The sequence below is a fragment of the Hibiscus syriacus genome, unplaced genomic scaffold (genome assembly GCF_006381635.1).
Source record: "Hibiscus syriacus cultivar Baekdansim isolate YM2019G1 unplaced genomic scaffold, ASM638163v2 tig00117034_pilon, whole genome shotgun sequence".
Taxonomy (NCBI): Eukaryota; Viridiplantae; Streptophyta; class Magnoliopsida; order Malvales; family Malvaceae; genus Hibiscus; species Hibiscus syriacus.
In genome coordinates, this window is record NW_024063533.1 from 7,835,464 (window position 1) to 7,907,552 (window position 72,089).

At 35.2% G+C, this 72,089-nt stretch overlaps 2 protein-coding genes and 1 long non-coding RNA gene across 3 annotated transcripts; 1 reads left to right on the forward strand and 2 right to left on the reverse strand.

Moving 5' to 3' along the window:
- The first annotated feature begins 12,725 nt into the window (after positions 1-12,725).
- On the forward strand, positions 12,726-13,925 carry LOC120196624 (transcription factor MYB44-like). The gene is given in 2 exon segments (XM_039198383.1): positions 12,726-12,956; positions 12,958-13,925. Coding segments are annotated over 2 exon segments (828 nt in total). The 5' UTR covers positions 12,726-12,851; the 3' UTR covers positions 13,681-13,925.
- An 8,115-nt stretch (positions 13,926-22,040) lies between these two features.
- Positions 22,041-44,622, reverse strand: LOC120196940. The gene is made up of 3 exons (XR_005523224.1): positions 44,511-44,622; positions 23,785-23,790; positions 22,041-22,051 (listed from the first exon to the last, which is right to left on the reverse strand). It is a non-coding gene; the product is annotated as an uncharacterized LOC120196940 (long non-coding RNA).
- LOC120196938 (probable cadmium/zinc-transporting ATPase HMA1, chloroplastic) lies at positions 31,684-43,911 on the reverse strand. The gene is given in 14 exon segments (XM_039198612.1): positions 31,684-32,022; positions 32,247-32,333; positions 32,408-32,595; positions 32,777-32,993; positions 33,444-33,608; positions 34,200-34,305; positions 40,674-40,915; positions 41,465-41,577; positions 42,093-42,288; positions 42,474-42,620; positions 42,727-42,911; positions 42,996-43,146; positions 43,342-43,578; positions 43,580-43,911. Coding segments are annotated over 14 exon segments (2,463 nt in total). The 5' UTR covers positions 43,832-43,911; the 3' UTR covers positions 31,684-31,845.
- Positions 44,623-72,089: the final 27,467 nt, after the last annotated feature.

Sequence of the window (72,089 nt, forward strand, 5' to 3'; positions counted from 1 at the left end):
CATCTGATTCTTTAAACTTCATCCTTTCATTTCCTTCATAAATCAAAATCTTCGTATACACCAATCATATCTTTCTTTCATGTTCACATACTCTATTCCTATCACTTAAACTTATCTCTGATTACCAATCTTTATTATATCTTTATAACTTTACTAATCAACTTCACACTTATACAGAACCTCATTCTTATCGTATTTTGCTTGTATTTTCTTCCTCCAAAATTTTCTTTAAAACACATAAATATTTATCTCCTTGCCTATATCATATCTATATGATCAAAATATACAACCACATCCAGATTCATATCTCATTTGATTAACTTACTTTATGTTTCCTTCAAATCTGATAACTCTAACATCCATGCCATTACAGCTAATTAATAACAACTTTTCAATCTAGAGTGTAAGCCCTGATCAAATTAATCATAAACATCATTTCAGTTAAAATCAACCCAGTGTAATTCACTTATTGAACCCATACTCTCATTCATATACGATATTATGCCTTGTCTCCTTTATTACCTTTCATTTCAATGATTAAAATACATAACCATATCTCAATCCACACCATACATAATTAGCTTACCCTGAAATCATCTTCTAATCCTTTAACTTTAATACACTACTATCTTATAACTCTGTTAGTCAACATCGGTTCTTCCAATCTAAAACGTAAACCTTCATCGAACCATTCATATACATTCTTTGCAGTCGGAATTATTTCAACAATAGTTTACTCAACTAATCAAATAAACATTCAATCTCATACACCATGTCACTTCCATTATTCAAGCTTAACATTCTAACTTCCTTTATTTATAAACTGATCATTGATGTACCCATACTTAAACTCTTCTTATCAATCCTTAGTTTTACTCAAACATTTGAATCCTCACTTCCTTCACTCTATCACACTTTACTATAATCACAACATACAACTTTATCCAGATTCACTTCATATTTGGTTATCATAACCTACCATATCTTGAAATCTTGTAATTTCAATACATTCCATCCCATAATCTTGTTAGCCAACGCTAACTCTTTCCATCTTAAATAAAAAAACAGTATCTACCTCACTTGATACATTTAAAATACTTCTTATCCTTCATATTATTTAATCTCTAGCAAAACACTTAATCCATTCCTCCACTTGTTTCAAAAATCACCAGATTTCAATACTCATCTAATCCATTTAAAATACTTTTTCTGCTTCGATTTACATAACTTCTTAAAGAGTTTTTTAACCCAATTCACAAGGGTTGTCTTTAACCCTGACTTATCCTCAATTAACTCTTTGTTTAATCTTTCAATATCAAACCTACTGTTGGAGTCTGTCGAACTCTCATCTGATTTGATTCTCTGATGGAGAATACAACTAATTCATGTCTGGTTTAAAGTTGAACCAGAATCTCTACCTTTCTTTGATGGTGCTAAAATTCTATGAAGCACTAATTCTCTTAATCATCTGAGATTTTTTTTCCGAATCCTTTTATTCTTAGCTCTCTCTAGAGCTTTAACACGATCAACCATTTCTTGAAATGAGAACAATTTCAAAACCAGTAAAACTCTTTTAATTTAAGGCACAAGTCTTAAACAATCAATCACATGTATCCTTTTTATCCTTCTTAATCAGAATCAATTCAACAATAAATCTGCTTAACTTATCAAACTTACTTTCATACACATGCATGGGTAATTCCCTTGCTTCAAGCTCATATATTCGAGCTTCATTTATCCGCTATACTCTAACTTGTCAAAGTAGTAACGAAGCTACTCAATTTAATTTCTCCTCTTTGGAGAAATAAAAACCTTCTATCATATCATCTAACCATAGGTCTGTAACAACAAAACCTTCCTCAAATCCATCCTTGAACTCAGGTGCTCTTAACTTTTTAACTAATTCGATACATTCATTCTATGAGTTAAAATATAAATTGAAAATTCATCAGAATATTCTTCAACATGGTGAAGACATTCCCTAAGTTTATACATGCACTTTCTGAGGTTTTTCGCTCTTCTCCCTGCCTGGCCAGGGCAGGTAAATGCTATTACCTTCAGTCTATTACCTTGTGCTTCACTTTGGAAGCTCTCATGATCATACATCTAATATAACATAACATTTTAATTCTATTAGCAAGACAATACACTCCTTACACTATCAGATCAGAAATTATTCAATCTATGTTGGCATGTATACTTTTTAAAACACTTTTTACTTCGATTTATGCCTAGAATCGTCTAAACCGTAGCTCTGATACCATTAAATGTAACACCCAACTCGTATCTGACCCGGATACGAATCCGAGGTGTCACATTGACCTTTTAAAACATGTACTTGTATAAAATAGTGAGTAAATTAAAACTTTTATAACATATAAATGACTAATTTACATAAAAGACATTCATTATTACAAAACCAATCAGAGCGTATATTTCACTTATTTATTTACATATAACTATTCGAAAATTTATAAAACTGTTCATAGCTTAAACATATATTCTTTTGAAAACATGCCAACTAGAACTTTATATACTAAAATACATATTATTCACCTCTTTTCTGATCTGACCTTTAGTAAGGAGAACTGACCTGTCTTGCTCCACATTGCTCTTTACTCTTCTCGAAACCTACGTGTAAATCACTTACACGCTAAGTCAAAGACTTAGTGAGGTATATAAACATATAAGGTAAACGATAACTAATAATCATACCTAAACAATTACTATCATTTCATACTCATACTTTTACATGTAACAAATATATGCATACATATATCATTATCATTCATATCTCTTATCTCATGTTCCTATGATCTCTTATGTCCATATCATATAACATATACCATAACCAATTGCACATATACATATCATGTCATGTAAACCATATATATATACTATCATAAAACACGTACACCCAAACAACTATATTATCATCTTCATTTTTTTTATTATCACTATCATTGATTTTCATCATATGGTCTTATAAGTTACCATTTGCACAATCAAATCACACATGAAATTCCACAAGGAAACAAACATATTATATCACTTTATTAATATTATCTATTTAATAGCCCATGATACACATGTGAGAACTAAAGATATGCGAGTACATAGAGGTTGTGCACTAATGATGTCACCACAGCTCATATAATTGCACCGAAGTGCCACGTAGAATTGCACCGGAGTGCCGCGTAGAATTACACCGTAGTGCCATATAATAATGTCCATAAGGACCACATATCATTCCTTAAGAATCATATACATATACTAGGGATCAAGTATGTGTCTCACCAGACTTCACACATGTTCCAAAGAATACATACATATATGTCCCGAAGGATCACATAGACCCTCGACTCTTGGCATGCCAACTATACCCCTAGCTCTCATGACACATAACATGGGCATTATCTTTTATATCATTTTACATATTCATGTAACCATATCATATATTCATATAAGCTCATGGTTTCATTCACATTTACATGTAATCACGTAGTTCATGTAAATTCTCATATGAGTTCATATTCATATAAACATAGGATTCACCCTCATGTATCACATATACTTTCTCTTTCATATTGCTCATAACATTTCCCATGTGTTCATATGACATGTAAATCATTGTCATCTTATCATGTTATCACATAAACATATCATCTTACAATACATACAAAAACACATCAATACCTATATTCATATATACCTATCATTTCATTATCCTTATTATTATTCTTATCATCACCATTAATCCCTTTTACTTACCATATTCATATCAATAACACATATACTCATGCACACATATAAATCATAACAAATACATACTTCTATGAATTCATGTTTTTCACTATTGGAAATAGAATTTTCGCAAGTCTTATTTTCCATTGAACCTCATATACTAAATAATATGCACTCACCTTAGCCTTGTTTGCTTTGAATCAATCTTAATCCTTAGATTGTTCCGGAACAAGCTTTATTCTATATTCTACATCATAATAATACATTGATACATATCAGTATACTAATTGATATCTTCTAAATTGTCACTTCTTAGGCTAAAAGAAAAGCTCATTTCATCTTTTAATGAAGGTATGCATTGATGCACTGCACAGTGTATCGATGCATTCCCTATCGGTGCATCGATGCACTACCTGTGCATCGGTGCATAAAATACATTTGATGTTTGTTTATTACTGGGATGCATCGATGCATGCCTTATGCATCGATGCACTAATCGCATTCGATGTTTTTAGATTAAAATAGTTTATCGATGCACTACTTGTTCATCGATACACCTTCAAATAATTTCTGGGTTTTAACCTTGATGCATCGGTGCACTATGAATATGCATCGATGCATTCTGCCCAGAATCCTCTTTTTGAACCCGAAAATTCATTCTTTTTGGATTAAATCCTTCATATTTCAACCCCTTTCATATTCCTAACTTACATATACATACTTAAACTCATTAATATTCATTTATCTCATCTTTAACCTTAATATCCTCTCCTCTTTAGGAATTTCAAGAATCATACCCTATTTTCCACATGTTTTAAATCCAATTCTAACACTTAATACTTCTTAATTAAGCTGATGACAAGTCAAATTTAGTTTCAAGTTCATCTTATCAACTCCATTCTGAAAATTCACTCAAGAACTCCAAATGTTTAATCTTCCCTAATTCATTTATCTTTTGATTTTAAGATAACTTAAGCTTTCCTTAAGCCTAAGTATCACCTAAGAATCATAACCCAACTTTTAATTCAACAAATAACCAACTAATTAAGAAACTTACCTTTGAGCTGGAGCTTCACGCACAAAGAAGAAAGGAGGAGAAGAGAATTCTGGAAACATTGTTTTGGTTTCCTACACTCACACGTGTAAAAATATATATCCCCACTATCACATTTTTAATTCCTTAAATGATCAAATGACTATTTTACCCTTTAATAATTACTAACAACTTTTAGGAAATACTTCCAAATAAATCACTGAACTAATCCATTCTTCTACTTTAGTCACCAAATTCTAAAACTTTACAATTTGGTCACTAACCCATAGTTTGGGATGTTACATTTAGACTGTAACCCTGACCTCGATCTAACCCTACCCGAATATATCAATATTTTAAACAATTAAAATACTATATTTATAATCATTTATTATATTTTAAATTATTAAAATAATATATTTTATAATAATTTACTATATTTTTAATAATTAAATAATATATTTTAACATCATAAAAATAAAAAATATTTAAAATCTGAAATATAATATATATATTCTATATCGGGTAGGGTCAGTCCGTGGTTTTTCACCTTAAACCCGGGCCGAAAACCCCCGAACCTACTTAATATATAACCAGCTCCATCCCGAACTCTAAAAATTCAAAAAACAAACTCGCCCCTATCGGGTCGAGTCGGGACCCGTCAGGTTCGGGTATTTTGGCCATCCCTATATAGGTACATCATACATGTAATGTATGTGTCTAGGTAGGGATTAGGGATGGCAAACGGGTACAGTTTCATGGATTTCGCACCGCATCCGCTCCAATTGGAGCGGGGATGGGTATAATTTTAACGGGTAGTGGGCGGGTGTGGATTTAGAAAGTGGTACCCGTCGCGGGTAGTGGGCGGGTAATGGGTTTGAGATATTACCCGCCCCGCATCCGCCCTACATCCGCCCGCCCAGCTAAATATCCATTAAATTTTCGACCATTATGAATTTAGGTGTAATTTTAGAGACTAATTTATAAAATCTAATATTGTATAAGATATAACATGTAATTTATCCAACTCTCCAAGAAATAGCAAAGGATATTTTGGGCATTCATGTCTCTATTGTCCCATCAAAATCTGCATTCAGTATAGGTGGAAGAGTAATTGGTCCTTATCGTAGTCGACTACTTCCGGAGACGATTGAAGCATTATGTATGCTCAAAATGGCTTTGGGTCGATATTAAAGGTAATATTATTATTTAGTTTATATTAGTTGTCAAATTGTGTTTAATTATCTTATTAAAGTTTAGTTACTAACTTATATTAGTTTTACTTTCTATTATATATGTAGGTAGTAGTGAATTTAAATTGGAGCGCTCTCAGTTAGAGGAAATAGAGAATGATGATTGTAATACTGGAGTATTATATGTCACAAATATTGCCTGAAATTTTTTAATGTTGTGCCAAAGAACAAAAACATTATGTGTTTGTCATTTATGTTTCTAGACTTTAATTATGTCATTTATTAAGGTGTTTTATGTATTTTAAGATCTATATTAACACTTAACTTAGATAACTATTATATTATTTTATTATGTTTCTTAATGGACATGTTTTTTTATGTTTGTTGTTTATGTATAACTTAAGTTTGTTGTCAGGCGGGTCTAGACGGGTACGTCGCTAGTGGGTAGTGGTGTGGGGATGGATTTGGGAATGTACCCGCGTGGGCGGGTGTGGATTTGAAAATTTGTACCCATCATGGGTGGTGGGCGGGTGGTGGATTGAAAAATATTAGGTAGGTATGGGGATGGGGGAGAGGGTATCCGCACCCGACCCGCCCGTTTGCCATCCCTAGTAGGGATTGACCCCCAACCGCCTCCTAAAATTTTCAAATTCTTATATATCTATATTTGTTTTCTTTGTATTGTTTATTGATAATTTGATTATATATATATATTTAAAGTTTGAAGGTCTCATATACATTAAATAAAAAAAATCTTATTAAAAATATTTAAAATAATGTAAGTTGAAAACTTAATTTGGGATTCATAACATTTGTTAGAGCATACGTATAACTAGAATGACATGTTTCATAAAATATAATAAATAATTAAAATTCGTCATGAGAGCATGACGAGTTTCATACAATTTTCAACTCTAATTATTAATATATTTTATGAAACTTATCATTATCGTGATGAATTCTATGTGTATTATAATAAATGATTTAAATCTTAAAATATATTTTATAGTTTTCAAAAAAAAGTTCTAACCACAATATTTCTAAATTTTGGGCAAAAGAATACATGAGATCATCGTACTTGTAAAAAAAAATCAATATTATCTATAAATTATTTTATATTTAATGTGATCTTAAATTTAAAAAAAATTATTCAATATAATTTTTTAAATAATAATTTTTGTCGTTGACCTTGATACGTACATTAATCTTTTGAGGTACCTAACACAGCACAGTAACAGTGGGACATAGGGTCCCATGGTGGAGACGAGAGCCCGGAAAATGGTGAAAAAAGAGGAAGATATTAGGCGATTTTATTGAAATATCACCTAACATGTAATAATTACCTATTAGATACCATTTATTCTAATTTTACCAATCTATCATATTTTTTTACAAAGGCGCGGATCGTTATACGCGCTTTTCCGGGGTTTCGTTCGAGCTGGAGCTACCTCATGAAAGGCGTGGATGGTCATCCGTGCCTTATCCGAGATGGCACCACATAATGACAGGCTCGGATCGCCATCCGCTTCTTTCTAGGTTTCTAACACGCTTACGTAAGGCGCAGATCATCATTCGTGCCTTCCATTATTGGTTCCACCCGAAAGGCTCGGCCTTTAAACTCTCACCTCCCTTATAAATAACACCCCTTATATGCAAACATTACCACATTAATTTCTTATATTTTTGGTTAATCAATTCCTTCGATTTTTTGTTGTAAGGTAAAATTATTTTATTTTATATATGTTTATTTGAAAAAAAATTATTGTACTAATTATTTTGTATTATTTTTGCGGTTATAAAATTGGAAAGTGGAATTATACCTCGAGACATTTTTTGCCGATACAGTTACAATATAAAATTATATTATTTAAATTATTGTGAATATTTTTAAATTTTTTTATTAGTTTATATTTATTTATCTAATTAGGTGTATTTCAGCTATTATTTTTTGCAGATATAAGACTCTCAATCTTTCAAACTCTCAGAATGAAGCGTATTTCAACTATTGTTTACTATGATGGAGAAATTCGGGAAGATGAAACCGACATTGCCTTCGCATCAAATCATTCTGTCAGAATATCCTTAACGAGAAACATAACTCTTTAGGAGTTGATAACGAAAATTTCAAGGAAGGTTCATGTTGGAAGTACTAGAAGACTGTCCTCACTTCAGTACAGATTTTCAACCGCATTATTTCCGTTAACTTATACAACGTTCAAACTATCCAACGATGATGATGTTGCTATGATGGATGATTCTCAAAATCATTATTCAGACGCTGATACAGAGATGTATGTGAAATTTATTGAAGTGTGTGTTGTTTGTGGTATGTCATTATGCTCCTACTATGGGTTGGCTCAACAAGTTGATCAAGTTGACAGCCCAACTCAAGTAATATGTAATGATTTTAACTCGTTAATGGGAAATCCACATCATGATGCCATCCCATCAAGTTCAATGGGGAGACATTCATCATAAACTTATTACGATATGTATTGAGGTGGCTCCACAAACAATCTGTATGGCAACATTGCGTCCAGTTCAAGGGGAATACATTCATCTGCCAATTTCTTTGACCTGAATATGGAGATGCCCTCGACGCATCAATTTGTGCAGTACCCATTTGACCCGATGCCTTCAAGCTCTATGGGAAGGCATTCAATTGCGAGTTTCTTCGACCTCATCGTCGAGATGCCTTCAAGTTCAAGGGGAAGACATGCAACTGCCACCTTGTTTGACCTAAATGTCAACATCTTGGAGGAACCCTCATCTCCACCTGAAGAACCTCATCGTGAGCCAAGTGCGGATAGTGTTGATATTGGACTATTCGTTCAGCCAAAATCATCGTAGTTCAACATAGACTCCGATTATGATGATGTAGATGAAGTTCCCACAAATACGATACACACTGAACCTCCAACACACATGTATGAAGTTGACTATGGTGCAATATACGGGTCAGAATTTGTGGATATGTCTAATGTCAGTGACTATGTATTTAACTCTTCAGTCAATGATGGTGAGTTATATAAAGGAATAGAGTTTCCATGCAAAGAAGAAACGATAATGATAATTAAGAATTACAACATTCGTAATTATGTTCAGTCCAGAGTCGACCGCTCTACCACCGAAAAATATGTCTGCCACTGTGTCCAATGTGATAACGGATGCAATTGGATGGTTCGCGTATCAAATAGGAAGAGGAAAAACAATATATGAGAACTAATGATATACAACGGTCCTCACACATACTGTGCTGGAGGAATTAACCAGGATTATCCTAACTTGGACTCCGACATTATCTGTCAAACCATCATGTTCATGGCAAAAACAAGCTCCTATATAGCTATTGTTGTGCTGATTTCAACTATATAATCGCAGTATGAATATACCGTCTCATACAGGAAAACATGGAAGGTAAAGCAAAATGCCATTAAAAAACTTCACGAGGAATGAGATGCATCTTACAATAAACTATCAAGTTGGTTTAGGGTAGTGTGCAAATTGAATCCTAGGACAATTATCGACTTTGAAATTTTCCATACATACCACAATGATCGAGTGTTTTGCGATCGATGTCAATTCTATCGGCTTTTTTGGACTTACCCACAGTGCATTAATGTTGTGAAATACTACAAGTCTGTGGTCCAAATCGACGGGACATTCTTGTATTAAAAATACAAGCAAGTTTACTACTGATAGTTGTCTAAGATGATAATCGCAACATACTTCCAGTTGCTTTTTCCCTTGTTGAAGGAGAAGATACAGATTATTGGGTTTTTTCCTCAGAAAATTACGCTTACATGTTATCACGATGAAAAAAATTTGTGTCATTTCAGATCGCGAAGCTGAGATCAAAGCAACAATGAATTCTTTGGGTCCAATGTGGCAACCACCATATGTCCAACATCAGTACTGTATCCGACACATTACTTCAAACTATCATGGAAAGTTCAAGAAGAATGATGAGCGCCAATTACTTGTGCGTACGTGTATGTCAAAAATGTTATTTTTATTTCTCAATCATTTTCATTTTTTATGGAAACAAAGTTAGTAAGTTCTACATTGGATGCTTAGATTACGAACTACAACCTGAAACATTTGAGTCCATACTTCAAGAGTTGGGAGGAAAGAACGATGAATGATACGATTAATTAAACAAGAAAACGATATAATAAAAAAATTAAGAAACAAAATAAATAAAAGTAAATAATTAAATAAAAAATTTACAATTGTTGGTAAATAAAAAATAATGAAGTGTATGACTATATCGATGACTGTGTCTTAAATGTGTTCCGCAGGACGGTGGCTATCTGTCTTGAGGAAGATTTCTTTGTATAACTTGTTCTAACTCCTCACTCTCATCATCATCATCATAATCAGGAGTAGATACATTTTGTTGATGAGGGACGAATGAAGATATAACACCTCCATAGAATAAGGACCCTGGAGGTGTATGACTGAATATCCCACTGCTCATAGAAAACTGTGAAAACTACAAAAAGACCGACATCCATGAGTGCAAAAACTGTACATGAGGTGTCTGTGCATGTAGTGAAGCTTCACCCGCCAAATAACCAACATATAAACCCAAGTTGAATATGCAAACATGGAACTATAATATCCGCCAGGAAGGGTTATATAACTCTGCGGCAGTGGCAACATCTGGTATAGAAGTAGTGGTATGTGACCTAGCTGTAGTGGCATATAAAATGGTTGTGGTGCCATTTGATATGGCTGTGGTGCCATCTAAAACGGCTGTGGAATGTACATAAGTGTAGACGGTGGCTGCTATGAAGGTTCAGATGCTGCAGTTGAGGACGAGCCGGAAGTGACTGCTCTTCGTCCACGAGTCGGGGGACGATGATGCTGTGACGGTGGACGTCTTTGTCGACATCAATGAATGTTCCCGCCTCGTGCTTCCTCGAAAAGTATGAATGATTTCTCGTTCCTATTGAACCACTCATAATAGTCATTTGCAACCGAGTAATGATCCAAATAAATGGGTTATGTACGGGGAATGCGCCCACATCGATCCTCCCATATCATTACCCACTTATAGTGCTTTAGTAGCCAATCAACTTCTTTTTTGCCCCGTCTATTGATGATATGTAAATCATCGAGATTCTTAGGTGTTTCCAGAATAGATTGTGCAAAACCAAATTGGCGGAGCACGTGATCAGTCGGATGCCACTCGACAATAATATAACATATCAGAGGGAAGACTAATGGATTTTTCACCACCGGACATAAAAATGGCATGGGATACTGTGCCCAAGAAAGAAGCAGAAGGAGACATCCACTGATAGCATTTTTCTATAGCCAGTAGCTCGACAAATTTCTCTATACAGAAATACCAAAACTGCGGATCCCCAACTCAGTGTGCCAACATGATGAAAATCTACGAGGTGACGCAACCAAATACAATGAACTTGGTTGCGTGATTTGTTCGGCACCAGGAGCCCTCATATGAGATGTAGTATGCAAGCTCATGCATATATTTTAACTTGTTCCTCGGAGGCGTTGCCACTCAAATGCTTGAAAGTTGTATCCAACCAATTTAAAGAAATTCGACCACAATTGAAATTAGGTGGGACACTTTCAAGATACTCCTCGCATAATGAATTCCAGTCACCATGCGCCACCCCAGAAATCACATCTCCATCTACCGAAAGCCCCAAATGCATAAAAACATTCTCCAGCGTAATTGTGCACTCTCCACACGAAAGATAAAATGTGTGTGTTTCTGATATCCACCGCTCAACTAATGCAGAAATTAGTTTGGATTCAAGGTTATAGTGTCCTTCATATTTTGCTACGTAACTGAATCCAACATTGACTAAATACAGCCATACATGGGTAGATATCTCTAACTTAAGATTACGAATGAAGGGATCTAATATAATGTCTCTCTTCTAATTTAATAAATATTATAGAAATTAAAATATAAACTAATACTAAACAAATTAAATAAATAAAATATTAACAATAATTAAAATTAAAATAGAATTTAAAATTGTTAATGTATTAGCAAAATGCCTCGAGATATGATATCCATCTAAACGTAACAAACCATCTTCCATTTTATAACTGTAAAAATTAATAAAAACTTAATATAATAAAATTTAATAAAATAATAAATTATTAATTTATTATAATACAATAAAATATTTTACCTTCTTAATACAATTTGAGCTTTGAGAGAATTTGAGAATGTTTGAGCTTTGAGAGGGTTTGGATGTTTGTGTTTGGTTTGTGTTTGAATGAAGAGGGGAAATAATATTTATAGGGAGAGGGGATGGGGGTTTAGCAGGATGTGGTATTAATGTGGGAGGTGTGAACCGTTGGGATATCTACGCCTTACTGGCATTTGTAAAAAATCCCAAAAAGGTACAGATGGTGATCCACGTCTATCATTATGTGGCGCTAGCTAGGATAAGACGTGGATGCCCATCCGCGTCCTTCATGATGTGGCGGCAGCTCGGACAAAACCCTAAAAATCCATGCCTTATAAGAAATGGTGCTAGATCGATAAAATTAGGAGAAAGAATGCCTGAAAGATAATAATTATCTGTCAAGATGATATTTCGGTAAAATTGCCGAAATTAAGAGAGAGTGACTTATGTAAATCAGTGCGGTTCAGATGTGACGCGTGTCCGTTAGCCAGCTGTATCCCAAACCCCCTTAATCCAACCGTTTAACAGGAACAACTGGTTCTCCTCCCTTTACCCTTCACTGTTTAACCGGTTATTTCCCTCTTCTCTCTTATATATTCTTCTTCTCTATCTCCCTCTATAGTTTAAACTGAAAGAAGAAAGAAGAAAGAAGAGAAAAATTGCAGATCAAAATCTGCCCTTTTGCATGCCTTTAAATCTGATTCCATGGATGTAACAAGCACATCAAACAGAAATGAAATAGATCGGATCAAAGGTCCATGGAGCCCCGAAGAAGATGAGTTGCTCCAGAAGCTGGTACAGAAACATGGCCCCCAGAAACTGGTCTTTGATCAGCAAATCTATCCCAGGCCGATCCGGTAAGTCCTGTCGCCTCCGATGGTGCAACCAACTGTCTCCCCAAGTTGAGCACCGCGCCTTCACACCGGAAGAAGACGAGACTATCATCCGAGCTCATGCCAGGTTCGGTAACAAGTGGGCCACCATAGCTCGACTCCTCAACGGCCGTACCGACAACGCCATTAAAAACCACTGGAACTCCACGCTTAAACGTAAGTGCTGCTTGTATGATGGTAATCCGGGAGGGGAAGATCAGCAACCGTTGAAAAGACCGGTGAGTGCCGGATGCCCATCGGGATCCGATGTTAGCGATTCCAGTGTTCCCGTTTTGTCATCCTCGCACGTGTACAAGCCCATTCCGAGGACAGGCGGAGTTAACGTTGATGTCAATGTTACGACAGCCGGGATGGAGGCGGCGGCGTCTTCTAACGACCCCCCGACTTCACTGAGTCTGTGTTTGCCGGGTGCAGAGTCATGCGAGGTGTCAACTCACCCGATTGCTGAGTCAACTCAGATGAGGAATGAAGAAAGGGGAAGTGGGGTGACGGGGCTGAGTGCGGAGTTTATGGCGGTGATGCAAGAGATGATAAGGGCGGAGGTGAGGAATTACATGGTGCAGCAGAAGAGTTCATTGGGTATGTGTTTGGGTAGGAATCTTATGGGTATGAACCAAGTTGGGGTGAGTAAGATGGAGTGAGTTAAAATGAGAGAAAATCTGGGCTGTGTTTTCTCGTAAATTATTTTGTTGATTAAAGAAAGTGAGAGAAGGCCGTCTCTTGGCCTTGCTAATGTTTCAACAAAGGTTTTACTCTAAGGGAAAACAACTTCCTTTGATCAAAAGTTCAATCTTATTTCTTCTTGCGTTTTAAAGATCTGGAAACAAGACAATAAAATATCCATGCTGATATTTTCTTTGAAAAATTACCATCCGGATTAGTTTAATAAATAGTTTGATATTATTTAAGTAGGTCATGAGTTCGAGATTATATGTATGTATAAAATTTTTATGTTAAGATTATTTACCAAAAGTCAGAAGTATAAAACGAATTTATACTTAATTAATTAGGATAAATTCTTAAAGAATAGAGAGAATAAAAAAATGATAACTATTATATTAATAATATTTATAATCTAAATTAAATTGAAAATATAAAAATATTAGGTTAAATCACGAATTTTATATGAATTTATACTTAATTTTTTGTTGAAAAATTGACAGTAGTCTGAGTTAGATGTTAACATGATGATTGAGATATGATAAAATTTGATCTTAAAATCTAAAAAATTATCATATCTCAGTCAACAAGTTAACACCCAACTCAAATTGTTATCAATTTGTTTACGGAAAAGGATGAATTTGGAACATAATAAATAATTGAGTGAGAATTTTGTAAATTTTAATAGTCGGGAGACTCAACAAAACAACATCTTATAGTCGAAATACCATTTTGTAACTTTTAATAGTCAAAAGACTCAACAAATATCACCCTAAAGATTATGTGTACTTTATCCAAATATTATTTTGTTCATTTAAATATTAATTTTTTAAATACTATATTTTAATTTTGTTTTCCTCATTCATGATATTGATAATTTTTTCATTATTACAAAGTAATATTGTTATAAGGTAATATTATGTTATTGATAAAAAAATTATCATATTAATAATTTTATTTACTTTTAACGATAAATCATCAGAATATAAAAAAATTATTATTTGATTTTGATTAACCAAATAAAATGATAGTTAAGAGATTAGTTATGTAATTTATCCTAGAATATAAATACATCTTATATTTGCTTGCGGGTCATGGTTTAAGGAAGAGAGAGACAAAATCCAAGCAATTTGGGATTTTTATTAAAGCATTAACACCTGCCATGTTTTTTCTAAAAACCAATGTGTGGAGTTTAAGGGAAAATATAATTTAATTAAGAGAAAATAACCTCAGTGACCAAAAATCCCATATAATATACGATTTTAACCAACTTTTTCCGGATTTGCCAAAATGACCAACAAAATCGCAATGCGATCGCTAATTCGCAACGCGATCTCCATTATCGCAAATTCGCGTTGCATTTTCGCAATGCGATAGTTGAAAATCGCGTTGCGATGGTCTACAGTATCGTTGCGATTTTCCCAATTCGCAATGCGAATAAGTAAATCGCAACGCGAATTGGGAAATTCGCAATGCGAATAAGTAAATCGCAACGCGAATTGGGAAAATCGCAATGCGATACTGACTATCGCAATGCGATAATAAAAAATCGCAACGAGATACTTACTTTCGCAACGCGATACTGACTTTCGCAACGCGATAATACATAATCGCAATGCGATTTTCAAAGCGTCATTAGTATCCTGGCCAAGTATTTTATTTTTAAATTCCAAACATGAATATAAATATATTGGAACACTGAACTGTCCACAGTATATCCCGTAATCGCAACTCATAACCTAAAACCTAAAATCACAACTCAGTCCCATCTCCATCTCTCACTCTCTCACCCATCTCCGACGAAATCCGTCTCCATCTCCGGCGAAATCCGTCTATCTAAATCTCTCAGAGCCACCCTCACAATCAGAAATGGAAAATCAACCAAATCAACCAACGAGGGTTAGTTTTTTAATTATTTTCTTTTTGAAATTTTGCATTATTAGGTTTTTCATATTGAAATTGATGATAGGTTTACTGGTAATTTCAATAATAGATTAACCATTTCACTTAGATTGCTTATTAAATCAACCAAGAATCGCAACGCGAAATGCAAATCGCAACGCGATTTTAGTTTCGCGTTGCGATTCTCTCGTTGCGATAGTCATTTTCGTGTTGCGATTTTCATTTTCAGAAACTATTCTTCTTCTGCAAATTGAAACTTGAATGAATTGCATTACTTCAACCAAAAAACAAAGACAAGTACGAAATTCACAGTGTTGCATATTTAAGTTTGAAGAATAAACTACTATATTTATGTTTATTATTGTTTTTGGTATCTTCACAGTGTAGTTTTGGTATATCTAATTTAGTATGTTTATTGTTTTTGTAGAACTTTTATTCGGCTCAATTGACCTTGAGAAATAAGTCAGCCTGGCCAAAACAATTGCGTCGAAGCTTTCACCTACACAAAGAAAAATGTTTGAGGATACATGCTTCGGGCCATGGCTGAAAGTACAACATCCCGGTGGAGATGTGATGTTGACACACCTGTTCTTCAAACCATGACTAGAGATCTACCAGAGACTATACAACGTCGTGATGAAGATATGGTTTGATTTTCCACCGGCGTATACGTGTTTTGGGCGGGAGGAGTTTGCTTAATCACCGGTCTACGCTTCGGACACGATGATGTAGGTCGGTACACTAGACACATACCCGCCCATCATGGCTATCCCGGGTTTTCCCTGAGCTGGAGAGGCCGAGTCTACACGTAGAAGACCTGACAAGATTTTGAATAATAAAGATGGTTTTACTCGGATGGATGACGTCGACGTTGTCCGAGTATGCCTTCTAATTCTTTGCATGCCGGCTTTTTAGGCAGAGAGGCCAGACAACCTATTCCAAATGATCTAATCAAATTGGTAGAAGACCTAAATGTGTGGAACATGTTTCCGTGGGGCTCGTATTATGGAAAGCTACATGGAATAAGTTATCGTCTGCCTTGGATGATCGAAAAAGTTTGCATGGCGATGGTTCCAAATACACTTTGACAGGCTTTATTTGGGCCTTTAAGGTAAGAATTTTTATATAATGTTTCCAAAATTATAAGTAATTATTTAACAATTACTAATGTTTGTTATTATTGTTTGTAGATTTGGATATTTGAGGCCTTTCCCGCCATGAAGATATGCAATAAAAACTTCAAATAATATTCCCAGGGCTATTTCCTGGAAGAGGAAACGAACCTTGCAATGGGAAGATTTACTACGGTATACGACAATAATAATGTAAGTTAACATAAATACTACCATATGTTTATAAACAAGTTATTACTAGTACACATTTAACTTTGTTTAAGCTTTTATATTGTTAGGAGGCCAACACTCCTCTACAGAGGCTGACACCACGGAAGCTGAGCTTGCCACTGATTGGTGGCAAGCTAGTAAGCGTTTTTTTGATGGAACGTTGATGAGCAGCCTCCACTTCGGGAGCCATCACCTCGCCCAGAGCTATCACCTCACCTAGAGCCATCATCTGATCCACCGGCTATACACCTCCAACGACAGCCATCACCTATTCTTTCACATCATCGAGCCTCTTCTCCACCATCACCGCAAGATAGGCGACCGGCAAACATTGTCACGACGTTTATCTCCCTGTTCTCCACCTCCACCTCAACGGGATGAGTTAGGGGAGTTACGTGATGAGGTCAATGCCTTGCGTGAGGAGGTCGGTACTTTACGCAAAGACGATGGTGCATGGCGTGTTGAGGTGTCTACATTACGCGGTGAGGTAGCCGCTCTACGTGAGATGGTAGCATCGTTGCAGAATGAGGTTCATACTCTACGCAACGAGGTAAGTTTAAGATTTTTCATACTCGTAATTCATTCGGTTGCTGCCAATCTGTTTTTGTTAGTATTTGTTTTTGGTTTTTTTGTCTTTTGGTTGAAGTAATGCAATCCATTCAAGTTTCAATTTGCAGAAGAAGAATAGTTTACTTTCGCAACACGAAAATGACTATCGCAACGCGAAAATGGCTATCGCAATGCGAAATGAAAATCGCAACGACAAAATCGCAACGCGAAATGAAATCGCAACGACAAAATCGCAACGCGAAATGAAAATCGCAATGCGATTTGTGTTTCGCGTTGCGCTTTTGTCGTTGCGATTTCATTCGCGTTGCGATTTTGTCGTTGCGATTTTCATTTCGCATTGCGATAGCCATTTCCGCGTTGCGATTTTAAGTTTCGTGTTGCGAAAGTAAACTATTCTTCTTCTGGAATGTTTATATATGTTGTCCTTTAAATGTTTATATAAGTGCTTACTTCTGGAATGTTATCTGAGCATTTGTGAACTATGATAGAATAATGATTTGGGTGAATACAATGCTAGTTTGAAAAATTTGTCTTTGTTTAATATCATGTCTGTTTATTTACTGATTATGTATTTTTTTTTAGCGGCCCGATAAGGTGGATGCTTTACGTCGGGTTTTCCTTGCACGACGGAGTTCACGCATCAGACGGCGTGGACGTACTATACGTCTCCGTTCACCCCAATGGTGCGAAGACTCCGCAAGAAGAAGCCCGACTCACCGGTCATCCCTCAAGTCCCCTCCAATCGTTCAAGAGGCCCCTATTCTCCCTCAGATTCCCCCCCACCGTTCAAGAGGCCACTGTCATCGTTGAAGAGGTCCCTCCCACCATTCCAGAGCCCGATTCACATGGGGTAATATCGAAGTATTGAGAAACCCCCACCGGTTCCGGACATGATGGATGAGAGTTGGCTCTCGTATGAGTTACCGGCTAGTACCCTTCCGGTATCTGAAGTGGAGAGGAGACAACTACCGGAAACAATTGTGGATAATAACCTTTGGGCTAAGACCGCAGTTGATTTTATCTACATGAGCGGAGCCAAGGGTGTTACACTGACATCAGCAAACTCAACGATGAAATGTTTTTGTTGCTTGATCGGTCTTGGTGGGTGTGCTATTAGGGGTTGAAGACAGGGCTATTTGGATGGGGTAAGACTATATTTGTATATATGATTTTGATTAATTTGTTTAAAAATTAATGTAATTCACTAATATATGTATTTTTTTGTAAAAAGCATATCGATGCATGGGTGTTACGTCTACTAATAATAAGGAAGCTTAGGAAAAATAAAAAAAATTCGCTATAACAATAATGCCGACGGCTTTCACGCAGTTCACTTAAAGATCAACGAGATGAATCATTTTTGTTGGGCAATGGACAAGCTAAACTTTATCCTGCATGGTGGGAGTCGATAAGTTGTTAATTTTTTAAATTTTTAAAGGTGTTAATAATGTGCGCAAATAAATGAATTATTACTTATGATCGCAGGTGTTTTATCCCTGTTTTGGAACGTCGTCACTGGCTTCTCGTCCAACTTCAGCTCCCATCCCTGAAGATAATAGTGTATGACAGCATGATCAATTACATATCACTGTCTGATTTGAGAGATATTTTCAAGGGATGGAGCTCTCATTTGGCTAAATTCTTGGATGGGATTAAGTATTGGAGTCATTCTGGACACAAGAAGCCAAAGAAGTTCAATGTCACAGTTGTCAGAGACCGCGCCACAGCAATCGCCGGGAGCCAGAGGGGATTGTGGTCCTCTCGTATGCCTTTGCTTGGCGCGTTTGACGACGGGAAGCACAGAGTTTTTACCTCCCACCGATAGAGATAGAGCTGCAGTAGGCTTGTGGTTTCGGCATTATGGCTAGAGCAATATATTCGAGACGCTGCCTACCTGCATCCGCGTTATGAAGTGTCCATTGTTAATTGGTAAGTCAAATGCAAGTTTTGTTAACATATATACTCCTTTTGGTTTGAAAATGTTTGGTAAGTACCTAGAATTCAATAATTTGATGTTTGTAGGTTTTAGATGTGTAGGAAGTCTTGTTTGAGCAATGTTTGGTTTCTGCAGGTTAATCCTTAAGTGAGCTGCGTGAAATGGATGTACGGGGTCACAAAGTTGTTGATTCATTGATTCAATAATTGATGAAGAAATAAGAATTATTATTATTTTTTGATTGTAAAAGATGATTTGTAAATGTTGATTTGTTTAATTGATGTGTACATAATTTGTGTTGAAATGTAATAGTTGATTTGTTGATTTTCAATCTGCTTTATGTTGAAGGCAAAACAGACTATCGCAACGCGAAATGGCTATCGCAACGAGAAAATCGCAATGCGAAATGAAATCGCAATGCGAAATGAAAATCGCAACGAGAAAATCGCAATGCGATTTTCATTTCGCGTTGCGATATTCTCGTTGCGATAACCATTTTCGCGTTGCGATAGCCATTTTCACGTTGCGATAGTCAAATGAATGTCTAATAAGTGATGACAACTGAACAGATCATAGCAATGTTCAAACTCAAGTTACTAATACATGCCTAACTGAAAATGTTAAAAGTGCACACATAAAATACACATAATGCAAGTTTTGTTAACATATATACTCCTTTTGGTTTGAAAATGTTTGGTTAAGTACCTAGAATTCAATAATTGCTGTTTGTAGGTTTTAGATGTGTAGGAAGTCTTGTTTGAGCAAATGTTTGGTTTCTGCAGGTTAATCCTTAAGTGAGCTGCGTGAAATGGATGTACGGGGTCACAAAGTTGTTGATTCTTGATTCAATAATTGATGAAGAAATAAGAATTATTATTATTTTTTGATTGTTTAATTGATTTGTAAAAGATGATTTGTAAATGTTGATTTGTTTAATTGATGTGTACATAATTTGTGTTGAAATGTAATAGTTGATTTGTTGATTTTCAATCTGCTTTATGTTGAAGGCAAAACAGACTATCGCAACGCGAAATGGTTATCGCAACGAGAAAATCGCAATGCGATTTTCATTTCGCATTGCGATTTTCTCGTTGCGATAACCATTTTCGCGTTGCGATAGTCAAATGAATTAAGTGATGACAACTGAACAGATCATAGCAATGTTCAAACTCAAGTTACTAATACATGCCTAACTGAAAATGTTAAAAGTGCACACATAAAATACACATAATGCAAGTTTTGTTAACATATATACTCCTTTTGTTTTGAAAATGTTTGGTTAAGTACCTAGAATTCAATAATAATGTTAAAAGTTTATGCATGTTAATCCTCGTTGCCTTTTTCATTTCGCATTGCGATTCTATCGTTGCGATTTGCAGTTCGCATTGCGATGGTCAAATGATTGCCTTTCGCAACGCGATTCTGACTTTCGCAACGAGATAATACAGAATCGCAATGCGAGTTTCAAAGTTCGCAACAGTTTTAGTTTCGCAAGCCAAATTTTTGTATGTATATATACGCAGCAGCAACAACTCATAACCTAATCCCTAAATCGCAACTCATTCCATCTCCATTTATCACTCTCTCCGGCGACATCCGTTACAATATCCAACGACATCCTTTCCCATCCGGCAACAGGTCTTAGTTTCGCATCTCGTTTGTTTAGTTACAACCATGAAATCATCTAATGTTGATCATGTTTGGATAGATTTGTGTTTGGAGGGTCATGGGAGAATGTTCATGGTGTTTACAATATATGCCTTTACCCATGAATCTTCAACTAAAGCTGTCATTAAAGAAGTTAACTTATGAAACCCTAATGTTACGTGTTTCAAAAAAATTGAATTTAGAGCCCCTAAGTGGATTTAGGCTATCTTATCAGAGAAATGGTAAAGTTTTTTAACCGACAATGAAGATGTTGAACGATTCATTGCTTACATTAATGTTTCAAGTGTGATGTTACATTGTATGTTGTTGAACCTAGAAGTAGTATTATTGGGTCAGTAGCGGTAGTAATCAACTAAGTGGGTCTCAAAACCCACAGCCTTTCTCTAATCCAATCCAAATCAACTTTCACCAAATTCCGGTTTTCGTATTGACCAATTAGACGATGATGAGCCAAGAGAAAAAATTGTGAGTACTAGTCAGTATTCGAAATTTGATCTTGGTCAATACCCGGACTTTGATATTGGTCAATACACGAATTTTGATGATGTTTCAGAGAAGAAACAGACCCTGCGTGTAATGATTTTGATATTGGTCAATACCCGAATTTTGATGATGAAACACCCGTTGTCGAGGAGATGTTGTTGATGATAATGAGGAGGAAGTTACGACTGTGAACATGTTGAACATCCATTCTGTAATTCATATATCCTGAAGAAGAAAAAAGAAGAAGAAAAAGTCCCCGAAGAAAAAAAAATGCCACGGGAGTATAACTGGAATATGCCAGAATTACTTCAGTTACCGGAAGAAGAGTTGGCAAAGAAAGCAGTTGATTGTTACACAAAAGTTATTCGTATCAAGAAAGATGATTGTTTTGATACAAAGGAAGACTTGAAGATAGCTTTGTATACGAAATGTGTGGAAGATGGCTATCAACTAAAGTTAACAAATCAAGCAAAGATCGTTTCGAAACAAGGTGTACGATTGACAAAAACTGTACGTGGCGTATGATTGCAAAGAGGATAAAAGATTGCGCAATGTTTCAAGAACCCAAGTTTTTCCTCACCATAGACAGGCAAACAAAAAAGTGTTGGGTGGTTTTCTGGCTGAGTTAATGTTTTTGAATGGCAGGGTATCGGGGACATGAAATTATGACTGACAGAATGCTCGGTTCAAGATTAGTATGTCATATTCTCAAGCTTGGAGAGCCAAATGTTATGCCTTGGAATTGTTGAGGGGGTCGCCAGAAGCATCGTTTGCCCAACTGCCGGCTTATTGTCATAATTTAAAGCTGAAAATCCTGGGTCGGTAACTCATATCAAAACTATAGAGATGGACGCTTTGAGTTGCTGTTTATCGCCATTGGTGCTGCGGTTAGTAAATCAATATAATTCTGTTGACTCATTTATGTTAGTTACATGCATTTAAAATTTAAATGATTATATTTCTTGTGTATATTATTTTGTAGATTCGTTCGTTTATTACTTGCATGCGCCCAGTTATTATAGTTGACGGAGCACATTTGAAAGGTCGATACCTTGGAGTAAACTTATTAGCAGTAGCCATGGATGCTAACAATGGGATATTGCCAATAGCTTACGGGGTTGGCAAATCTGAAACCTCTGATCATGGACATGGTTTATGGGGCATCTTAGGGATTGCATAGGTCCTATTAGCAATCTGAAAATCATATCCGATAGGGCAAACTCAATTGACAACGCTGTTAGAAGGTGTTTTCCCAGAGTTTTTCATGGACTTTGTGGTGTTCATTTGTATAGAATCTAAAATCAAGGTCTGCTGGTATAAAAAAAGCACAAATGGACATACTGGAAGGCTGTAAAGGCTTATCGGAAGTGGATTTCAATAAGCATATAAACTGTTTAAGACGTGTTTTGCCTCAGTGTGCTCAAACACTAGAAGATGTCGGGTTTGAAAGATGGTCAAGTACATCAACTTGGAGCAAGATATGGTTTCATGACGTCTAATAGTGCAGATCAATTAACGCTCTAAGTCGTCATTCCCAGAAATTACCCATTACTATGTTAATGGAGTTTTTCGAGCCTTATTCAACAGTGGTACTACAAGAAAAGAAACCATGCAGGTATTATTTCTTTGAATTTACAGGAATTGGGATATATTTTACTAAGTATTATTTATTTAAATTTACAGGAACATTGGAACATCGTGTTACACCATGGACTGAAAAAAAGATAACGAAACGTGTTGTGAAGTCAACGTCATGGAGAGTTGAACCATGTTCAACACTTTGTTTGAAGTACTGGATAATACTTAAATGGGCTTGTCGATCTAAATGCAAGGACGTGTAGTTGTATGAAATGGCAAACATCTGGGTTATCCATGTGGCCATGTTATAAAAGTGCTCTTCATCTAAACCAAGATGATTCAAGCACATACGCTATGGATTGCTACACTACAGAAGTATATCGATAGACTTATGCCGAGATTGTCTACCCTATTTCACATCCTTCTGAGTGGGACATACCAGATGACTTACAAACAGTTTGCCACCAACCATGGACAGAAGGCTACCTGGCCGACCAAAAAGTCACGATCGTATACTCTAAGGGTGAAGAGAAAAAGAGATCGACATGTAGTCGTGCAAGGAAAGTGGTCATACAAGGTTGACATGTGATCACCAGTGCCATCACAATCATCTTTTCCTCTACCAAAATATGGATCATCATCAAAATCCAAAGCTCATATGGTGTCAAGAAAAAGGCAATCAAAATCGCAATCATCTTTAAAATCCCAATCACAACTGGCTTCACCTTTTGGGTCTGTTAACTTAGGTGATTTTAATGCAAACGTTGTATTATGTAGATTTTATGTGTGAACTTTTAACATTTTCAGTTAGGCATGTATTAGTACTTTAGTTTGAAAATTGCTATGATCTGTTCCAGTGTTATCACTTAATAGGCAATCATCTAATGTCCATCGCAACGCGGAAATTACTATCGCAATGCGAAATGAAAATCGCAACGAGAGATCGCAATGCGAAATGAAAATCGCAACGAGGGAATCGCAATGCGAAATGAAAATCGCAACGCGAATTTAATTTCGCGTTGCGATTTTCATTTTCGCGTTGCGATTCTCTCGTTGCGATTTTCATTTCGCATTGCGATAGTACTTTTTGCCTCAACATAATGCATATTGAAATCAACAAAATCAACCATTACATTTCAATCAATTAAACAAACACAAATAAGAATTATGTTAACACAATTAAACAAATCAACTTTTACAAATCACCTTTTACAAATCAATTAAACAATCAAAAAAAGCAATAATTATTAGAGAAAATAACACTTCTACTATTGAATCAACTTTTGCAGCCATACATCATTTCACGCAGCTCACTTCTGAGATTAACCTGCATAACCAACATTTGCTCAAACAACACTTTTACACATCTAAAACCTACAAACAGCAAATTATTGAATTCTAGGTACTAACCAAACATTTTCAAACCACAAGCCTATAACATACCAATGTTTATGGACATTTTATAACGCGGATGCAGGTAGGCAGCGTCTCGTATATATCGATCTAGCCATATAATGTCGAAACCACAAGCCTACTGCAGCTCTATCTATATCGGTGGGAGGTAGATACTTATACTTCCTGTGATCAAACGGTCCAACGCCAAGCATACGAGAGGACCACAATCCCCTCTGGGTCCTTTGTTGTTGTGGTGCGGTCTCGTCTCTGCTAACTGTAATATTGAGCTTCTTTGGCTCTTGTTTCCAGAACGAGTCCAATAATTTATCGCATCCAAGTATTTAGCCAATAAGAGCTCCATCCCTTAATAATATCTCTTAAATCAGCCAATGATATGTAATTTATCATGCTGTCTATACTATTGCCTTAAGGGATGGGATCTGAAGCTCGACGAGAAGCCAATGGTTACGTTCCAAAACAGGGATAAACACCTGCAATCATAGTAATAATTCATTCATGCGTACTTATTTGAATACCTTTAAACTCAATCTAAAATAAACACTAACCTTATCGACCTCCCACCATGCAGGATAAAGTTTAGCTTGTCCATTACCCAACGCAAATGATTCATCTCGTTGATTCTTCCACACGCCATCTCACGGAGAGCGGCAACCTCACCACGTAAAGTAGACACTTCCACACGCCATGCACCATCGTTATGCGTAGAGTAGATCCTCACGCAAGGCATTGACCTCATCACGTAACTCCCTTGACTCATCCCGTGGAGGTGGAGAACAGGGAGATAGAAGTCGTGGCATCTTTGTCGTCGCTATCATGAGGTGATGGTGGAGAAGAGACTCGATGATGTGACGGGATAGGTGATGGCTCTCGTTGTAGAGGTGTATAGTCGGGTCGATCAGGTGATGGCTCTGGGTGAGGTGATGGCTCTCGAAGTGGAGGAAGTGGAGGCTGCTCATCATTCGTGCCATCAAAAAAACGCTGACTAGCTTGCCACCAATCAGTGGCAAGCTCAGCCTCCGTGGGTGTCAGTCTCATTAATGGAGTGTTGGCCTCCTAATATAAAAACTAAAACAAAGTTAAACGTCTACTATTAATAACTTGTTTATATATGATGTATTTGTTAACTTACATTATTATTGTCGCATATGGTATTAAGTCTTCCCAATCCAACATAAGTTTCCTCTTCCAGGAAATAGCCCTAGGAATATCATCTGAGGATTTAATGCATAGTCCGCATGCTGGGGAAAGCCTCGAATATCCAATCTACAAACATATAAAACAAACATTAGTAATTGTTAAATAATTAATTATAATTTTGAAAACATTATATAGAAATTCTTACCTTAAAGGCCCAAACAAAGCCTGACAAAGTGTATTTCGACCCATCGCCCGCAAACTTTTGCGGTCATCAAAGGCAGACGACAACTTAGTCCAGGTAGCTTTCCATATATACGAACCCCACGGAAATAGATTCCATGCATTTAGGTCCTCTACCAATAATATTAGCTGAGGAATAGTTGTCTGGCCTCTCCTAGAAAGCCGGCATACAAAAGTAGTAGAAGGCATACTCGGACAACATCGACGTCATTCATCCGAGTAAAACCATCTTATTAAACAATTTCTTCATGTCGTCGACGTGTAAGTTCGGCTTCTCTATGACTCATCAGGAAAAACCCTGGATAACCATGATGGGCGGGTGATATGACAGTGTACCGGCCTACATCGTGTCCGAATCGTAGACCAGTGATTAAGCAAACTCCTTCCGCCCAAAACAAGTATACGCCGGGGAAAATGAAACCATATCTCTTCCTCACCACGTTGTATACTGTCGGGTAGATCGCTAGTCATGGTCTGAAGCCACAAATGGGTCAAACTAGCATCCCACCCGGATGCTGTACTCAGCCATGGCCCGAAGCAGGTTTCTTCAAACAATTTCTTTGTGCAGGTGAAAGCTTCGAAGCAATTGTAGTGGCTAGGCTAACTTTATTCCTAATGTCAATGAAGCCGAAAAAAATTTCTACAAAAAAACAATAAACATACCAAGTTAGATATACCAAAATACACTATCAAGATATACCAAAAACAAAACAAAACATAAATAGTAGTTTATTCTTGAAACTAAAATTTGCAACATGTTTCTGTCTTTTGGTTGAAATGAAAATCGCAACGAGATAATGAGAATCGCAACGCGGAAATGACTATCGCAACGAGAGAATCGCAACGCGAAATGACTATCGCGACCAGACAATCGCAACGCGAAATGAAAATCGCAACCTCGAAATTAAAATCGCAACGCGAAATGAAAATCGCAACGCGAAATGAAAATCGCAATGCGATTTTGGTTTCGCGTTGCGATTTTTATTTCGCGTTGCGATTATCTCGTTGCGATAGTCATTTCCGCGTTGCGATTCTCATTCTCGAACTTCTTCTTCTGCATTACTTCACCAAAAGACAAAGCAAAGAAAATACTAACTTCACAGGCTAAACAGTTTAGCAGTATTGGCAGCAATCGAATGAATTTAATAAGAATCTAAGTGAAATGGTTATCTATTATTGAAATTACCAGAAACTTATCATCAATTATGACCTAAAATAATGCAAAAATTTCAAAATAAAAATAAAAAAACTAACCATCGGAGGTTGATTTTCCATTTCTGAATGATTGTGAGGGATTTTGACTGTGAATGTTGTGGGGATTTCGCCGGCGATGGGGACGGAAATCTTCGGAGATGGGGACGGATTTCGCCGTAGAGAGTGAGAGATGGAGAGACTGAGTGTTGTTTTTGGGTTTGAGGTTATGAGTTACGATTACTGTGGACGGTTCATTTTCCGATTTATTAAGAAAAAATATGTGTTTGGAATTTGAAAAAAAAAATACGCGTTAATACGAATGGCGCTAAGTAAATCGCGTTGCGAAAGTCAGTATCGTGTTGCGAAAGTAAGTATCTCGTTGCGATTTTTTATTATCGCATTGCGATAGTCAGTATCGCATTGCGATTTTCCCAATTCGCGTTGCGATTTACTTATTCGCATTGCGAATTTCCCAATTCGCGTTGCGATTTACTTATTCGCATTGCGAATTGGGAAAATCGCAACGATACTGTAGACCATCGCAACGCGATTTTCAACTATCGCATTGCGAAAATGCAACGCGAATTTGCGATAATGGAGATCGCGTTGCGAATTAGCGATCGCATTGCGATTTTGTTGGTCATTTTGGCAAATCCGGAAAAAGTTGGTTAAAATCGTATATTATATGGGATTTTTGGTCACTGAGGTTATTTTCTCTTTAATTAATGCAAATTCATGGATTTGAAGGGGACACGTTTGATTGTTTGATTTGAATACAACTGTTGGAGAGAAACACAGGCCAAGAAAAGAAAGAGAAAGAGATTTTTTTTAATAAAATTAAAATAAATTTGAGACACGGTGTTATTTTTGTTGTCTTTTTGATTTTAAAGAGTTTTGTTTTGATTAATTTGGATTGATTTATATTACATATCTAATTTTAATAGATACTTTTTCTAACAAAAACTTTTTATATACATAAAAACTCACACATGAAATATTAGATACCGTTTATATAAATATATATATCGGTGGTGTTATTGGTTGACAGTGAAGGTCAACCAAAAATATCTCAAATGCAAACGGTTGGTGAACTTACAGGTGGGTGGTCTTTCTTTAGCATTAACTAACCCACACTTTTTCTTCACATACCTTCCGCACTGAATTTTTTTATGCAGAGAAATTAAAAATTAAAGGATCGGAAATTATTCAAATTTAATTAATCTTTATAAATATAAGGGGGTGTTTGGATGGAGAATGTGGGATTTTCATAGAAATGGAATCCACATTCTCTCGTTTGGTTAGTCCGGAAATCTCATTCTCGGTAATGTAAGATTATCAATAGTGAATTTTTGGGGCATATTACCGGGAATGTCATTATCTCTCTTTTCTTAGGTATTGTTGGATTACCGGTGTTTTGGACTAAAATACCCTTAATTTTTTATCTTTTTTTCCAAAATATCATTCTTCTGTCATTAAATAATAAAAATTATACGAATGTTAAATTACAAATTTATCCTTAAATTATTTTAGATTTACAAAAAAATCTATAATTACAATTTTATATAAAGTTCAGGGGTTAAAATAAAATTTTACCATTTCATTAAACATTTTTTATATTTTTAATTTTATAAAAAATATATATAAATATTATGAATTTAATTTTTTAAAGAAAAAATATAAATATTTTCCAACTTGTAATATTATAAAAATATATAATAAAGATAATTTGATCAAATATACATTCCAATAATATTTTATTTCTTTAACCAAATACGGTAATTTTACATTCATGCTAAGCCAACCAAACACAAAATAAACATTCACAGTAATCCTATTCCCTGGTAATCTTACATTCCTACTGGTAATCTTACATTCCGTGAACCAAACGCACCCTAAAAGTAAATTAAATATATAATGGGTAAACTACACAAATGATCCCCGAGTATAGGATACTGCTCTGTTGAATCCCTTAACTATTAAAAGTTACAAAATGATCCCCTGATTATAGGGAGTTACTTTGTTGAGTTCCTCGACTATTATAAGTTACAAAATGGTCACTAGATTATTTATTATATTTCAAACTCATCATTTTCCGTTAAAAAAATTGACGGTAGGTTGAACTGGACATTAACCTGTTGATTGAGATATGATAGTCGTTTGAGATTATAAAATCAGATTTTATCATACCTCAGGTATTAAGTTAACGTCCAACTCAAACTGATCATTAAAAGGACAAGTTTGGAATGTAATAAATAATCGGTGATCATTTTGTAACTTTTAATAGTCGAGGGACTCAACAAAGTAACTCTCTATAATTGGAGGACCATTGTAACTTTTAATAATCAAGGGACTTAACAAAATATTACCTTATAGTCAGGAGACCATTTGTGCACTTTACTCTTTTCATTTTTGTTTACACGGCTTCTAAATAGCTTTAAATTGTCTGCGTGAGCATTTAATTTTTTATTATCAATTTTACGAATTATTAAATAAAAAAAGGGATTAAATTCCGTAAATTAAAAGTAGAAAATTAAACTTAAAAGGTACGAGTACAAGGAATGGGAGTGCAAGTAGACCCTTAACTGATAAAATAAACTCAGCTTATCTATTCAGACCTAAGTTCAATGGCATAATTGATTTTAGAGTAAACTATACGTTTAATAACTAAATTATTATTTTTGTCACGTTTTGGTACTTAGTTTTTTATTTTTCCAAATTATATTTAAATTTTATTTTTTTTCCAAAATTATGCATAATATTTACTTTTTATTTCGTTTTGATACATCGTCGTTAAAAACTTAATGAAATTTTTATATGTGACATTTTTTATAGGTAAATTACATCATTCATCCCTTAATTATCTTCTCACTCCTATTTTAATCACTGAAGTTTAATATTTTTAATCTAATTACTTAACTTTCAAAATACTCCTAATTCAATCACTCTAATTTTTAGATTTATTTTTTTATTTTAATTATATATTAATAAAATAATAATGAAATATGTCATGTCACAAAAATTATTAATAAAATAAATTAGAGTGATTAAAACAAGAGCAATTTGAAAGTCGAGTAGTTAAATTGAAAATTTTTAAACTTTAGTGACCAAATAGGAGTGAGAAGATAGTTGAATGATGAATGATAGAATTTACCCATAAAAGTTCCACCACCACAGTTCCGTCAAGTTTTTAACGGCAATGTACCAAAATGAAACTAAACTAAACATTAAGTATATTTTTGTGAAAAATAAAGTTTAGGTACCAATAATGAATAAAAGTAATTTTTTAGGTACTAAACGTGTAGTTTACCCTTGATTTTAATCAAAATTTGAAGGGTTTATTTAATATTTTAAAAAAGAAATAATTAAAAAATTATAAATATTTAAAAAATATTAAAATATTCATAAAAAGAAATATAAACACCATAAAAAATTCAAAAAAATAAATAAAAACTAAAACACAACATAAATTATAAAAATAATAAATTAATATAAATTTTAAAATATTTATAAGAAATTAAATTTTTTTAACACTTTCATAAAAAAAGTCTTCGTTTATCTCTTGTTATTCTAAATTTACTGCTGGTCATTAAACTTATTTTCATAGGAATCACCATTACATTAGTGTAAGGATAAAATCCAAATTTTCTTTTGATTTTCTACACCAAATTAGTACTCATTGATATTTGGCGTAAAAAATCGAAAAAAAAATTGAATTTTATTGTTGTAAGACTTTATAAATATTTTTAAATTTTGATTTATATATTTATAATTTATTATTTATAAATCATGATATTTTTTAATATTTTTATTAACTTTATGTTTTTTTTTTAAAAAAAAAATCGAAGAATATTTTAATTTTTATATTTAATTTTTATATGAGTTATCACTGTTTATTTTTAAAATTATCGGGAACCCAGAAGATATTTATACCAATTTGTTAATTTAGTTTTTATATATTTAAGTTTAAAAGTCCAACTCGATTACCTAATTACCTAATTAATTAAATAACTCGACTAAATTAACTATTTGAATTGATTTGATTTTTACCGACTCCTAATTACATGTTATTGTTATAAGTTTAATTTTTATTTACTTTTCATATATAAATATAATTCACTAGTTAGATATTTATATAACAAAAAAATACAAAACCGAAAGTTTACCACGTTTGTGGTGTGCTTGTTACTATTTTGTGTAGAAAATCGAAGAAGAAATTTTATAACTCTTAATTCTATTAAACATATGTTCAATAAATAGTAGACTCGAACTGACGAAAGATCGTTGGGGACTTTCTTGATAAAAATATTTAAAAATTTTAGTACCTAATAAATTTATTTTTTATACCTACCATTTTATAACTTGTTATCTTTTAAATTTTATAACTTCTATTTATTTTTTTAAAATTTTTAAACATATTATTGATTTTTAATTTTTTTTTTACTTAAAGATTAAATAAACCATCAAACTTTCAATACTAAGAAACCCGGTTGAAACTACAACTTAAAAGGCTCAAATGCTCAGCACAACCTAAAACTTTTGTTGATTTGATTGATTGAAGTTCCAACTTTTTACAGTTTTTAGGCTCTTGTTTTTATAAATAAAATATGAGAATGAGCCAACTCTCAACTAGAAAATTAAGGAACTTTTTCCTACAGTGTCTAAGCTAAGTACTGATTACTTCACAAAGGTGCAGTCTGGATGGTGCTTGACGTTGTGTTGTGTCTGAACAATGCAAGTTTTGATTTGAGTTTAGACATCAAATTCCATAGATCCTGCCCCCATGACCATGATGGGTCATTTAGAGCACGGATAGAGTTGAGGCAAACAAGGAGAGTACCGCCTTCGTGCAGGAGAACCTGTAATCATCCAGGACAGGAAAGGTGTTAAATTCGAACCATCAGATTCCTGCCAACCAAGATTTTGAATTACAGAAGAGCAGTAATTAAGCAACAAATTAATAAATACATGTTAGTAGCATACAGAACGAAAATGTTTCAGGTATCAGAGACCATGTTTTCATTCTAAAAAACACAGGGTTGATAAGTTTTGCAAGAAAAGGCAATCATCAAACTGATCATACCGTTAACCAAAGCGGAAGAACCCCCAAGACTGATGGAAGAGAGGCCAAGATTATACAAGTTAAGGCAAGGGCCACATTTTGCTTGACCTGCATGTAGAATTGCATAAATAACTGCGCATGACCAGAGTACAACAAGGATAAATAAGGGATTAACCGAGTACCAGTGAAGTTGTTTGGCGAGCCTTGGCTATACTGAATGGAACACCAGAAATATTGTCCTGCAGCAATAGGACATCTGCAACTGCTGTAGCAGTTGCACTAGCACGCTGAGCTAAAACAATTCCAACAGTTGCAGCAGCAAGAGCTGGTGCATCATTGATGCCTTCACCTACCATGATCAAACCTCCCCCTGCCATGAACGTGGATGAACTGTAAATAAGCTGTTTTGGCTGATCATTTTTATGTAAAGATGGTAATCAAGGAAAACTTCACATGATAATTTGATAATCCATTAAGATATGGAGTAGGAATTTGCCACGAGTATCTATTGAATATCAAGATATTGAACTTGATAAGAATCCAGGGCTCACTCATATCCCCTGAAATCTTCTTCACATGCTTGAGTTTGTCCTCTGGCTTTAGGCTGGAGTAGACTTCATTTATGCCCACAGAATTAGCTACTCTCCATGCACTTGACTTGTGGTCACCAGTTAACATCATTACTTGGAATTTTGCTTGATCTTTCAATTCAGAAACAACATCTAAAACCCCTGGTCTAGGCCTATCCTCAAGGTGAATCAAAGTCACCTGCACAAATTCATTACAAAACTAAATTTAGTATTTACAACATAAATAATTGATTAAAAAAACGTGATGCCGCAAATAGCACAAATCCAACTTGTAGCTGCATATACATTCAGTTTACTATTGAACTCTTAAACAAAATGCAACTGTCCGTGTAAAATAGCTAGGCTTGACAAAGCATCCAAATCTATAGAGGTATTAAAATACGAATATAAACCATGCACAGGCAGATATTTTTTAATTAGATATATTTTGGGCATATAAAGTGTCTTTTCCAAGCGCATCTTCCTGCTTCTTTAACACCCAATGGATGCATCTGCTTTGAAAAGTAATACATAGAATCCACACATTTGGTATATATACATATAGCTTACTTGTGTCTTTGTGTTTCAAATGCATATCTGTCTGGACGTGAGAAAGAAAAACAACTAACATGATGGATGGAGATCGCACCTTTTCGTCAACAGAAAGAGCAGCATGAACAAAGTCAGTTCCATAAGAAGAAGCATTAACAGCTTCCCTAATCTTCCTTGATTCATCTTCAGATTTACAAAGTGAAGTGATGAATTCTATAGAACCAAGTGATGCTTTCAACAATTTACCTCCTCTAGTTCCTGACTATAGCAAAGCCGAAATGATTATAAGTAGGATGGTTTTAATGTAACAGAAGGGAAGCAAGCAAAATCTTTGCTGCGAATAAATCATACAGTGGAATTGAGGAATATTATTCTATCATCCTTTATTTTGAATGTTGCTCGATATGAAATTATCAAGGGACAGAACCCCTGACTTTTGTTTTCATTTTTTATTTTGTTTTTTACAATATTGATTAATGATAATAACATCAATGAAAGGCGCTTCAAATGAAAAGATGACAATGCATATTGTTTTCCCCTTTTTAGCATTTTTTTCAGCAAAAAACTAGCACTGAATACTATACTGGAAGCAACCCCCAATGACTGTGAGTGTCATAAAAGTTTTGCAGAACACAGGCTTCCCAAGGGTTGAACTTGGTGTTAAGTTATAAATGTACAATCATAGGCAAGGCACACATACAAACTATAGAAGCAAAATGGATATCAAATGGTTTGGAAATGAAAATTAGTGATGTTGAGTTTTGACAAACTTGAAGATAAACCATTTCCTCATTAATATTGAATTTTAATATCACTGAGACAAATGATATATATTGGTAAAAAGACACATTACCTCAGCACTGTTGAGAGTAGCAACTAGACCTTTGCCAGGAAAATACTCAAAACCATCAACAGAAACAGAAGGAAGATCTTTCCCTATGCTATGGTCTACAACCGCCCTGGAATAAAAGGAATGATAAATAATTCAGCAAGGTAGAAGAAAGATTGTGACATTAATTCATACAAGAAATATAAAAATACCAAAAAATATGAGAGAGAGTGTCAGAGAGAAAGCGGAAGAGAGAGGGAGGTTTTCAGTTGGTCAGTCTTCCGGCGAAGATTGGACGTTTTTCGTTGATAATCTGAGTAAGAGGGTAACTTGGAAAACACTTAAGGAAATTTTTCAACAATAGGGGAGTGTTGTACGTGTTTACATCCCGAACAATCTTAACAAGCTGAATTATAGAAATTACATGTTCGCTTTCGTCCAGTTTGCAAAGGAGGAGGGGTTGATGAAGGCATTAGCAAATATTAATGGTATTTGGATAGATGGCAAGAAGATCTCGGTAGGAGTTGCCAAGTACCAGAAGCAGAGACTCAGGCAGGCTGTTAGAAGCAATGGCAAAAGGGAAGAAGATAAGTGGAATAAGGATGTGTCTCGGAGTAGAAGAGCTGGATCAGAGTCATACAACCGACTGAGAGATGAGAGATCTTACAAGGATGCGTTAGCATCTTTGGACGGTAGGAGGGAAGGTCCAGCGGCAAAAGAGATTCGGGAGGGTCATATAGTTAAGGAAGTAGGAATGAAGAATTTGTGGGAAATGCATATCTCCTCAGACGAATATGATTGGGTGAAAAGATCATTAACTGGGATCATCAAATCCCACTTGGATCTAGAGATAGTAGTGAAGGGGCTGGCTAGTGAAGGGATCAAGGTCAAGGGAGTTAAATGGGGATATACTTGGAATTCTTGCATCTTAATCTTTGGTTCGAAGGAAGAGTTCGAGGAGGTGTGGTCGAGCAGAAGAGAGGAAGTGTCCTTTTGGTTTGATTGGCTTGATCCACTTATGAGTATAGATGGAGTTCTGATGGCATTCTGTTCGGTAGAGTTGGTTGGAACCCCCTTACTATGTTGTAATGTATTTTTTTTGGAAAAGCTTGTCTCAAGGTGGGGGAAACTGGTGTGTTTCCATGAATCCACGATCAGAGGAGAGGATTTGGCGATGGTAAGAGCTTTGTTGAGGGTGGCCAGTCCTTATGATATACAGGATACTGTCACATTGGGCTCATATGGGAGATCATACAAGGTAAAAATTAGTGCGGTTGCAAAAGAGGTGGAAAAGGATATAAGGCCAGTTATTTTGAGTACTCACCAGGGGCTAGGACTTAATAAGAAGTCTTTTGCAAAGGGTCTAAGGAGGTGGTGTCCTTTAGACCATTTATCCAAAAGCATGCATTTCAGTAATACATCGTTGGGAAGGTGGAATAGAGGTTCTACTTCTAGAGTGTATAGAAGATCTAAAGATAGAAAGGTGTGGTTTAATACGAGCAGTGAAGGAGTGTTACAATCTTTGGAGTTGCAAGATCATAACAGTTCTTTAATCAGCCCTCTGCTGAGCAATCAGTCTTGTCCTGCTATCTTGGAGGTAAGACAAATGGGGGGGGAGGAGGTTGGAGATCACTTATAGTCTCCCCGGAGGATAAATGATGTTTCATCAGTTGGTCAATCTGATTCAGGGGCTAGGTTTGAGGCTAGAAGAAAAAGAAGAAAAAGAAGGCTTCTGATCAGGGAAGCTCTGGATAGGGTCAGTTTTCATTCTTTGTCTTCTCCAAATTTCTCGGTATTTTTGGAAGAGGCTTTGGCTACTTGGGAGGTTAGCAAAATACTGGGGATCTCATTCAAATAAGGGAAGAAGGCATTCTTGGAAAAATTCATAAATTTTGAGGAGAATTTGGTGGAAAACAGGGAGGGGCTGGACCCGGGGGTTTAGTCTACCGATAGTTCTTATACCTTGAGGTTTTGGTTTTAGATTAGTCTTTATGACACAGATGAAGATTATTTCATGGAACGTAAGGGGTTTGGGAAAAAAAGAGAAATCTAGAGCTATATCAAATATGGTTAAGAAGTTTAAACCGTGCATCCTTCTCATTCAAGAAACAAAGCTGGAAAACTGCTCTCAGGCTCTTAGGAGAAGGTTAGGAGGTTGTATACTTAATGGTGGAAATTTGTCCAGCTGGGGTCAGCAGGTGGATTAATAGTCTTGTGGAATGATAACGTATTTGAAGTATCAAACTGCCATAGCGGCAGATCATTGCAGTTTTGGGAAGTTTAAGAACTCAAGTGCAGAGTGTGTGATCATAAATGTGTATGGTCCTTCCGTTGATTCAGAAAAGGCAGAATTTTTCAGGGAGTTAAAGGATTTTGTTGCTGCTCAAACCAGGTCAGTCCGTATTGGGGGTGATTTCAATGTGTACCTTGATCCGACTGAGAAATTGGGAAGGTCTCAAAATTGGCTATCTATTGATATCATGAGAAATTTCCTGAATCAATCAAACTTAATTGATCTACCTATGATAGGGGGAAGGTTTACATGGTGTAATAACAGAAAAACTTCTACTTGGGTCAGACTCGACAAGTTTCTTATATCTGGGAATTTTCTGTTATGTTTTCCGAATGTTGTGCAGAGCTTATTACCTAGGTCTTTATCTGATCATAATCCTGTCTCATTGGAGGAAAAATCAGTGGATTGGGGTCCTAAACCGTTCAGATTTTTTAATTATCTTTTAGAGGAGAAAGGTTTCGAGGAGTTGGTTCAATCGTCCTTGGAAAATTGGAGGGGGAGTAAGAAGAGAAGGGGCTTCTTCAGTTTTTTACAAGGGACAAAAAAATCAATAAGAAACTGGTCTGACAATAAGTTTCATGGGATTTCTGAGTCTATTTCAGATTTGGAATTGAAGATCCATGATATTGAATTTAAGGCACAAGACGATGTTCTCTCCCAACAGGAGTGGGATCAGTTGTCTCAGTTCAGAACGAATCTTTGGAGGCTGTATAGGGTTGAAGAAAGTATTTGGTTTCAGAAGTCAAGGACAAAATGGATAAAAGATGGAGATAGAAATACAAGATTCTTTCACCTGTCTGCGTTAAACAGGAGCAAAAGAAACGAAATTACAAGTTTGAAGATCAATGGCTCTGTTGTTTCAAATCCGCATTTGATAAAGTCACATATCGCGAACTACTTTAAGAATGCCTACAGCTACAAGTCTACTATGGAAGTGGACGTTTTATCTCTGGATTTCGCTAAGCTTACAGAAAGTCAATCTACAAAACTTGAGGATCAGTTCTCTGAACAGGAAATTTGGCAAGCGATAGCCTATTCAGACAGCTCTAAAGATCCAGGTCCGGATGGCTTCACCATGGGCTTCTTCAAGAAATGCTGGCCGACTTTGAAGGAGCATGTTTTGAGATTTTTTCAGGATTTTTATTTGGGCAGGGTTTGGGAACATGGGGTTAATCATGCGTTTATTACACTCATTCCAAAGAAACTTAATTCGGATAGTGTGGAGGACTTTAGACCAATTAGTCTTGTGGGTAGTCTTTACAAGATTCTCTCTAAAGTGTTATCTAAGAGACTGAGCTGCTGTGTAGGAGATATTATTAGTCAATCTCAGTTCGCCTTTATACCGGGGAGACAGCTGTTGGATTGTGCCTTCACTGCGAATGAGGGAATTGATTATTGGAGAAAACAAGGGTTGCGAGGGGTTGTACTAAAAGTTAACTTCCGTAGAGCCTACGATTCTGTGGAATGGTCTATTTTATTAGAGCGATGACAGAGATGGGTTTTGGTAACAGATGGTCTTCGTGGATTTCTCAATGTCTTTCAACAACGTCGATTTCAATTCTTGTGAATGGGTCTCCTTCGGATGAGTTTCCTATGGTCAAAGGTTTACGGCAAGGTTGTAGTCTCTCTCCATTATTGTTTAACATTGTGGGCGAGTTGCTTCATTTGATGCTTTCTAAAGCAGTGGACAAGGGTCTATTCTAGGGGTTCGTAATAGGGAAAACTGATAATACTACTAAGTTGTCTCATCTTCAGTTCGCCGACGATTTAATCATTTTTTGCCAAGCTTCGATTACTCAGCTCAAGAACGTTATAAGAGTGTTGAGGATATTTAGTATCATGGCAGGTCTGCATTTAAATTTGGTTAAGAGTAAGCTTTTGGAATTAACATGGAGGAAGATGAATTAACAGACTGGGCATCACGAGTGGGTTGTTCAGTAGGTTCCTTTCCAACAGAATATTTGGGCCTTCCCCTAGGTGCCAAGAAGAATTCAGAGGCTCTATGGGATCCAGTTTTTAGGAACTTTAGTGCCAAACTTGCAGGGTGGAAAGCTTCATTTCTGTCATTGGCCGGTAGGACAGTTTTATTGAAGTCGGTGTTATCCTCCTTATCAATTTTTTTCTTATCTTTGTTTAAAATGCCATGCAAAATTGGTAAGAAGTTAAACTCGTTAATGGCCAATTTCCTATGGGGTGATAAAGAGGAAAAGAGGAGAATCCACTGGGTGAACTGGAGTTCGGTCTGCAAACCATTAAATTGTGGTGGATTAGGTGTTCTTGATTTGAACCTCACTAATCGGGCTCTACTAGGCAAGTGGGTGTGGAAATTTGCCAATGACAAAAATTCCCTTTGGAAAGGCGTGTTGTGCAACAAACATAAGGTCAGCCGCAGTTCAATGTCTATTAGGGAGGTTTCTCATCCTCAATCATCTTGGATTTTGAGAGGAATAGCTAATAACTATTTGGAGAATGATTCGGTAGGAGATTGTCTCAGGTCAAATTCGAAATTGAAAGTAGGAAATGGTAAGTCCATTTCTTTTTGGAATGACGTTTGGGCAGATGAGTGTGCTCTGAAATTCCTTTTTCCAAGAATTTTTGTGCTCTCTCCTAATAAAGAGGGGAAAGTTGAGGAGTTTGGTAGCTTCGAATCGAGTGGTTGGGTGTGGAATGTCCAGAGAAGGAGAAATTTGTGCGATTGGGAATTGGTCCAATAGTTGGAGTTGATGTCTAAGTTGAAGGATATTCAACTTTCAGAAATTGTGGATGATTTTTTATCGTGGACCGCTAGTGGAGATGGATTGTTCTCAATTAAATCTTGTAGAAACACTCTTGGTAATATGTCTGGGGGTACTGCTGTGTGGACAAAAGGGGTTTGGTTGGGCTTTGCACCACCTCGGGTGGAAGCTTTCCTTTGGCAGCTTGCTCACCAGAAAGTAGCAGTAAAAGTTGAGTTGGTTAAGAGAGGTCTACCCATAAGGGATGATATTCTGTGTCCATTTTGTAAGAAACAGGAGGAATCTGTGCAACATCTATTCATCACTTGTAATGTTGTTTGGGAATTATGGAATAAAGTAGCTAGTTTTTGGGAAATTGCTATGGTTCTACCACAAGATCCTCCTTCTCTTCTTTGTTCCTGGGGTGAGTTGAGGGAGAAATCTACGATTTGGAAGTTTATTCCAGGAGTCATTTTTTCTGGTCTATATGGAAACATAGGAACGCAATGGTGTTCGAAGGAATTCTTTTAGACAGAGTGTCACTGTTCTTCATTGTTAGATTCAGGCTTGCTAAATGGTTCCATGCCAAATTTCCGGGTATTAATATACAAGAGGATGTGCTGATTGGTAATCCATCACTTGCAGATGGTGTTTCATCTTGTAATGTTAAAGATCGTATTGTCTTTCGGTGGTTACCCCCCCCAGTAGACTTCCTAAAGATGAATGTCGATGGAGCTGTTAGGCAGAACGATTCGGGTGGAGGTATAGGAGGCTTATTAAGAGATTGGAATGGTTGCACTCTTTTGATTTTCTCAGAGAGTATTGGTCAAGCAATCCCCCCACTTGCTGAATTAAAAGCTATAAAAAGAGGCATGGATATTTTTCTGTATTCTCGATGGGATTCAGTTGGTAGGTTGATCGTTGAAAGTGATTGCTCGTCTGCAGTGGAATGGATTCAGTCCCCGACTCTGGCACCTATTTTTTTCTCGCCTATTGTTTATCAGATTTCGAGTCTTATCTGTGGAAAGGTTCATTCAGTAAAGGGAGTGTAACGGAGAGGCAGATAGCTTAGCAAAGAAAGGGATAGGTTGATTGTAAGGGTCTATTTGTGGTTTTCTTGACCAAGTGTGTAGGTTTTTATGTTGGGAGGAGGAGTGTTTAAGTCTTATGTCAAGCAATTTAGTGCTATTTTTAACTTTTATGTAATGTTCAATATTAATAAAAATTCCAAGGCACTCTTTTCCTCCTTCCTATGATTAACGACCTTTCTTCAAGGTCTTTAATTTAAGAAGGGGGTATTTAACGAGGCCTTTCATTCCTATCAAAAAAAAATTCATACAAGAAATATGACCACCATTATTAACAATGGCAAGTTGAGTAGAAATTAGTTATCACCCTCAGTAACTTATAAGATACACATGGTCACAGAATGAGGTACACAGAATGCAGACTCAACATACAAGGGATAAACAATTTCATTTTATGCATTACCTTCCAATAGGATGAGTAGAACCCTTCTCCATAGCAGCTGCTACTGCAAGTGCTTCTGCTTCACAGCTGGGAATGCAGCAGGAAGAAAAATTTGTCTTCTTGTTCCCAGTCAGATGTCCATAAATTGGCTCAATTGATTTAAACATAAGCCCTCCAGTTGTCAATGTCCCAGTTTTATCAAAGGCAACAGTGTGACAGGAAGCTAGAGCATCGAGCACTAGCCCACCTTTGAGCAAGATCCCCTATAAAGAGAGTTAGAATGGCAGTTAGATGGGAGAAGGTCAGGTGCATCAAGATTCATATTAAAACCAAAAGAGTGCCTTAATAGTTAAGCAATTAGATAAATCCAGCCCTTCTACAAGCATCATCAAGTAAACAGGCTTGTTTAAATGATCTCTTACCATCCAATAAAAGGAAAACCTATTAGCTTTAACAAAAACTTGTGCAAGGCAAAGATGATCAGAAAAACATACACATGAGGATACACGATTTAAAAAGGTACTAGGAAGATGATTCTACTAATTGCACAGTAAAAAATAGAACAAAAGCCTAATATTAGCTGATGATTCAACTGAAGTACAGAAAACTAACAATGGTTAGACTGAGTCTAAGGTATCAGAAAAATCATAGTTAAAACCATATTGCAATGCAGTGAGCTTCGACCACTATCTTAACAAATGAAAATAAATACATTTACTAATAAGGTTTGTATAAACTTGAGAAAAACCATACTGACACAGTGATAGAAAGTGTGTGAACACTCCGTGATTACATGTAAACATGACCACTACCTTTCTCGCACAGGAACTAACAGCAGTAGCATACGCTAGTGGAGCAACAGCCAAGGCACATGGGGATGCTGCCACCATAAGCCCCAAAGCCCTGTAGATTGATCCTCTGCAAACTGCATAATCAACACCAAGCATCAGACAGGTGAAGTGAAAAAACAGAAAATGACAGTGACACTATCAACGAATTGTCAAGAGCAATAACAAGACAAGTAAAGCTTCAAACTAAAAAGACTAAATATTCAGCGAGAGCTGATGCCAAGTGGAGTTATCAGAAGTTAAGATTACTAAAACAAAGACATGTTGCTAGGTAAGTACTAGCACAGTTGGCACCAATGCTGCTTTTCAGACTCGAGGTTGTGGGTTGAAGAAGACTTAGGCGTGTAATGTCATCAGGTGAATATAATTAGTTTTTGTTCTTTTTTTTGGGGGGGGGGGAAGGTTAGTTTAAGATTTTTTTTTTTTTAAAAACCTTAGACAATAGAAAGAAACACCTAAGGTAAGTGCAAAGCAGAAGTTGCCTTCCTTACATGATAAAAGTGGTGCATACCATGGTTAACAACATTACTGGTACAAAGCAATAGAAAGAAACACCTAAGGTAAGTGCAAAGCAGCTTATACTAAGATTTACCCGCAGTGCTAATGAATGGCCACTTAAAAAGAAAAGGTCCAAGAACTGCAATGGCAACTGACAAAACAACCACCACCTTGCTGTAACGTTCACCAAATTCATCCAACCACCTTTGAAGCTTAGGCTTATTCAATTGTGCTTCTTCAGTTAACTGCACAATTCTGTTAAGTGTTGATTCTTTCCATGTCTTTAGTACCTAATATGAAATTATCAAGGGAAAATACCCAATACATAAGTGAAGGATGTGAACTAGAACTGATACAAAATATAGTTCCGTGGAAGAAAACAATTTACTTACTTTTTCAATAAACAATTTCAGAAGATAAAAGACTACAAGTCCAACTGTTCTACATTTACTGTTCTGAAAACTCATAAACACACCTTAACAATTATTCTACCATCCAAATTTCTTGCTCCACCTGGAATCCTATCTCCAGCTTTTGCCTCTAATGGTTTGATTTCACCAGTCAAATGCTCAATAGTAATTGTTGCACTACCTTGGAACACTTCACAGTCTACAGGAACAGACTAGAGAAGTACCAGCTCAAATCATTTAACTTTTCCTTCTAACATAAAACTAAAAAAATCTTTAAAATATTAACAAAATAAAATTCATTTTCTGATTAGCACAGACCTCACCAGTGGTGACCAGAATGTAGGAGCCAACCTCCACATCATGCATAGGAATGCTTCGGTATGACAAATCAGAAACATTTGGCAAATTATCATCATCCAAATTTAGTACAAGTGCTGAATCCGGATAGTTTTCCTTCAACTCCTTTACATCTATCATTGAACGACTAGTAAAAAACTCTTCAGCTGCAAGTAACCAACTGTCAATATCACAAGAAAGAAACATAGTACGCCTCTGAAACAAATTTCAACAAAGCTTGAAACACTCACATATATGAGCCAAATTGAACATTGCAAGAAGCAAGCCTCCTTCCAAGGCATTCCCCATAAAGACAGAGGCAAAGGCAGCAAGTGCCATAAGTACATGAATGTTCACTTTTCCACCAGCAATATCAGTAATGGCATCTAGTGCCGCTGAAACCTGACCGGTACAGATAAAATGCAATACAATTAAAGGTGATTTAAAGTATAGTAAAATCAATTGCTGAATCAAACATAATTACTTCTTATTTCATTTACAAATTAAAAAACTTAAATTATTTGAAGAACTGTATTTGATGCAAAAAATAATCATAAAACTACCAAAGGGAACTTTAAAAGAGAAATGGAGTTTTACCCCGACGAGAGGGAAAGCGAGGAAAAGGAAGACGTTTTGGAGAGGCTTGACAGTTGGTTTGGGGACCAAATAAGGGCAAGCAGCGGCAGCAATAAACAGTGCAGTGGCGCAGCAGCAGAGCTGAAGGTGCTCTCGCAAGTAATTGGCCAAGTCCTTCCATCGAACGGCTTTAGCGAACCCGATCACGGCTCTCTGGGAACCATTCAACTTACCAGAACCATGATGATGGTGGTGGTGGGTGGTGGTGGTCGTGGTCGTGGTCATGATCATGATGATGGTCGTGATGGTTATGGTGGTGGTCGTGATGAGGGACGCAGCGGATTCGGTGATTGTAGGAATTAAGGGGAAGAAAGAGGGATTTGTGGCGGGTGGAGAGGGGAGAGAAAGACAAAGGTTTAAAGTCGACAGAGTTGAAGCGTCCGAGTCGTGGACGGCGTAAAGGGCGAGTCAGAGGTGAGAAATTGGTTAGTGAAATGGAGTTAGTTTCCATCGCAAATTCAGGCCATCAAAATTGTGGGTTGAAATTTTGTGCGTGGGATTAACCGGGGATTTGGGGTTAATTAATAATGCTCCCCTTTAAAGAAGAAAGAAAGAAATAAAGAAAAGGGAAGGGGGCGATGTTGTTAGAAGAGGCACATAATGACCTCATCTTTACCACATGAAATGAATCACGCCATTACCCACATCATATGCTTTGTGCCCTTTGGTTTGGAAAGTGAGAGTGACCCCGGTGGGTCTGGTCCAAATTATTTTATAGCGTTGTCAATTTATAATAAATTAGTCACTGACGTCAACTGTTTTTAACGCAAGTAACATAAAATTTACATAGTTCGTTAATCGTTTATCTAAATAGTTGATCACCATGCTAGAAAGTTTGTCGAATTCTTTGTTAACCGATCGCCTCTTCAATTTTAGCTCACTAAAATTCAATCAAGAAAATTACCGCAAAAAATGATCAACAATGCCCTCTTCATCTCTATACCCACCATAGAACCATGCTTTCCATCATCAAACTCTTCACTCACACCACCGCCCATGCTATTTTGGTCTTGTTCAACTATATCATGAATTATCTCTCTCAATCCTCCTCCTACCCAATAACAATAACTTCCCCAACTGAACTCCTCCTCCGATTTCCCTACTAGATAATTTTCGAGTCACCACTCAACACTCCACCTTTTCCAACTATGATCATTATGATGATCATCACCAATATTACGATCCAAAAGAGATGATGCTAACAACTTATCAGCCGATAGTTCAGTTTGGCCATCTTCTATATTTCTCGGATAAACAACACAAATGGTAACTAATGTTTGAATGAATTTTTATTGTTTACACTGAAGTTTCAAAAGTTACATATTGGTCATTAGCATTGTTTTTTTAAGCAAAGGATAGCATTCAATCATTCAATTCCAACCGTGAGAAGGGGGGATTTAGCCAAGGTAGAACGAACGTTTGAAAGATGAATACCCACAATGGATAGATCGACATCTTTGGAACGCAGCCTGTTAATCACGGCAAAGGAGTCCCCCTCTATATCCACCTTAGGCCAACCATTTTCCTTGGCCATTTCAATCCCCATTCGAAAAGCTTCAGCCTCCGCCAGTTCAGCCATGAATGCGCCTCTAAGTTTTCGGGCATGTCCTTCTACCACCATATCATCGTCTTCATTTTTCTCCTCTGCCTTCTTATATTCATTTTTTATTCTCTCCTACCCCTCCTACCTCCGCTTCGGTCTCCTAATCCTATTTTCCCTGATCGGATCTCATGTCTTTCTACCATCTCATTTCTTTCAACGCTGCTATCACTATTAATATATCATCGAACACCTTTCCTCCATTAATCGTCAGAAAAGAAAACACGTCTTCCATGTTCTGTTATCCCCCTTGTTCATCATCAAATATAAATAATAGACAAAACTCAGAAAAAACAAATATTCTCAAAATACCAAGCACGTGTTCATGTTTTTCACCTCTCTGTTTCTCGCTCCCATTATTTTATAAAATTAATAATCTGCTATAGAGCTCTCTTGTTCTCTGTTTTATTCTCTCTCGATGTGTGTCAATTTCTTTGCTTTGTTCATCATCGATTGTTTATCATCTGATTCTTCATCTTCATCACCAAGTTTGGGGGATTCGCTGGAGAGCTGTGTGGCTATAATTACTGAATCTTTGGATCGCCGAAGATAAGTAAACTGGCGACGTTGAACAGAGCAGAGGTGCTTCTTGGGCTGATTTTGTTTGGGAACCGAAACTTCAACCCAATTATCAAGTTCTTGTTGATACAATTCTTCCCTCCGTGCATGAAAATCTGGGTAAACGAGACATTTATTCAAGGATCTGTAGAGTTAATAATCCTAATGGTGGAATCAATGCATGCTTTTTGTTCTATTTTTAGCCTATTTTTTGTTTGGATGCCGAGAAAATCTGGGAATTTAATTTCTGGGTCTTCGACTTTCTTGTGGACTCGTTTTTTTTTCTCATGAAGTCTTTGATAAATTTATTCAGGGATTTTATTTATTTTTAAATTGTAGATAATAATTTTTTCTATTTTAAAATTTATTATTATTATTATTATTATCATTATAATAATAATAATTATTAATATTAAATATTATTATTATTAATTACAAATAATTACAAGCCCAATTACAACCCTAAGCCCGTTTACAAGCCCAACCCGATCCGGTTCAAATGGCCCAACAGAACCCTCATAGGGTTTGTTTCATCTTCTTCAGCCTTCTTTCTTCTCCACCGTTGGATCTGGCCTTGATCCAATGGTCCAGATGGTCCCAACAGAAAACCCTAGGATATCATAACCCTAAGGCCACGCGGCCGCCGCCTCTGCTGCCACCACCTCCACGCCGCTCAACTGCTGCCACAACGCTAACCGAAGCTTCCAGAAGACCCATTACAACCATACACGTCGCTTCAACGATGAGTCACCACCAGAGGTTCGGTGACTCACCGAAGGATACCTTACTACCCGGTCTGATGCAAGCACCGGTGATAACTATAAAAGCCATCAACCGCTCCTACGAAAGAATCCATCAACCGCTCCTACGAAAAAATCCATCAACAACGAGATTCAAAAGAAAACCACACAACCCACAATACAAAGCCGAAGGAAAAAGAAGAGAGTGAAGGATTTACCGCCGTGGAAGCTACACAGTCGCCGAAGCCTCCAAATCTCGCAGTAGAAACAAAATACCAAAGGTATTTTTTTGTAAATCTATGTAAATAGGATGTTTTTTTGGGAAATGGGGGTCGGATTCGGTTTTAGATCGTTTCGATCTATCTTTTGAGAGGACTTTATATTTTTCGACCACCGGCGGCGGTGTCAGCGGCGGCGTATGGCGACCGACCGACGATGGTTTTCCCTCCGGCGAGAGAAATTAAGAGAGAGGGCAGAGTTTTTTTTTCATCTCTCTCACTTAGAGAGAGAATGAAAAAAAGAAAAAAGAAAGGAAATGGTTTAAGGGGACCGGTTTTGGGGATTATATACCTCTCCCTAAACGACGTCATTTTGGGGAAGGGTGTATGTGTAATTTCTGCGCATGATTAAATATATCTCGTAATCCTTGATAGTTTGTAATATTTTATTTTAGTCACTTAAAATGATTTATGAGTAATTCGGCATTCGAATTTTAATTAATTTACATTTTAGTCATTACCAGTAATTATATATATTTAGGGTAAATAACCAATTTAGTCCCTTAATATTTAACTAATATTTATTTTAACCCGATTAATTAATAAAGGATAAATTACACTGTTAGTACTTAAATCTCATAATATTTCAAACTAGAGTTGTAAATTTTAATATTTTACATTTTATTTCTGTTATTTTTAATTTTATTTATTTTAGTCACTATTTAATTGCAATTTATTTTTATTATTTCAATATGTTTAATTTAATATTTTATATATTATTTATTTGTATATATATATATATATTTGATTAAATAAAAAATGTTTATTTATTTTAAATATTATGAAAAGGGCTGTCTTAACTTAAGTAGAAGTCATATTTCAATATTTTAAATAAATAAATATCTTAATATACATATATAATTATTTAGTTCTATTCAAATTATTATATTTTGTTCTTCATTTATATTATTTTTTTAATCATATTAATATATATATATATATATATATATATTATATATATATGAAGATTAAATAATAATATTATTTATTTTTAATTACTAAGAAAAGGCGGTCTTAAAAAAAACTAGACGTCATATTCTGGTACTTTAAAAATAAATAAATATCCTTCTTATAAAAAAAAAAAATATATATATATATATATATATATTTACTTCATTATTTTTAGAAAAATTATTATATTCTTATTGATATTTATTTATTTATTAATATTAAAGAAAAGGCAGTCTTAATGCAACTAGATGTTCTTTTCTAATATATTTAAATAAATAAATACTTTATTTATAATTTATAAAAATTATTTTAATATTTTTCTTCCTTATTATCCAATTGAATATGAAAAGATCATAAATTAAATTTATAGTCGAATTCTTAAATTCTATTATTAGAGACAATTTATAATCGACAGAGACCAATTTTGGGCGTTGTAGGGGTGCTAATCCTTCTCCAAACTTAATCGATCACGAATCCCTTTTTATTATTAAAAAGAACGAATTTTTGGTTAAACACAAACCAATTTATCTTTTAACTGATGTTTTCTTAAAATCTCTTTTAAAAGATGATTTTTAGGTATTCGACCTATCTGATCCAAAAGGCCGACGATGACTCCAAAACATTTCTTTAAAAAAGCCATTTATTTATTCACATTACTTTTTCCACCAAGTAAAATTTCGTGCCCGGGCAAAAATCGATTACGACATAAATCATTCAAAAGAACATACAAATCATATTAATAATCTAGTTGTGTTCTTAATTCAACTCCAGTTTTTTTGTTCTTTTTGCAGAAAGTATGGCTAGATAAGAGCATATGTGGTTTATGTATGGCAATATCTTCATAGGGATTACATATAACGGGGATTGATGATTGAAGATACTGGAATCATATTCCAACTGATGAATGTAGCTGAAGATTCAGGAGCTTATCCCTGTTTTTTGCATGCATTTCTCATATTGAATTTATGAGAATGGTAGAATTTCTAGTTCCTTATCATGGATTTTTTATTTATTGGCTGATCAAAATCAAGAGTTCTCGAGGCATAACATTCTGAATTGATTCGAAGTGTTTTTTTGTTTTATTTTTTACTGTTAATTTTGAGAGAGGAGGAGAAAATAGAAAGTGAGTAGATAAAGGAAGAGGAGAACAAGGAAGACGGTGATGGTAGTGGGGTGACCGATCAATGGTCTAGGTAAACGGTTAACGGTTTAAGTAAGTATTTAATGGTCCAACTCAGCTTTCCACCACCCACATTAGTGAACATTTTATTACAAATCGATAACATTAGTGACTATTTTGTTATAAGTCGTTAACATTAGTGATCAATTTGTAACTTTTGAAAGTTCAGTGAAAAATGAAAACTTACTCAAACATTAGTGATTATTTTGTGTAGTTTATTTGTGTTGTTTATCCTATTTTTTTCTCCACAACTATGATCATTATTGTAGCCACTCATTTTAGTCCGGGGTTTATTTAGTGTATATATAATAATATAATGTAATTTTTGAAAATATTTTTTGGAAACATATAATACATAGTTTTTAGAAAACGTTTTTGAAAGCATATAATGTATAGATTTTAAAAATCGGTTTTGAAAATATATAATATTGTTTTGAAAATTACGTTTTTGAAAACATATATTATATAGTTTTGAAAACACATTTTTGAAAACGTATAATATACATAGTTTTAAAAACGATTTTTGAAACGTATATAATATAAAAAAGGTTAAAATCATGTCTTCTTTTTAGATCTACGACGGGAGAGTGGTTTTTAGGGCATTTGGGGTTTGGGTTTCGGGTTCAGGGGTTGGGTGGAGCATTTTTGGGGAGTTTTGGGTTCCCAGAGTTGGGAGGAATATTTTTGGAGAGTTTGGGCGGTGGCTAGAGCGGCGGATGATCACCGGCGGGTGGCCGATTTTCAGCCGGCTATAGGCGAAAGGAGAGAGAGTTTAAAAGAGGGGGAATTATTTTTAATTTAGATTTTCTTTTATTTATTTATTTATTTCATTTTACTTTAATTTTTGATTTACTTTATTGTAACCATAGTATTATTTTTTAATATTTTTTCTTTTCTTTTATCTTATCTTATTTTCTTTTATTTAACAATTTTTTACCCTTTCTAGGACAATTTTAATCGATCAAAGGTAAGTAATTCAGATCGAATTTCAAATTTTAATTTAACTTTTAATTTTCATAATTAAGATAATCAGAAAATTAAATTGGTACTGAAAGGGCAGTACAAGGGTGCTAATCATTCATTGACTATAAACGACTCCCGAATCCGATAAATTATTGGTAAAACACAGATCAGATAAAATGGTAAATTAAGGTATCCGATCACCCTAATCTTAAATGATCGGTGACGGCTCCATCACATCGAAATTAAGTCGGAACCCGATTTTGGGCCCACCCGAGAGACGGTTACGATAGCTTGGCAACTCCGTAGGGGATATGTAAGTGAGTTAGGCCAAAATTAATTTCTGGTTGTCTTCTTAAGAGAAAATTGTAAGTTTAAATTCTAATTTATATTTTCAATCCTTATTATTTACCTTTGATTATTTTTCAAAATAAATAGTTGTACTGATGTTTTTTTATTTCAGCTTTTCAAAAATTCATCTCAGGCTCTATGCCCGAGCTCCAAACTCTTTCGTAAGTGGAGGTGAAAGCGACGTCTTCGTGAGAATTTATTCTCCGTACAGGCGTAGCAAGTAACTTTCGGGATCATATACCTTATGTCTTCGTGTGAATTTATTCTCCGAACAAACATAAGGGAATGTGTCCTCTCGAGTTTAACTTGGTCAACACAAGCTTGTAATGGGCTTATGACTGAGGGTCTGGCATGCCCAAGGGGGCACCAACAAGGAGAACTCGGGTACCTCTTTTAGAACCTAAACCGGGAGACTGTAAGGAAGTAGAGCTTACCCCAAAACTCCATTTCAAAACCTAGGATGCTTGAGTTATTTCCTGCTTTATTTTCTGTTCAAAGCATGTGAACTAGAAATATACACGTATAGGATTTATTCAAAAAATTAACATGCGTGATAGAGATCATGTCTGGGTAGGAATAATAAGCATGTTGGGTAAGAATTATTATTTTTATCTTACTAACTTGTTTCCCTTTTATTTTTTGTTTTATTTTATTTTTACCATTTGCATCATTTAAAGAGGTGTTGATCCATAAAAAGTGTTCATTAAACCTAAATAATTTGCATTAATGGACAAAGGGGTTGTACTGTAAGAGGTGAAAAATGCAGAGGTCCGACTATGGTTAGAGAAGACTCAGAAGGAAAAGGTAAATAGTCTGCAAGGTAACTATTTGTCAGATCTGGTTGGTTATGCTTCCGTCAACCATAAACAAAACGATGTTCAAGAGTTGCGGAACATTTGGGACAGCTGGAAATAAGAAACAGAGATTTTGCCAGCGGTATGGTGATAATACACTTATACTCTATGTCAAGATAGACGAGCTCCTAATTTAAGCCTTAGTGCAATTTTGGAATCTAAGGTACATATGTTTTACATTCAATCAAGAAGACATGGTGCCCACAATTTTGGAGTATACTATTTTAATATATTGTGAAGGAATCAGAATGGACCGAGTCTACACCAAGTACATCAAAAGTCAACATTTCAAGAATGCGTTGGCAAAGGTTGTAGGGGTTAGGGGTGTGCAAAAAAACCTGATCCGACCGATCCGATCCGTTGATCCGATGATCCGATCCGAAAATTCGGATATCCGATCCGTTTTTCAATTTTCGGATAGTTCGGATCGGGTATCCAAAATTTTTTCCGGATTATCGGATCGGATACGGATCGGTAAAAAACCATTTTCGGATTATCCGAAAACCCGAAAAAAATAAGGGCTATTTTCTTCAAGTTTATATCCATTCCTCTCTGTAATTACTTCATCACTTGTTCGATAGATGGAAAAGTAAGGATCTGGGATTCTGGGGAGTCTCCGAGATCCGACAACTGATGTCTCACTTCAAACATACAGCTTGAAACTAAATAAGGAATGGAGGGATGAAGTTTCAGATTTTCATCAGTAAGCTCATTGCAATCTCTCTCAAGTTCCTGCACCTTCAGTTTTAGATCTTTAACTTCTTTGATTAGATGAGAATCTCTACTTTTTCAGACCCCATTTTCTTTAAACCTTGGACATCTAGAGCTTCGGACAATTCCATTTCCAACTTAATGATTTTTTTCTCTTTTTTTTATCTAATTTTCCCTTCCATTCAGCTTCACAATCCATAAACGATCAACACATTGAAGCTTGTTCGATCTTCATTTTATGGTTCTTTTCTTTCAGAGTTTCCTTCAATACCTAAATAATGTTTTTTAAATCTTGTCTTTGTTGTTCAAGAATATTGCTTTCACTAAAATCATCCATTCGCGATTCTTCACATTCAGATTTTGCAGTAGAAAGGTTATCAATTTCTACTTTCTGCTTTTATATTGTTCAGGAAGGTTAAGTCCAGGAATATATTCGGACATGAAAATGACATCAGTAGTATGAATATTTTAATTTCTGTTATTTTTTTAAATTTTTTTTGTAAAAAAAAATCGGATTCGGATATTTGGATATCCGATCCAAAATTTCGGATATCCGAATTTTCGGGTATCCAATTTTTTCGGATTGGATACAGATCATTACTTTAGGTATCCGAAAATTCGGATCGGATAATATCCAATATCCGATAATGCACACCCCTAGTAGGGGTAGATGAAAAGTGGGTAACTGACTAGATTCAGTACAAAGGTAAAGGAGAAGGAATTGCTTGGACCCACATCAAGCAATTAATGAAGAATGATCCAGATGAATGGAAGGTGATTGACCTTTTCGTACTAGGTATTTACGACTTGGTTATCTTCCCAAAAACTTTGGGATACATCGAGGCAACTGTGGTGGTACTGTTCGAACAACTGCCTAAGCGAGTGAACCCTGCGCCAACAATCTTAGCTGAAACTTTTCGTTCACTAAACCATTGCAGAAAGACTGGGGGAGGAAGATTTATAGGGTGCACACAACTTCTTCAGGTTTGGATCCATAGTCACTTATGAAAGACTAATAGGATTTCTTACCGCCAATTCAACACCACTTACTCTCATTTGGAGGAATTCCTTACACAAAAGTGGCAAGAAGGCATTTAGAAAGAAAAATGGGTAAAGGTATTCACGCACCTTCAGGATAAAGACATTGTTTGGAGAGCCCCTTGGCTGACCTATAGTGATATCCTTTATTGATGTGGAGACTCAAGAATCATAATGTTACTTGGGTTATGGGGAGGAGTTGGTTATTCTCCACTTTTGGCACTTCGACAGTATGTGACACGTCAGTTTGTCCTAATTACACATGAAATATTTGGATCAGAATTGGCATACTATGAAGACAAATACAAGAAGAAGATAAAAGATGTAGCTGAGTCATGGAAGAAGATATTTTGTACAAATGTCGTGGCTGATAAAGAAATGCTTACTCTAGATTATTTAGAATGATAAAAGCTAAGGAAGAATGACACCATTCCCATACCAGATCATGAAGACACTCGAACCATGGGAGAGCATCTTAAACCAGTTCCCTCCATATTGGAAATAGCAAAGAAAGAATTTGAAGCTGAAAAAGAGGAGCTAAAACATAGACTACGAGAACTTGAAGCCGAAAGATTCCAATGGAAATTAGATGCCGATACTAAAAATGATCGAGCAGATAGGCTAGAAAAGGAACATAAGAAAATCTTCTTTGAGTTGGAAGATTTGAGAAAAGGGTATCAGGAGCAAGTTCAGAACAATTCCACCGAATACTAGAAAGGCGAAGACAACAGCCTAAAAAGGAAGTTCAAGGGACAAGATGAAAGAGAGACACTGAAAGAATAGTAAAGACTTCCCAAAGACGTTTGTTTGAAAGCCAACACTAGAAAAAACGGTTGAAGACCAAGGTTATTGATCTGGAAAGGTCTCTTCAGAAACATCAAGAACAGGATGGCAAAACTATAGCTGAGTTGGAGGCCATTGTTGACAAATTCAAGAAATAGGCAAGTGAGCTTCATATAATTCCTTTTGATAGAGGACTTCAATGGTGTTTTCATTGGGAACAGGATCAAAAAAGGGTGAAAGCTAGAGATATGGTTATTCGAGACTTCTTAGAGCAAGTACAGAAAGTGGCACATCACTTGCACGATTTGGCGAGAGAAGCCGGAGTGGTTCGACAAGGTATTCAACCGGTGACAGATGAAGCAAGAACACTCGTCAACCTATTAGAAGCCATTCGGGGTTTAGAAAACTTAGTCAAAATGTACATTTGAGTATTTTTAGTCTCTTAGAAATAACACTTTTGTCTCAATAAAGATTATTTATGATAACAAACACGTTTTTGGATCAATGCCTCAAAAATTTCATGCGTCATGCATTTGTTCATACTTTGCTTTTTTATTTTTCTTTTCATTTCTTTTCATTCACATTAACTAACAGAAAATGTATCATCAAAAAAGGGAACAAACACTGGACATGCCACCCCAAGCATTGGGCACACCTCATCCTCACAATACCCGTTCAAAGAAGAAGAAAATGGAAGCTAAGATTGCTCAACTTGAAGAGAACATAATGAGGTTACAAAGGGAGATTGAAGAAAAAATAAGTCAGAATAATCAAATCACTTTGGAATCAATCACTAAAAGCCAAGAGTCTTTGGTTGATCAAATCGTCGTAAAGTTATCTGGCTTGAATTAGGCAAGTACTCCTGGGGCAGGGACATTTGAAGGAGTAACTGTGTCACCTACCTCACAGGTGGTTATCTCACCAGGAATCTTACCAGGACTTCAAGGGGACTCATCCGCTGTGAAAGCACAAGCCTCGTCTGCTGTAAAAGTACATGCTTCTGTATCCAATCCTTAGAATAATCCGGATGACTACCATATACCAGATGAAGACGGTTAAAGGGGACAACGACTATTATAGAATTGATGATTTTGGATTAAGCCTAGTCCCAGATTTGATTTTTCCTCCAAAATTTAAAGTCCCAGACTTCAAAAAGTTCGATGGGAATAGTTTCCCTTCAGCTCAAATTACCATGTTCTGTTGAAAGATGACATGGTACGTAGGGAATGACCAAATCCTGATTCACTACTTCCAGGAGAGTTTGTCAGGTTCAGCTATTAGGTGGTACAATCAACTAAAACGCTCGCACATTCGAACATGAAAAGATCTCACCAAGTCATTTTTGGAACAGTACAAGCATGTAAATGATATAAGACTGGATCGTGTTATGCTACAAGGCATGGAAAATAAGCATAACGAAAGTTTCCGACAATATGCACATTGATGAAATGATTTAGCTGTGCATGTTCATCCGCCCTTGGATGAAAAAGAGACAAGAAAGCTCTTCGTACATACCTTGAAGGCTCATTACTTCGGGCATTTGGTTGCAATTATGTCCGGAAATTTCTCTGATTTGGTTATGACCGGAGAGATGATGGAAACAACCATTAAGCAAGGAAAGATTGAAGGAGGGGAGTTAAGCAGAAGAACTCCTATAAAGAAAAGAAAATGAAATATTAATAACATCAATGCTTTCAACACTAGTAAAGGTGTTATGATCTCCAACTCAAAACCAACCGCAGTTGTGCCGTCAGGTACTTCTAAACAAGACTCAAGGGAACCAAGGAAAGAAAGAGAGAGGGAACATTTTGATCATATTCCCATTACTTATAAGGAACTCTATCAACAACTCTTTGACACGCACGTGGTGTCACCTTATTCAGTGGAACCTTTAAAGCCCCCATACCCTAAGTGGTATGATGGAAATGCACATTGTGAATATCATGGTGGAGTTCTGGGGCATGCCATTGAGAACTACCTCTCACTCAAAAGAATCGTACAACGGATGTGCAACCAGAACTGGATTCATTTCAATAATTCAGAATCACCAAATGTTACACATAACCTTTTATCTAACCACCAAGAAAGTGGAGTTAATGCAATCATCGAGGAGAGGGGCAAGAGGGCCAAAACTACCTAATCTCGTTAATTCCAATGTAATCAAAATATATTTCGCTTAGGGTGAAAACCCGAAAGGGTGCTCTAATTTGAAAAACTAAAAAGAAAAACAAGTAAGGTGGGTCCTAGATGAAAACCCGCAAAGGGCATCTTGAAACCAAGAGAGGATACAAGTTGAAAAACCGAAAGGCTAGCTTGGGTAATGATCCAGGATTCACTCATGCGAAGGTCCCGGATCAAGGCAATAAAGCATCGCGACATCCAAGTCTTCTGGAAACTTAATAATTTGGTTGGAACTATGCGCTCTTGCAAACATTGTCACATATTCAAAGTCCCCTTGACAAAAGATTCACTCAAAAGTCATCTAACGATGCGCCAGTTCAAAAGCGTCTGCATTATCGAGATCTAGGGCATTTACTTGTACTCCTGTATATCTTGAATTTTCAGAATGTTTGCCATGTATTCTTTTTCCTCCTCATAAATAAATATGGTTGTTTCTCAAAATGAAAATTAATTCTTACTCCATAGTCGAAAGAATGACTTGAATGCTAGTTCATTAAGAAATAAAAAGACATTGATTAAATCAAGACTAGAAGTAAAACTTATTTTTGCAAGTTCCTAAAGTGTATATCAGATCAAAACCCGTTGAAGATAAGAGGATCCAAAATCAAGAATCAGATATTCATGATTGCCAAGAATCAGGATTGACAACAAGAGATTGAGATTTCTCTCTAAATCCTAAAATAACATATGTTTCATATGCATTTTTAGGCATACATAAGAACATTGCATCCATAGTATCACACACATGCATAATTCTTGCAGATGTTTTACTAGAGTCAATTTCAACTTCGCAAGGGAGGATATTGAACTCGAAGAGCACTCAAGATTAAGGACAATATAGTCTATCCAAGTTGGATTTCAACTTCATGACAAAGGATTTCCAGCTCAGAAAATGTATTCAATTTGGGCTCAACTTCACGACGAAGGAGTCACCCACAATTTCAACGTCACGACGAATGATATCGTGCCCCATAAATCGAGTTAACTTCAAAATGAGGGAGTCATCTTCAACAACAAGGAACTATCTCAACTAAGGTCATCTAGCCAAATTCCAACTTCACGACGAAGGGTATTGGGCTTGAAGGAGACGATGAGGACTTTTCGCCTACTCCAAACATTGACTAGATTTCAACTTCGCAGCGAAGTATATCATGCTCGACTGACTCAACTTCAGGACAAAGGGGTCAACCACGATTTCAACTTCATGACGAAGGATATCGTGTTCAAAGACATCTCAAGATCAACTCAACTTTACGACGAATGAGTCACCCGTAATACGGTTCCACAACAAGAAGCCATCTCTATTTTTTAAGTCGAATCTCAACTCCGTAGCAAAGGATAGTCGATAAAAGATTCGATTGCAACATTGAGTCAAATTTTAAACTCAGAGATCGACAACCCTCATAGGAACATGCTTGCTTTCAAGTCCATGTGCACCGAACGAAAATTTGTGTCTTTTTATCTTTGCCCTATTTTCGTTGCACGATAATGGACAAAGAGGGGCATCTGTAGTCACTCATTTTTGTCCGGGTTTATTTAATATATATATATATATATAATATAATGTAGTTTTTGAAAATATTTTTTGAAAACATATAATACATAGTTTTTAGAAAACGTTTTTGAAAGTATATAATATATAGTTTTAAAAAATCAATTTTTGAAAATATATAATATGGTTTTGAAAAATATGCTTTTGAAAATGTATATTATATAGTTTTGAAAACACATTTTTGAAAACAAATAATATACATAGTTTTAAAAACAATTTTGAAAATGTATATAATATAGTTTTCGAAACATATATATATAACTTTTTAAAACAATATTTTTGGAAACATAGATAATATATAATTTTTAAAAACATATTATTTTTGAAAACATAATTTTATATAGTTTTTATTATATCTTATTTAAATTATTATTTATTATTTATATTATTATTTATTTATTTAATTTAATTTTTAACAGGTCCAAAAGGTTCAAGGTCCAAATCAGAGTCCAGTCCAGCAAGAGAGTCAAACTTAGCCATACCAGCCTGACCCAACAAAGCAGGCCCGATAGGGGGATTGACCCAACGCAATTAAATTAGGGTTTCCACATATAGACAAGGGCACCGCAAGGGGATCATTAATGGGTGCATGAGACCACACGCCTGTGCTAAACTAGCCATTTCGGCACCAAACAGAAAAACACAAAGGGAAACACCCCCTATTTTCTAGCAGCAACATGAATCACGAACATCAAAACAACCCAAAAAATCGGGGATAGGGACTGAACCATCATGGGTTATTCGAAAACAACCATCGGTGGAGGGGTTATATAAACCCTATCAAGCCACCGAAAAATAACAGAGAAACTTAGCGAACATCACCACAACAAAAAATAATAGAGAGCAATAACGCACATCTAACAAGAAAAAACCAAGAAAAATCCTCGACAACAACGAAAGCTATCGAAGCAAGGAGCGAGGGAAAACTGAACAAAATCACCAAAATACCAATACTAAAACCATGAAAAAAATCGTTGAAAACAACAACGAAAGTTACCAAGGAACATCGAACAACCTAGCAAATAAAGCAAGATACATAAGAAAATCTTTCGGATTTGGCTCAGGAGAGGAAAAGTGGCCAAAAAGCAAAGGGATTTTCGTAAAAAAGGTAAAACCACATCTTTTTTTTAGATCTAGGACGAGAGAGTGATTTTTAGGGCCTTTGGGTTTAGGTTTTGGGTTCCTGGGTTTGGAGGAGCATTTTTGGGGAGTTTGATTTTTTTTGGCCACCAGAGGTGGTGTCCAAAGCGACGTCTGGGCGGCGGTTGATCACCGGCGGGTGGCTGATTTTTGGCCGGCTATAGGAGAGAGGGGAGAGAGTTTTGAAGAGAGGGGGAATTATTTTTTAGAATTGGGTTAAAAATGATTTTTTGGGTTTTAAGGGCTATTTATAGGGAGGACCTTAGTATAATTATGAAAATTTTAAATTATTTCTGTAGTCCCTGTAGTTTTGGTGCGTAATTTAATTTGTTTCCCGTTGTAAATTTACCCTTGAATTTTGAATTAATTCAATTTAATCCCTATTTATATTTCCTATGTTTTGTAAATTGACCTCTTAGATTTGTATTTTTGTCCTTGCAGCTTTCAATTAATTAAATTTGATCCTTAATCATTTCCAATTTAATACTTTTAATTTAGAAATTCTTTTATTTATTTATTTCATTTTACTTCAATTTTTTTTTACTTTATTGTAACCCTAATATTATTTTTTTGTGTTTTTTTCTTTTCTTTTCTTTTATTTAACATTTTGACCCTTTTTAGGACAATTTTAATTGATCAAAGGTAAGTAATTCAGATCGAATTTCAAATTTTAATTTAACTTTTAATTTTTATAATTAAGACAACCAAGAAATTAAATTGGTACCAAAAGGGCAATACAAGGGTGCTAATCCTTCATTGACTGTAATCGACTCTTGAATCCGACAAATTCTTGGTAAAACGCAGATAAAGTAAAATGGTAAATTAATGAATTCGATCAACCTAATCTTAAATGATCGATGGCGGCTCCATCACATCGAAATTAATTCGAAACCCGATTCCAGGCCCACCCGAAGGACGATTACGACAATTATGATAATCACTATAACTCTTTTGAAGTTAAATTTATTGTTTGGGTTCTAAATTTTGTTCAGATTCGAAGTAAAGTTAGTGCTTTTGGAAGTGATTATGATTCAAAGTAAATTATGCTTTATTTGGTTATTAGCTCACGACTCTTTTAAGGAAGGTTTGGACTTTGGCGCCAACAATGGTGTGATGGTTCTCTAGCGCCATGATGATTTCTTTTGCATTGTTAGGGCAGAGCATTCTGAGATGTGGCTATACCATCGTTAAATGCATCAAATATCATTGACTACATGAACCACCGTTGACCATTGTCGAGCCCCCCAGCTCGAAGTTTTTTTTTTTTTTTTGAATTTGATGGAATAGAGTATCATTATCGAGTTACAATGACATCTTTTCGGAAGGAATGATAGCTAAAAAATGGTTTCAGTGGATGCAAAGATGACAACAGTTGGTCGGATGGAACCATTTCATTGATGCCATTCGAAAACGATTTGGTCTCACAGAAATGGAGACGGTAGAAACTAAACTTCAAGAAGATTTCAATAGACAAATTAAATCGATGACTCCTTTCAATCTACTGTCAATGGGCAACAACAGGTCATGACTTACATGAAATATCAGCTGAAAGCCGAGAGTACTCAACTCAATCCTCTAGAGAACTTGATTACTAGCAAAACAGAGAGATCATCTACTGTAAAGTGTCCTCTTGGTGACACTGGATTACAAACAAAGTTGAGAGGAATTGATTCAAGGAACGAAAGATTGGATCCAACGTTGGAGCCTAATTTTCATAGCCCAACAAGAGATGGTGTCATTTTACAAGAGCAACCGACTCAAATTGTAAGTTGAATTGGCACACCCAATTCTTACGAACCCTCTGAATCAACTTTCCATGGTGTGGAGATGAAGTGCGAAACATTGTTGGAAAAGACGGCTGGGTTAGGTATGACGTTTGCATTTGGTGGTGATTGGCATATCCAAAACTTATCAAACACCCGACATGCGTATCATGAGAAACATGATATTAGACATTTCTATAAGTTGGTTTGTTCCTTCATCGTTGAAAAAAAAGTTTAAGTTTGAAAGTGACAAATTAAGCGGGGTTACATATGTTACACGTTTTGAAGATGGAATTACTCTCAAAATCATGGATAAGTATTTCGTAAGGATTGCTCACTTACACTAACCGATTAAGAAACCAATGATTATAAATATTAATTAGTTTCTAGATGTGCAAGACCCTTATGGCTTTAGGCTGTTGCTAATGGATAAAAATATTATTTCGCTCTCTTGGAATTACGGGAGTTGTGGTGACAGATGTTATTCTAAAGATGTGACCAATTCCGAGAGAGACATGATTCAAGGGTTTTTTTTCTGGGCCAACAATCAATATCCGTAATCATTCGGGAAGTATCTCAAATGAACTATATAACGGTATTTTGAATGTGTCGCAACCGTTCTTCGAGTGGTCCTGGGATCGGGTTCCGACTTGAATTGATGTGTTGGAGCCGCCACCGATAATTTTAAATTAGGTTGATCAGACACCTAAACTTACCATTTACCTGATCTACGTTTTACCAGAAATTAATCGGATTCGGGAGTCGATTACAGTCAAGGAAAGATTAGCACCATTGTACTGCCATTTCGATACCAATTTGATTTTCCGGTTGTCTTAATTGTAAAAATTAAAAGTAAAATTAAAATTTAAAAGTTCGATCCAAATTACTTACATTTGACGAATTTTTAAAATTATCCTAAAAAATAAATCAAATTAATGTTAACAAAATATTAAATAAATAAAAGAATTAAAAGAAAATTCAAATTAAAAAGGATAAAATTGAAAATAATTCAAATCAAGGATCAAATTGATGTTAATTAAAAGCTGCAAGAAAAAAATAAAAGGTTAGGTGGTCAATTTGTAAAATATAAGAAATATAAACGAGGATTAAATTGAATTAATTTAAAATTCAACGACAAATTTACAACATTTGACCAAAATGAATTATGCATAAGAATTATAGGGATTGAGAAAATAATTTAAAATTTTACTAATTACCCTTCGGTCCTCCATATTAATAACCGAAAATCCAAAAAAAAAATCATTTCATCCCCCATTTCTAAAAAACACTTTCCCCTTTACACAAAATTCTCTCAACCCAAACTCCCAACCGGCCTATGGCCGACAACTGCCGATCGCCGCTTTGGCCACTACCACCAATGGCCGAAAAACTACAAACCTACCCCCAAAGCTTCCTCTCAATGCCCCAAACCAAAAATCGAAGCCCAAACATCCAAAAAATATCCCCACCAGCGTAGATCTAGTGACGAAAGTCTCGGGTTTACCTGTTTTGACGAGCCTCTATGATTTTCGACGACCTTTGGCATTTCGCGACCATGGTTTCCTTAGCGCAGTCCTAAAATCGAATCCTTGATATATTTTTATGTGATTTTTGTTGCTATTTTGAATGATTTTTCTGCTTCATTTTTGTTGTTTTGAATTGTTGTTTTTGCTTTATTTGCTTGGTTGCTTTGGTTGCTCAGACGATGTCATCTCACTTCGATAGTTCTCGGGTCTACATAGCCCTTCTCGCTAGTGGTTATTTTTGAGTATCTCGGGGTTGTTTCCTTGTTTCCCGATTCATTTTGGGTTGTTGCTTCACGCATGGGAAATAATTATTCCCGATTTCGTCGTGTTTACTTTCGGTTTAGCATGTATTGTTTCCTTCGCCGGCCGATATGCGTTGACCGACCGCCAGGCTTGCGACGCTCTTGTTACTTTAGAGTTCATGTAATCCTAACCTCTGTTGTGTTTCCCAGATTTAGACCTTTCCTATGGAATTTTGGACTCTTTTATTGGACCTAAATAAAAATAAATAAAATAAAATGAAAGTAAAAAAATAGATAAGAAAACAGAAAATAAAATACTAATACTAATAATATGTTTGTATTAAAAACTATATAATATACATTATATTTCAAAAACAATATAATATGTTTTCAAAGATTATATATATTATATACGTTTTCAAAAACCGTTTTAAAAAACTCTATATTATATGTTTTCAAAAACTATATTATATATTTTCAAAAACTATATATATTATATATTTTTGAAATTATTATATATATATTATAATATATACTATATAATGTAATAAATACCCTTGAAGTTCCGGACGAAAATAAGTGTCTACAGCTACCTTTTTTGCCCATTTCTCGTGTAACAAGAAATAGAGCAAAGATAAAAGGACACAAATTTTTGTTCGGTAGGAATGAATTCCAGGAGCAAATTTGCTACTGTGAATCTGACATCTTTTATTGCAATTGAAATCCGACTTAATGTTCTAGTTGACTCTCTTTGTAATATCCCAAATATTAGACCAGAGACTATATCGAAAAGATCGGAAAATTTAAGATTTAAATGGAATAAGTAGTAAAAGATGAGAAAAAGGATTTGGAATAGTGTGTAGACTAAATTGTATCAGTAGAAAAGTTAAGAGGGCATTTTAGTCTTTTAAGAGGAAATGAAAATAAAAATAGATAGAGATGTTTAAATAGGAAGAAAGAGGAAAGTAAGATATTTTTCCTACATTTCTTCTCTTCTTTTTCTTATTCACGTTGGAGCTCTCTCCTCCCTAGCATAAGGTAAATTCTCATTTGTTAGTGTTTTCTTTAAATTATGGGTTACTTTGGTATCATTAAGAGATATATGTGCATAAGGAAGGGTTAGACTGGATTAAAATAAAGAGATAAAGGAAATAATGGGGATTTTATAAAATGGGTTTAGAAATGATATGTTAATATAGGACTGTTTATATATGTTTTATGATAAATTTGACTTGTCACATAGTTAAATGAGAGATTAGAAACAATGGATTGGATTATAAACACATTAGAAAAAGTAGTACGATTATTAGAACTTAGTGTTCTTGATAGATGTTTGATGTTTTATGAAATAAATTGAAGGAAAATTAGTATGGGTAGTTAAATAAGAGCTTCATAGTATTGTAGGATGTTATTATAACTAAAATTGACCTTATTTGGGTGAAAATCGGGTTGAAAACTGGAAATTCTCGGTAGGGGTATCAGTACTAATAGAACAGTACCGATACTATATGCTAAAAAAAGATAAAATTGATGGGTAGTATCGATACTGATTTAATCAGTATCGATACAGTTGAGGCAGTATCGATACCATGATAAGGGTATCGATACCAAGCAAACATCGAATCTAATTTTGGTATTGATACCGTGAGGGGGTATCAGTACCTTAGTAAGGTAGTATCGATACCATGGTAAGAGTATCGATACCATGAAACATCGAACCTAATTTTGGTATCGATACCATGAAACATCGAACCTAATTTTGGTATCGATACCAGGTAGGAGTATCGGTACCCTAGTGTAGAAGTATCGGTACTAGAGTAGTAGTATCGATACTTAATGTTATGATTTTCGGACGCTCGAATAGTTTTTGTTTAGGGAGTAAGGAGATTGAAAGATAAAGAATTGCACAACGATTTATAGTGGTTCGACTTTCTCAACCAAAGTCTACATCCACTACCTTAGCTCCTTACTAAGGATTTTCCAACAAATTCACTAATTTGTTCTTTCTTTTGAGGACAAAGAGATAACCTTACAACTCCCTAGTTTTTTACGGGTTAAACTAGAGCCTTTCCCTATCTTTTACACGGGCTAAGCTAGAACCTTTCCCCATTACAAAAGGATAAAATAAGTAAACAAGAAAACTTCTCTAAGGTAGGTGTTTACAAGATTGAGCTCACAAGAACAAAATATTTACAAGAGAAATATGAAATAAGAATAAAAAACTCTTCTCTTGTGTTTGATTGCTTGGATAGTTGTTCTCTTTTTTCTTCAAGTGTCTTTAACTTGTATTTATAGCTTGGAATGTGTTTGATGTTGTATATAGCCATTGGGGATGTTTTGGAGTCGTTTGGGGATGATTTTTCTACTCAAAAAGGCTGCCCATAACATGGTGCATCGGTGCACTATCATGGTGCATCGATACCCCTTCATTAAATTCAAATAAACTAGCCGTTACTAGCCGTTGTAGCCTTGATGCATGGATGCATGGCAGGATGCATCGATGCATGGCCTTGATGCATCGATGCACAGAAGGATGCATCGATGCACTAATTGCATTCGGTGTTTGAGTGCATGGATGCACTGCATGATGCATCGATGCACTAGTGTAGGTGCATGGATGCACTGTAGGGATGCATGGATGCCCCGCAGGGATGCACTTTGACACCCTTTAGCATTTTGGCTCAAATCCGATTTTAATGGACTTTGAATTATTTTTGAAACCTTTTAAAACTTTGAATAAATTCAATTAAGTCCAAAAACATTTTGTAAATTCAATTCAAGTCCAAAAACCATTTTGCCTTAAATTGTTATAACAAAACGTAGTTCCACAATCTCCCCCTTTTTGTATAACAAAACATTTGAAAAATTGTTTTTGGCAAAACTCCCCCTTAATAAATTGTTTAATGAAAAAGATATCAATTGTTACCAATTGTTGGAAAATATATGAAAATGTTAAGCTCCCCCTTTTTCATTAAGAAATTGAATTTTTCAAACCAAACTTCTCCCCCTTTTTGTTATATAAAAAATAATTCAATCTTTGAAGTTCAAAATAACTTTGGAGAGTAAGTAGTACATTTTACATTTAAAAATCATTTGAAAAATCAAAGCTCCCCCTCAATAAATGCATTCCAAACAAAATTTAGCTTTTAAGTTCATGACACTTAAACAAAATATTGAATTTTTACAAAGAATAACAAACATGTTAGAGGCACATGAAATTCAATATATCCAAGTCTAAAATACTTTATGCAATACCAATTGTTGAAATTTGATTTTAATACCAATTGTTAAAATTAAGTGCATTTGCATAAAGTTTTCCAAAAATGTTATGCATTTTGAAAAATTTGATATCAATTACTAGAGAGATATCATTTTCATTTATACCACATGCATAAACATTCAAATTTAGGCCAAAAATTAAAATTTATAAAATCAAAGTATTTTGAAATTTGATATCAATTGTTAGAGAGATATCATTTGCATTTAAAACCAATTTTGACCAAAATTCATTATGATGAACTAAAAATTCTCAAAAATTAATATAACATTAAAATGTTCATCATAATAATCTTTTCAACATACATGAGATTAAAACAATGATGCATAATCATTTAAAACCAAAACTCATGCATGCTTAAAATCAAATTAGCAACCAAATAACCAAAATTAAAAGCATTAAGTTTAGAGGTTACCCATTCCTTTTTCATGTGTGGCTAGAGTATATTGAATATCATCACTTTCATCACCATTGCTCCCACACACCTACAAGAGACATTTATTTTGATTGTGGTATCCAAATTGCTTTGGATCCTTGGACGTTAGGTTCAATGCCCCTTGTTCCTTTCGGAACCCATACTTGTCTAATTTTAAAACGATTTCCTTTCTTCAAAGGACAAGTATGTTCCTTATGACCATGATAATGACAATATGAGCATATTGTCATTATTGAACTAAATGAATTATTTAAAATGATTTCTTTTCTTTTGTTAAGCATTCAAGCTTAACTTTTAAATCAAATTTTTCTTTTTCAAAACTTTCAGTTTTTATTTTTGAAAGCTCTAAATCATTTTTCAAAATTTCATTTTGGCTTTCAAAATCTATTTTTGTTTTCAAAAGAAAATCATTTTCGATTTTAAATTTTGAAATCATTTTCTTATATTTGGAGTTCATGGTCTCAAACTCCGAATATAACCTAAAAATCATCTTGTAACTCATCAAACGTATATGAATTAAATTCATTTGAGTTAGAAGATACCTCGGGCTTTTCACAAGCCATTAGAGACACCACCTTTGTTGGTTCTTCTTTCTTGTTTCCATGGATTTCCTCAAGCTTATTCCAAAGCTCCCTGGCACTTGAACATGAAGAAACCCCTTCATAGATTTCATGACCAAATGCACAAAACAGCATGTGCATGGCCTTGGCATTAAGTTGAGCTTTCTTCCGTTCTTTGTCACTCTTCTTCTTCTCCTTCTTCTTTGGAGAAGAGTAGCCGTTCTCGATTATCTCCCATGCATCAAGATCATTGGATTGGATGAATACCTTCATTAATTTCTTCCAATGACTATAGTTGACTCCATTGAAGTATGGAGGCTTGTCCGTTGGTTGGGAGTCTTCCATGTGGAACGAGTCGGAGGTGGAAGCCATCTTCTCGGTTGTGTCAGGAATTGGTAGAGCATCTTCTAGGACCGTCTCAAGGTGGTTAAACCTTCTTAACGAGTTAGGCTCTGATACCAATTATTGGGATTTTCGGACGCTCGAATCGACAATCGAAATGATTTGCAAAGAGGGGTCGGAACGGTTTTTGTTTAGGGAGTAAGGAGATTGAAAGATAAAGAATTGCACAACGATTTATAGTGGTTCGACTTTCTCAACCAAAGTCTACATCCACTACCTTAGCTCCTCACTAAGGATTTTCCAACAAATTCACTAATTTGTTCTTTCTTTTGAGGACAAAGAGATAACCTTACAACTGCTTAGTTTTTTACGGGTTAAACTAGAACCTTTCCCTAGATTTTACACGGGCTAAGCTAGAACCTTTCCCTTTTACAAAAGGATAAAATAAGTAAACAAGAAAACCTCTCTAAGGTAGGTGTTTACAAGATTGAGCTCACAAGAACAAAATATTTACAAGAGAAATATTAAATAAGAATGAAAAACTCTTCTCTTGTGTTTGATTGCTTGGATAGTTGTTATCTTTTTTCTTCAAGTGTCCTTAACTTGTATTTATAGCTTGGAATGTGTTTGATGTTGTATATAGCCGTTGGGGATGTTTTGGAGTCGTTTGGGGATGATTTTTCTACTCAAAAAGGCTGCCCATAACATGGTGCATCGGTGCACTATCATGGTGCATCGATACCCCTTCATTAAATTCAAATAAACTAGCCGTTACTAGCCGTTGCAGCCTTGATGAATGGATGCATGGCAGAATGCATTGATGCATGGACTTGATGCATTGATGCACAGAAGGATGCATCGATGCACTAATTGCATTCGGTGTTTGAGAGCATGGATGCACTGCATGATGCATCAATGCACTAGTGTAGGTGCATGGATGCACTGTAGGGATGCATGGATGCAATGCATGGATGCACTTTGACACCCTTTAGCATTTTGGCTCAAATCCGATTTGAATTGACTTTGAATTATTTTTGAAACCTTTTAAAACTTTGAATAAATTCAATTAAGTCCAAAAACATTTTGTAAATTCAATTCAAGTCCAAAAACCATTTTGCCTTAAATTGTTATATCAAAACATAGTTCCACAATCTCCCCCTTTTTGTATAACAAAACATTTGAAAAATTGTTTTTGGCAAATTTCCCCCTTAATAAATTATTTAATGAAAAAGATATCAATTGTTACCAATTGTTGGAAAATATATGAAAATGTTAAGCTCCCCCTTTTTCATTAAGAAATTGAATTTTTCAAACCAAACTTCTCCCCCTTTTTGTTATATAAAAAAAAATTCAATCTTTGAAGTTCAAAATAACTTTGGAGAGTAAGTAGTACATTTTACATTTAAAAATCATTTGAAAAATCAAAGCTCCCCCTCAATAAATGCATTCCAAAGAAAAATTAGCTTTTAAGTTCATGACACTTAAACAAAATATTGAATTTCTACAAAGAATAACAAACAAGTTAGAGGCACATGAAATTCAATATATCCAAGTCTAAAATACTTTATGCAATACCAATTGTTGAAATTTGATTTTAATACCAATTGTTAAAATTAAGTGCATTTGCATAAAGTTTTCTAAAAATGTTATGCATTTTGAAAAATTTGATATCAATTGCTAGAGAGATATCATTTTCATTTATACCACATGCATAAACATTCAAATTTAGGCCAAAAATTAATATTTATAAAATCAAAGTATTTTGAAATTTGATATCAATTGTTAGAGAGATATCATTTGCATTTAAAACCAATTTTGACCAAAATTCATTATGATGAACTAAAAATTCTCAAAAATTAATATAACTTTAAAATGTTCATCATAATAATCTTTTCAACATACATGAGATTAAAACAATGATGCATAATCATTTAAAACCAAAACTCATGCATGCTTAAAATCAAATGAGCAACCAAATAACCAAAATTAAAAGCATTAAGTTTAGAGGTTACCCATTCCTTTTTCATATGTGGCTAGAGTATCTTGAATATCATCACTTTCATCACCATTGCTCCCACACACCTACAAGAGACATTTATTTTGATTGTGGTATCCAAATTGCTTTGGATCCTTGGACGTTAGGTTTAATGCCCCTAGTTCCTTTCGGAACCCATACTTGTCTAATTTTAAAACGATTTCCTTTCTTCAAAGGACAAGTATCTTCCTTATGACCATGATAATGACAATATGAGCATATTGTCATTATTGAACTAAATGAATTATTTAAAATGATTTCTTTTTCTTTTGTTAAGCATTCAAGCTTAACTTTTAAATAAAAATTTTCTTTTTCAAAACTTTCAGTTTTTATTTTTGAAAGCTCTAAATCATTTTTCAAAATTTCATTTTGGCTTTCAAAATCTATTTTTGTTTTCAAAAGAAAATCATTTTCGATTTTAAATTTTGAAATCATTTTCTTATATTTGGAGTTCATGGTCTCAAACTCCGAATATAACCTATTAAAAGCATCTTGTAACTCATCAAACGTATATGAATTAAATTCATTTGAGTTAGAAGATACCTCGGGCTCTTCACAAGCCATTAGAGACACCACCTTTGTTGGTTCTTCTTTCTTGTTTCCATGGATTTCCTCAAGCTTATTCCAAAGCTCCTTGGCACTTGAACATGAAGAAACCCCTTCATAGATTTCATGACTAAATGCACAAAACAGCATGTGCATGGCCTTGGCATTAAGTTGAGCTTTCTTCCGTTCTTTGTCACTCTTCTTCTTCTCCTTCTTCTTTGGAGAAGAGTAGCCGTTCTCGATTATCTCCCATGCATCAAGATCATTGGATTGGATGAATACCTTCATTAATTTCTTCCAAAGACTATAGTTAACTCAATTGAAGTATAGAGGCTTGTCCGTTTGTAGGGAGTCTTCCATGTGGAACGAGTCGGAGGTGGAAGCCATCTTCTCGGTTGTGTCAGGAATTGGTAGAGCGTCTTCTAGGACTGTCTCAAGGTGGTTAAACCTTCTTAACGAGTTAGGCTCTGATACCAATTGTTGGGATTTTAGAACGCTCGAATCGACAATCGAAATGATTTGCAAAGAGGGGTCGGAACGGTTTTTGATTAGGGAGTAAGGAGATTGAAAGATAAAGAATTGCACAACGATTTATAGTGGTTCGACTTTCTCAACCAAAGTCTACATCCACTACCTTAGCTCCTCACTAAGGATTTTCCAACAAATTCACTAATTTGTTCTTTCTTTTGAGGACAAAGAGATAACCTTACAACTGCCTAGTTTTTTTACGGGTTAAACTAGAACCTTTCCCTAGCTTTTACACGGGCTAAGCTAGAACCTTTCCCCTTTACAAAAGGATAAAATAAGTAAACAAGAAAACCTCTCTAAGGTAGGTGTTTACAAGATTGAGCTCACAAGAACAAAATATTTACAAGAGAAATATTAAATAAGAATGAAAAACTCTTCTCTTGTGTTTGATTGCTTGGATAGTTGTTATCTTTTTTCTTCAAGTGTCCTTAACTTGTATTTATAGCTTCGAATGTGTTTGATGTTGTATATAGCCGTTGGGGATGTTTTGGAGTCGTTTGGGGATGATTTTTCTACTCAAAAAGGCTGCCCATAACATGGTGCATCGGTGCACTATCATGGTGCATCGATACCCCTTCATTAAATTCAAATAAACTAGCCGTTACTAGCCGTTGCAGCCTTGATGCATGGATGCATGGCAAGATGCATCGATGCATGGCAAGATGCATCGATGCATGGCCTTGATGCATTGATGCACAGAAGGATGCATCGATGCACTAATTGCATTCGGTGTTTGAGTGCATGGATGCACTGCATGATGCATCGATGCACTAGTGTAGGTGCATGGATGCACTGTAGGGATGCATGGATGCACCGCAAGGATGCATGGATGGACTTTGACACCCTTTAGCATTTTGGCTCAAATCCGATTTTAATGGACTTTGAATTATTTTTGAAACCTTTTAATACTTTTGAATAAATTCAATTAAGTCCAAAAACATTTTATAAATTCAATTCAAGTCCAAAAACCATTTTGCCTTAAATTGTTATATCAAAACATAGTTCCACAATCTCCCCCTTTTTGTATAACAAAACATTTGAAAAATTGTTTGTGGCAAATTTCCCCCTTAATAAATTATTTAATGAAAAAGATATCAATTGTTACCAATTGTTGGAAAATATATGAAAATGTTAAGCTCCCCCTTTTTCATTAAGAAATTGAATTTTTCAAACCAAACTTCTCCCCCTTTTTGTTATATAAAAAAAAATTCAATCTTTGAAGTTCAAAATAACTTTGGAGAGTAAGTAGTACATTTTACATTTAAAAATCATTTGAAAAATCAAAGCTCCCCCTCAATAAATGCATTCCAAACAAAATTTAGCTTTTAAGTTCATGACACTTAAACAAAATATTGAATTTCTACAAAGAATAACAAACATGTTAGAGGCACATGAAATTCAATATATCCAAGTCTAAAATACTTTATGCAATACCAATTGTTGAAATTTGATTTTAATACCAAATGTTAAAATTAAGTGCATTTGCATAAAGTTTTCCAAAAATGTTATGCATTTTGAAAAATTTGATATCAATTGCTAGAGAGATATCATTTTCATTTATACCACATGCATAAACATTCAAATTTAGGCCAAAAATTAAAATTTATAAAATCAAAGTATTTTGAAATTTGATATCAATTGTTAGAGAGATATCATTTGCATTTAAAACCAATTTTGACCAAAATTCATTATGATGAACTAAAAATTCTCAAAAATTAATATAACTTTAAAATGTTCATCATAATAATCTTTTCAATATACATGAGATTAAAACAATGATGCATAATCATTTAAAACCAAAACTCATGCATGCTTAAAATCAAATGAGCAACCAAATAGCCAAAATTAAAAGCATTAAGTTTAGAGGTTACCCATTCCTTTTTCATGTGTGGCTAGAGTATCTTGAATATCATCACTTTCATCACCATTGCTCCCACACACCTACAAGAGACATTTATTTTGATTGTGGTATCCAAATTGCTTTGGATCCTTGGACGTTAGGTTCAATGCCCCTTGTTCCTTTCGGAACCCATACTTGTCTAATTTTAAAACGATTTCCTTTCTTCAAAGGACAAGTATTTCCTTATGACCATGATAATGACAATATGAGCATATTGTCATTATTGAACTAAATGAATTATTTAAAATGATTTCTTTTTCTTTTGTTAAGCATTCAAGCTTAACTTTTAAATCAAAATTTTCTTTTTCAAAACTTTCAGTTTTTTATTTTTGAAAGCTCTAAATCCTTTTTCAAAATTTCATTTTGGCTTTCAAAATCTATTTTTGTTTTCAAAAGAAAATCATTTTCGATTTTAAATTTTGAAATCATTTTCTTATATTTGGAGTTCATGGTCTCAAACTCCGAATATAACCTATTAAAAGCATCTTGTAACTCATCAAACGTATATGAATTAAATTCATTTGAGTTAGAAGATACCTCGGGCTCTTCACAAGCCATTAGAGACACCACCTTTGTTGGTTCTTCTTTCTTGTTTCCATGGATTTCCTCAAGCTTATTCCAAAGCTCCTTGGCACTTGAACATGAAGAAACCCCTTCATAGATTTTCATGAGCAAAT